At 43.9% G+C, this 71,911-nt stretch overlaps 1 pseudogene; it reads right to left on the bottom strand.

Annotated features, from left to right (window-relative positions):
- Window positions 1–13,658: 13,658 nt before the first annotated feature.
- Window positions 13,659–53,950, bottom strand: LOC139380095 (UDP-glucuronic acid decarboxylase 1-like; annotated as a pseudogene).
- Between the last annotated feature and the right edge of the window lie 17,961 nt (window positions 53,951–71,911).

The raw sequence follows: 71,911 nt of genomic DNA, 5'->3' as shown, positions 1-71,911 counted from the left end.
GGCCACTCAAGGACATTCAGAGACTTGTCCCGAAGCCAGTCCTGTATTTTCTTGGCTATGTGCTTAGGGTCGTTGTCTTGTTGGAAGGTCAACCTTTTCCCCAGTCTGAGGTCCTGAGCGCTCTGGAGTAGGTTTTCATGCTCTGTTTATCTTTCCATCGATCCTGACTAGTCTCCCAGTCCCTGCCTTTGACAAACATTCCCACAGCATGATGCTGCCACCACCATGCTTCACCGTAGGGATGGTGCCTACTTCAAGGTCTCAGAGCGAGTGACGTCACCGATTGAAATGCTATTAGCGAGCACCACCACTAACTAGCTAGCCATTTCACATCGGTTACACATGCACGAACACACAGTTGATGCTATAAATCTTGTTAAAACTAATTGATGTTTGATAAAAAATGTTCTTTGTCATTTAGTCAAAACAGGAAAGTTTGCAAAGTAATTCTCTTTGAACAATTTGATTCTCGTACATTCAGATTTGTACACCAGAAACCTGACTTTTTGATGTAAAACGTCTGATCATGGCATGGCTTTGATGAAGTCTAATTTCACAGTGTTGATTGAGTTGGTTAGAGAGTAATTCTGGTGGGCAGCAGGGGGGAGACAGGTGCTGCTGTCTCCCTCTAGGCTTCTGAGAGGAACGGAGAACTGAAACACAGTTCGTTGGACATCCGCCACCTATCTTGGGCCTTGCAGACTTACAGAGACGGAAGGAGAGAGAAGGAGATGGAGTTGGACCGGGCTAAGGTCGAATCATTCAAACTTAACGTCATCCTTAACCCTCCCCCCATCTGCCTTGAAGTAATCACTGCTCCAACACACTAGATCAGTAGTTCAAGTGACAAAAGTAAAGAAGTGAAGGGCTCAGGGAATGTTATTGGAACAGGGCCCTATTCTGTGGACAATGTAACACAATAAAGAAATACCTTTAATCACCCTGCTCCAGACAAAACACATTTGTTGTGGTTGTGTTGATGTATGATGATGAAAGCACACAGCAGATACAGTAGCTTTGTATACCGATTTGGAGTAGTTATTTTTGCCCCTGCACAGATGTCATTTGTGTATATAATCCAACCTCGATGCATCACACCTGTGATCGCTGACCTTCCAGTGACCCCTCCTTCCCAAGTCATTTTCTGAAGTTATTCCCAACTGTTCCCAATGTTATTCCAGAAAGCACTGGCCCTGGGTTCACATACAACAGAGCTCCTCATCAGAAGATTGCCTCCCCAACTCTGTTGTCATACGGTACTACAGCAGAAATCCTCTCTGCTCCGCTGCCACAACATTGAATCTCATTTCATGGTGCAGTGTACTGGGAATGGAGCGTAATTCTCTATCCCCCCCCCCCGGAGCGAAGCTGCTGTGTCCCCCAAGCTTTACTGTTCTTCGGGAGGCAAGTGCTGAGTTTGGACGGACACTTGAGGCAAATCCATCGTCAGGTTGAGGGTTTGAGGTGTTTAACGAAAAGCCATCCTCTGCTCCTTTCATTTACTCTCCTTTATCACCCATGCAGCCCTTTCTCCTCCTCCTGTTCTGTAGTCCTTTTATCTGTTCTCTAGACGTGCCATAGATATGCTGTACTACTGCATCACACACCTCAGGGGAGGTGATCTGTCGTGTGTGCGGGGGTTTGTGCACGCCTATGTGTGCTTGCTCGCTCACTCACACCTCTGCGTGTGTGTGTGTGTGTGTGTGTGTGTGTGTGTGTGTGTGTGTGTGTGTGTGTGTGTGTGTGTGTGTGTGTGTGTGTGTGTGTGTGTGTAATTCAAACCAAATGTTTTCCAATCTCACTACAATATGAAATGAAAAGGAAAAAAAACATCATATATTTTATCGCACAAATCCAGGGCCATCTGTTCTCCCTCAGGTGGATTTGTTCCATCTGCATAGAAATATGTGCCTGGAGATTCACATGCTCTGTTAGTGCAACCCCCTAGGAGAGAAGCTCATGCTTTTAGTTCGGGAATAACAAAGGTAACTACAGGGGGATTTCAGCATACTGAGCAGATCTTTAGTAAACCTGTTTACTCGCTAGCACACCTCCACACACATGACTGCGCCGTACAAAGCCTTTCTGGAGCCTTCTATCTGCAGGGTAGGGGGGCTGCATTGAAAGGGGGTTGGTAAAACCAGCTGAAAGGAACAGTGCAGCGGGGGGGAATGGTCTAAATCTTCTGGTTGCACATCCTTCTTTTGCTGACTAATTGTCTTGAGAATGTGTGTGGGAACAGGGAGGGAGTGCAGCTCTAGTCAGGCAGGTTATTGTTGTGTTACTGTGTATGATGGGTTTATGTCTGGCTCAGACCATTGTTGTAAAGAGAGGGCGAGCACTTATTAAAGCTGCTTCTGAAGAAGAAACAACAAAAACTGGGATATGAGTCTGACACTTCTCATTCCTCTGTCTAGCTCTCTGCCCTCTGTGTATTTCCTCTCGTTTATTCCTTCTTTTGCTTTCTCTCTCTCTCTCTATAGTCCCTTTATCGTCTCTCTCCCCTTCCGTCTCTCTGGCCTTCTCCCTCGTCTCTCTGTCTCTCTCTGCCTTCTCCCTCGTCTCTCTGTTTCTCTCTACCTTCTCCCTCGTCTCTCTGTCTCTCTCTACCTTCTCCCTCGTCTCTCTGTCTCTCTCTACCTTCTCCCTCGTCTCTCTGTCTCTCTCTACCTTCTCCCTCGTCTCTCTGTATCTCTCTACCTTCTCCCCCACTTTCTCAGTCCCTCATCCTGTAGCACTTTTGTGAGTGCTTTAGCCTGTGCCAGTTTCCCGTGTCCCTGTCCAGCCATAGCAAGACAATGAGCTGTTGTTTGCTGCTCCAAAACCAGTGGTGTAAAGTACTTAAGTAAAAATACTTTTAAGTACTACTTAATTAAGTCATGTTTGGGGGGTACCTGCACTTTACTTTACTATTTATAATTTTGACAACTTCTACTTTTACTTCACTACATTCCAAAATAAAATAATGTACTTTTTACTCCATACATTTTCCCTGACACAGAAAACTATTATTTGCATCTGAAATGTTTAGCAGCACAGGAAAATGGGCCAATTCATGTGCTTATCAACCCATCCTGCCTCTGATCAGGCGGACACACTAAACACAAATGCTTAATTTGTAAATTATGTCTAAGTGCTGGATTGTGCCCTTGGCCATCCATAAGTTAACATATATATATATATATATATATATATATATATATAATTGTGCTGTCTGGTTTGCTTAATATAAGCAATTTGACATGATTTCTATTTTTGATACTCAAGTATGACAATTGGGTACGTTTTACACCACAGTCACACACACACACACACACACACACACACACACACACACACACACACACACACACACACACACACACACACACACACACACACACACACACACACACACACACACACACACACACACACACACACACACACACACACACACACACACACACACACACACACAGAACAGAGCCTCAGGAGCATTTTCTGCATCTCTGAATCTCCCTTCTAGACAGGTCAGTGCCATATCATTAACATTAAACCCCCAGTGGTGTATCGGCAATGCTTGCTGTCTATTGACTGACTGAGGATCAGTTAGGCCTACCACAGTTGACTGGGACTCATGCTGGTTTAATTAGCATTCATTGGCTGTGATGTCTCACCTTTGAAAAGTTGGGAAGGAGGATTTTTATAATGAAAGGAGTTATTTAATAGAAAAGATAAAAGGGATATTCACGGCGGTCTTCACAATCCGATGCCTCATTTCTGCTGGCAAATGTTTTTGTGAAGGTGTGTATAATGACAAGAACAGAGACGGAAAGATACTTGTTTATGAGGAGAGAGAGAGAGAGAGAGAGAGAGAGAGAGAGAGAGAGAGGGCGGAAGGGCGAGAGCGAGGCGGAAAAGAGAGAGAGAGGCGGAAGAGCGAGAGAGAAGAGAGAGAAGAGAAGAGAGAGAAGAGAGAGAGAGAAGAGAGAGAGAAAGAGAGAGAGAGAGGGCAACAAGAGTCTTCTGAGCTAAAGCAGCTTTCTTAATGCAACTCAGTTTGAGAGAATTTTCTCTTTGTTGAGAGGTTTACCAACATAGCCGTGGCACCATGTGATGGAACCTTCTCCTCTGGTATTTGTTTGAATCATTTTAAGAGACAGGGAAAGAGCCTGAGCTAAAAGATATTGAAGTTTACATAACAGACAAGTCTTCGGAGTGTAGTAGACCCACATTATGAAAAGTAAAGGTCCATATGGTTGAATTACACAACTTGACAGATGTCTTGTAAAGGTCACATCAGTGTCACACTAAACTCTGTGACCTATAGTTTCTCACCTTAAACTTTGAGGCCTAAAGGTGACCTATAGTTTCTCACCTTAAACTTTGAGGCCTAAAGGTGACCTATAGTTTCTCACCTTAAACTTTGAGGCCTAAAGGTGACCTAAAGTTTCTCACCTTAAACTTTGAGGCCTAAAGGTGACCTATAGTTTCTCACCTTAAACTTTGAGGCCTAAAGGTGACCTATAGTTTCTCACCTTAAACTTTGAGGCCTAAAGGTGACCTAAAGTTTCTCACCTTAAACTTTGAGGCCTAAAGGTGACCTAAAGTTTCTCACCTTAAACTTTGAGGCCTAAAGGTGACCTAAAGTTTCTCACCTTAAACTTTGAGGCTTAAAGGTGACCTACAGTTTTTGAACGTCATCAGTGGTGTAAAGTACTTAAGTAAAATACTTTAAAGTACTACTTAAGTCGTTTTTGTGGGATCTGTATTTTACTATATATAATTGGATAACTTTTACTCCACTACATTCCTAAAGAAAATAATGTACTTTCTACTCCATACATTTTTCCTGACACTCAAAAGTACTCTTTACATTTTGAATGCTTAGCACGACAGGAAACTGGTCCAATTCACACACTTATCAAGAGAACATCCCTGGTCATCCCTACTGCCTCTGATCTGGCGGACGGACTCACTAAACACAAATGCTTAGTTTGTAAATTATACCTGAGTGTTGGAATGTGCCCTTGGCTATCTGTACCTTATTAAAACAAAACATTGTGCTGTCTGGTTTGCTTAATATTTGATATGATTTATACTGTTACTTTTGATACTTAAGTATATTTTAGCAGTAACATTTACTTTTTTTACTCAAGTAGTATTTTGCTGGATGACTTTCACTTTTACTTGAGTCATTTTCTATTAAGGTACTATTCTTTACTTTTACTCAAGTATGAAAATTGGGTACTTTCTCCACCACTGACCCCTCGTTCAATCACGTCACATCCTCTCTCTTTCTGGCTACATTTACATAAGCAGCCCAATTCTGATATTTTGCCAATTATAGGCCAAAGAGCTGAAAAAAAAAGAACAGAATTGAGCTGCCTGTATAAATGCAGCCTAAGACAGCTTCCCGAGGTAGGCTACCTATCAATACAACCCTAGGGGCTGGATTCAATCTGCAGCGCAGAAGATCTGCATTGTAGAATGTTATAAATCACTCTATAACACTGACCTTCCACGCTACTGATTGATTTCAGCTCTAACAGTCAGACTCACTTCCACAGTGCAGTTCCCTCACTCATTCCACCACCACAGTATCAATTTTAACTCAGCTATCACCTGTCAGTTCTGTCAAATCACTGGACTGTTCTTAGTGATGGGGATATGAAACGTCAATTTACCATGTGCCACACATCAAGGATCAGAGGTTTATCATTGGCTCAGGTTTGAAAGTTCACCTTTGGTATAAACTGTGTAGGGAGGACAACATTTATACAGTTAATATTTCTCTCTCTCTCTCTCTCTCTCTCTCTCTCTCTCTCTCTCTCTCTCTCTCTCTCTCTCTCTCTCTCTCTCTCTCTCTCTCTCTCTCTCTCTCTCTCTCTCTCTCTCTCTCTCTCTCTCTCTCTCTCTCTCTCTCTCTCTCTCTCTCTCTCTCTCTCTCTCTCTCTCTCTCTCTCTCTCTCTCTCTCTCTCTCTCTCTCTCTCTCTCTCTCTCTCTCTCTCTCTCTCTCTGTACTTACTGGATGGAAAAGTACCCCAGGCACACATGAACATTCGATTGAGAAAAAAAAAAAAAAACTACTTCAGACAGGCCCGTTTCTGTGGGTTGGATTTTCGGGTAAACGACCATCGACCGCGAAGGGGACATCATGGCTTCTCAGCGGCTTTATCAGAGGCTGGTGGAGCTCACTGCCCTGCTCACACTCCTGGCCCTCACAGGTGAGATAACTCTTTCTCTCTTCTTTTTGTCTCCCTCTCTCTCTAGCTCTCTTCTTATTCAAGTCTTTCTTTCAACTCTCCTTCTGTCTCGCTCTGCCCCTGGCGCTAGATACAGTATGGGACAGGGTAAAAAGAATCCTTTAGCATGATTGTACATTATAATAACATTGATAGATAGAGGAAGGGAGGAAGGGATAATGCCCAGCCTAATTTCTAATCGTTATCAGACTAGATAAGAGCAGAAGGATGATTCTGTCACAGCAGGACCCAGAGACTATTTTCAAAGGAGAGATAATTATCCTCCAACACTATGGACATCACTGGGCCTGAAACACTTTGAATACACACACATGCACGCGCATACACACACGCAAACATTCTCAAGCTTACTCTTCTCTCTTGCTATGTTTCTTCCAGATCAATGGTTTCGATGGAGATTTTAAGAAACACCAGGACCAAGGAGAAAAGCTTTGGCAAAAACAAGTCAGAGAAAAAGACAGAGTGGGGGAAATGAGAGAGCATAATTCAATATTCAATATGGGGCCCTAAGCGATATTCAGTTGGGGGCCCCCCCAACTTTCTGCAAAACATTTTAGTGGCCCCCCTCTTGATGGCAGAGAGAATTTTTGTTGTTTTGAAGTTAATTTCTTGCAATTCCATACATTTTGCCATGGGTGTAGACAGGCCCGGCACCAGGATAAAGTAACTAAGGGGGCAGTTTACATTTTTTGGGGGTTCTTGCATTGGAATTATATTGAATTATGCTTATATCACGCTATACCACAATAAAACATAGTTAAAATGCAGAGACTCCGAGACCATTGAGTGCCTTTGAAGTGATAGGTTGGCGCGAAATATGTAGCCTATTTCCGCTGCACTGTATCAGCACAATGGACAGCGCCCTAAACACTAAAGCATGGCCATTTTGGTAATGAATATAGGATTCAAGATAGGGTAATTCACCTATTACAAACATCCTATGTGAATGATTCCATACAAACAGCCATCTTACCAAAATAATGCAAACTAAATGCTGAAAGTGGTAGCCTAGTTATTCATGCATGCAAACAAAAATGCTGAGTAGTAGTTTGGCTTAGAATACTGACACAACTGCGAATGCAAACAAATGAATAGGAACAGAACAAAACAGCGGTACCCAGTAGGCCTAGTAAATACAATATCAGATCGGCGTGACACAATCTATATTTAGGCGAGATACATTAACAGTAAACAAAAGGCGAATGTAGATCCAAATAACCAAAACATAGCCTGCAGGCTACTACAGTGAGATGCAGCCTGCAGGCTACCACAGTGAGATGCAGCCTGCAGGCTACCACAGTGAGATGCAGCCTGCAGGCTACTACAGTGAGATGCAGCCATGCACAGCTGTCCTTCCAAACAAGTAGGCCTATAGGCCCGCTTCAAATACGGAAAACCATGCTGCTCAGCAACACCTTGTGATATGGCACAATACACTTCTGTGGATCAAACTTGACCCACGTAATCAATTAAGCAATACCAGCCTACCATAATCACGTTTCCAATACGTACAGTTCCATTAACAACCACGAAAACCAATAGCCTACCAAAAAAAACCATCTAGAATGTATCTATTTCTATGATGAAACATACCGATATGTAACTATACCCAGGGGCATCATTTTGGTTCTTGCATTGGAATTATATTGAATTATTATTATATCACACTATACCACACTAAACATAAAAGTTTGAATGCTGAGACCATTGAGTGCTTTTGACCAAGAAGTGACAGGCTGGCGCAAAATCTCTGCTGCAATCACGACTCCAACACCGTCATTAAGTTTGCCGACGACACAATGGTCGTTCTTCTCTGCAGATCCTCTCAAGCTCTGTCAGATTGGATGGGGAGCGTCGCTGCTCAGCTATTTTCAGGTCTCTCCAGAGATTTTCGATTGTGTTCTTCCTCGATCCTGACTAGTCTCCCAGACCCTGCCGCTGAATAACATCGCCACAGCATGATGCTGCCACCACCATGCTTCACCTTAGGGATGGTGCCAGGTTTCCTCCAGACGTTGGCATTCAGGCCAAAGAGTTCAATCTTGGTTTCATCAGACCAGAGCATCTTGTTTCTCATGGTCTGAGTCCTTTAGGTGCCTTTTTGCAAACTCCAAGTGGGCTGTCATGTGTCATTCTGGCCACACTACCATAAAGGCCTGATTGGTGGAGTGTGGCAGAGATGGTTGTCCTTCTGGAAGGTTCTCTCATCTCCACAGAGGAACACTGAGGCTTCGTCAGAGTGATCATCTCTGACACCTCTCTGACCAAGGCCCTTCTCCCCTGATTGCTCAGTTTGGCCGGGCGGCCAGCTCTAGGAAGAGTCTTGGTGTTCCAAATTCCTTCTATTTAAGAATGATGGAGGCCACTGTGTTCTTGGGGACCTTCAATTCTGCAGAAATGTTTTGGTACACTTCCCAAGATCTGTGCCTCGACAGAATCCTGACTCGGAGCTCTACTGAAAGTTTCTTCAACCGGATATGGCTTTGGTTTTTGCTCTGACATGCACTGTCAACTGTGGGACCTTATATAGACAGGTGTGTGCCTTTCAAATCATGTCCAATCAATTGCATTTACCATAAGTGGACTCCAATCAAGTTGTATAAACATCTCAAGGACTATCAATGATAACAGGATGCCTGAGCTCAATTTCGAGTCTCAGGGCAAAGAGTCTGAATACTTATGTAAATAAGGTATGTTTCTTTTTTTTTTGTTGCAAAACAATTCTAAAAACCTGTATTCATTTTGTTATTATGGGGTATTGTGTGTAGATTGTTGAGGATCCATTTTTTAAAATAATTTTAGAATAAGGCTGTAACGTAACAAAATGTGGAAAAAGGGAAGGGGTCTGAATACTTTCCAAATGGGGGGGGGGGGGGTCTGAGGCTGGCCCTGAGAGAGGTAGGAATTGAGAAAAAGATGTTTAAAGTAATAGGATTAAAGTAATAAATGATGGAGAAAGTTGTTTCCTCCTCAGTTTTGCAGACAGTTGACAGCACTGAGAAGACTGGAGCAACATCACATGCACACTAGCGCACATGGAGCAGCGACGACATCATCACGTCATCCAAAAACATAGCAGACATGTTTAATATAAAGTGGTTATATCTTCGGCTGTGAGTGATGAAAAATAAGTCCGCCTTAGTGACAATCATTTGAATAATTCAATGGATGTTTTGTGCACAAAGGTGATGACTAAAGTATCTTATTAGAAATGTTCAAATCTGACTTCTCTATGTGACCGTGTATAGAAATGGTCTTTCAGGCGCTAGTTAAACTGCAGTATAGAAACCGTGCCAGGCCCCTTGCTTGAAAGCTCCTGTAAGTCAGTTGGTAGGATTGCTTTAATTTCTTCCTGTGTATGTGTAATTTCCTGTTCCCTGGACTTGCCTCTCTGGCTGTGGCTCCGACAGCCTTGGCAATTTAAACAATGTTGGTCTATACATAGTGTACCAGCCATCTTCTTCGAGTCATCTCCTCAACATCTGCTGAATCCCAAATCCACCCCATAGTGTCTTACCCACTAAGCCCTCTAGTAGATCTGAAAGGATCTGATGGGTATGAGAAACAAGTTAATTGCTTAACCCTCTAAAAGGCTGAGTATTTTCACCACTGGCGCCTTTCCAATGTTTATGATCTTTTGAGTTGAGGTTGCGTTCTAACTACAGTTGAAGTCAGAAGTTTACATACACCTCAGCCAAATACATTTAAACTCAGTGTTTCACAATTCCTGACATTTAATCCTAGTAAAAATTCCCTGTCTTAGGTCAGTTAGGATCACCACTTTATTTTAAGAATGTGAAATGTCAGACTAATAGTAGAGAGAATGATTTATTTCAGCTTTAATTTCTTTCATTACATTCCCAGTGGGTCAGAATTTTACATACACTCAATTAGTATTTGGTAACATTTCCTTTAAATTGTTTAACTTGGGTCAAATGTTTCGGGTAGTCTTCTACAAGCTTCCCACAATAAGTTGGGTGAGTTTTGGCCCATTCCTCCTGACACAGCTGGTGTAACTGAGTCAGGTTTGAAGGCCTCCTTGCTCGCACACGCTTTTTCAGTTCTGACCACAAATTTTCTTTGGGATTGAGGTCAGGGCTTTGTGATGGCCACTCCAATACCTTGACTTTGTTGTCTTTAAGCCATTTTGCCACAACTTTGGAAGTATGCTTGGGGTCATTGTCCATTTGGAAGACTCATTTGCGACCAAGCTATACCTTCCTGAATGATGTCTTGAGATGTTGCTTCAATATATCCACATAATTTTATTTCCTCATGATGCCATCTATTTTGTGAAGTGCACCAGTCCCTCCTGCAGCAAAGCACCCTCACAACATGATGCTGCCACCCCTGCTCTTCACGGTTGGGATGGTGTTCTTCGGCTTACAAGCCTCCCCCTTTAAACCTCTAAACATAACAATGGTCATTATGGCCAAACAGTTTATTTTTGCGATCTTTGTCCCCATGTGCAGTTGCAAACTGTAGTCTGGCTTTTTTATAGTAGTTTTGGAGCAGTGGCTTCTTCGTTGCTAAGTGGCCTTTCAGGTTATGTCAATATAGGACTCGTTTTACTGTGGATATAGATACTTTTGTACCTGTTTCCTCCAGCATCTTCACAAGGTCATTTGCTGTTGTTCTGGGATTGATTTGCACTTTTCGCACCAAAGTACATTCATCTCTAGGAGACAGAACGTGTCTCCTTCCTGAGCAGTATGACAGCTGTGTGGTTCCATGGTGTTTATACTTCCGTACTATTGTTTGTACAGATGAACGTGGTACCTTCAGGCGTTTGGAAATTGTTCCCAAGGATGAACCAGACTTGTGGAGGTCTTCAATTTTTTTTCTGAGGTCTTGGCTGATTTCTTTTGATTGTCCCATGATGTCAAGCAAAGAGGCACTGAGTTTAAAGGTAGGCCTTAAAATACATCCACAGATACATCTCCAATTGTTAAAGGCAGTCAACTTAGTGTATGTAAACTTCTGACCCACTGGAATTGTGATACAGTGAATAATCTGTCTGTAAACAATTGTTGGGAAAATTACTTGTGTCACGTGACTTGGCAAAACTATAGTTTACTATAGAAATTTGTGGAGTGGTTGAAAAACTAGTTTTAATGACTCCAACCTAAGTGTATGTAAACTCCCGACCCCAACTGTAGGTCGTTGTGTTCTTTCCCTCCCCAGACACTGGAGATGGACCTGTCCTACTGAATGGACCACACACAGTCCAACGATCAGGGTCGTCAGCACCATTATGACGAGAAATCTCCCATCGGATCTAGAGACAGAGGGGCACACCGTCATGGAGCCAATGTCAACTATGACTACTACTAACTCCACAGGCTCGCAGTCTCACTCCCCAAACTGAACTTCTCTCTTTATCTCCCCTACCTCTAACAGCAACCTCTACCTTACACCTACTACCATAACCCCAATGAACCTCCCTCTCCTCCTCTACTAACCCCAATCAACCTCCCTCTCCTCCTCTACTAACCCCAATGAACCTCCTTCTCCTCCTCTACTAACCCCAATGAACCCCCCTCTCCTCCTTTACTACCCCCAATGAACCTCCCTCTCCTCCTCTAACCCCAATGAACCTCCTCCTCTACTAACCCTAATGAACCTCCCTCTCCTCCTCTACTAATCCCAATCAACCTCCCTCTCCTCCGCTACTAACCCCGATTAACCTCCTTCTCCTTTTCTACTAACCCCAATGAACCTCCTTCTCCTCCTCTACTAACCCCAATGAACCCCCCTCTCCTCCTTTACTACCCCCAATGAACCTCCCTCTCCTCCTCTAACCCCAATGAACCTCCCTCTCCTCCTCTAACCCCAATGAACAACCTCCTCTACTAACCCCAATGAACCCCCCTCTCCTCCTTTACTACCCCCAATGAACCTCCCTCTCCTCCTCTAACCCCAATGAACCCCCCTCTCCTCCTCTACTAACCCCAATCAACCTCCCTCTCCTCCTCTACTAACCCCAATCAACCTCCCTCTCCTCCTCTACTAACCCCAATGAACAACCTCCTCTACTAAGCCCAATTAATCTCCCTCTCCTCCTCTACTAATTCCAATCAACCTCCCTCTCCTCCTCTACTAACCCAATGAACCTCCTTCTACTTTTCTACTAACCCCAATGAACCTCCCTCTCCTCCTCTACTAACCCCAATGAACCTCCCTCTCCTCCTCTACTAACCCCAATCAACCTCCCTCTTCTCCTCTACTAACCCCGATGAACCTCCTTCTCTTTTTCTACTAACCCCAATGAACCTCCTTCTCCTCCTCTACTAACCCCAATGAACCTCCCTCTCCTCCTCCTCTAACCCCAATGAACCTCCCTCTCCTCCTCTAACCCCAATGAACCTCCCTCTCCTCCTCTACTAACCCCAATCAACCTCCTCTCCTCCCCTACTAACCCCAATGTATATCCCTCTCCTCTACAAACTCCTTCTCCCACATCTCCCCAGCCTAACACTAATCTAATGACCCCTGCTCCTGCTGAACATCTGTCTCTCTTCTTCATATCACTTTGCACCAGCTGTTGTTGTGTGATGTTTGTATTGTGCATGTATTGTTTGTTTGTGTATGATCTATAGAGGATCAGTGTAAATAAAGACAGGCTTATCGCTCAGCTCAGCCTCACATTATTGACTGACCTTCTCACTCCCAGAATAGCAACAGTGATGCCAAGGTTTTAGAAGTAACACATGGAAGACATATTATTGGAAATATTTGTATTAAAATAGCATCTTCACCTGAAATTAATTATATAACATTTCCGGATTTCCAATTTGACAGTAGCGCTTTCACAAAGGATACTCCGATAGAACAACAACACGCTCACAGTGACGCAGAAACACACTCCTGGTGTGTGTTTGTGTCCAGGCTGACAGCTCACTGAACGGCACCAGGGCAAATGCAGAACGGGGGGGCAAAGCACAACACTGAGGCTCACTCTCCTTCACCCCTCCTCTCCTCCAATGTACCAATGGTTGGAATATAAAGCAGTATTTTACTTAAGAGACAGGAAACAAGAAAGATAAAATAGATAACGTCAAACAAACAAAACATAACAGAAACTGCACAGAGTAGATAACGCAACAAAACACTTCTCTCAAGCCTGCTCTTAAATAACAAAAAATGTCTATTCACAAAAAACCCAGAGTGCAAGACTGGATTCTGATCGTTGTCATGTTTGTGATTCCTATTCTTTCATTCAGGCAAGTCTATCTGCCTGGTGGTGGGACAGTTTGAGTTCTCATGTCACAAACGTCACAGCAAAAAACAACAGAAGATACAGGACATTTATATGTTGTCTTTGTCTTCACTCCTCTGAGGAGGAGAGTCCTGAGTCCTCCAGTGACCCAGCAGCCTTTGGGGATGACGTGAACCTTGACCCCCTGAGCTCAGTTGTGTTGTCTGGGTTGTCCTTTCTTTTGGCGGGCTGCCTTGGGTTTGAAGATGTACTGGTTGTTAGCCTGGTGCTCCAGCTCCCGGCTGAAGTACTGGATGGTCTTGTTCAGGCCTTCCTCCAACGGTACCTGGCAACACAGTAACATACACATGAACACACACATACAGTGCCTTGCGAAAGTATTCGGCCCCCTTGAACTTTGCGACCTTTTCCCACATTTCAGGCTTCAAACATAAAGATATAAAACTGTATTTTTTTGTGAAGAATCAACAACAAGTGGGACACAATCATGAAGTGGAACGACAGTTATTGGATATTTCAAACTTTTTTAACAAATCAAAAACTGAAAAATTGGGCGTGCAAAATTATTCAGCCCCTTTACTTTCAGTGCAGCAAACACTCTCCAGAAGTTCAGTGAGGATCTCTGAATGATCCAATGTTGACCTAAATGACTAATGATGATAAATACAATCCACCTGTGTGTAATCAAGTCTCCGTATAAATGCACCTGCACTGTGATAGTCTCAGAGGTTCGTTAAAAGCGCAGAGAGCATCATGAAGAACAAGGAACACACCAGGCAGGTCCGAGATACTGTTGTGAAGAAGTTTAAAGCCGGATTTGGATACAAAAAGATTTCCCAAGCTTTAAACATCCCAAGGAGCACTGTGCAAGCGATAATATTGAAATGGAAGGAGTATCAGACCACTGCAAATCTACCAAGACCTGGCCGTCCCTCTAAACTTTCAGCTCATACAAGGAGAAGACTGATCAGAGATGCAGCCAAGAGGCCCATGATCACTCTGGATGAACTGCAGAGATCTACAGCTGAGGTGGGAGACTCTGTCCATAGGACAACAATCAGTCGTATATTGCACAAATTTGGCCTTTATGGAAGAGTGGCAAGAAGAAAGCCATTTCTTAAAGATATCCATAAAAAGTGTTGTTTAAAGTTTGCCACAAGCCACCTGGGAGACACACCAAACATGTGGAAGAAGGTGCTCTGGTCAGATGAAACCAAAATTGAACTTTTTGGCAACAATGCAAAACTTTTTGTTTGGCGTAAAAGCAACACAGCTGAACACACCATCCCCACTGTCAAACATGGTGGTGGCAGCATCATGGTTTGGGCCTGCTTTTCTTCAGCAGGGACAGGGAAGATGGTTAAAATTGATGGGAAGATGGGAAGATGGATGGAGCCAAATACAGGACCATTCCTGATGGAGTCTGCAAAAGACCTGAGACTGGGACGGAGATTTGTCTTCCAACAAGACAATGATCCAAAACATAAAGCAAAATCTACAATGGAATGGTTCAAAAATAAACATATCCAGGTGTTAGAATGGCCAAGTCAAAGTCCAGACCTGAATCCAATCGAGAATCTGTGGAAAGAACTGAAAACTGCTGTTCACAAATGCTCTCCATCCAACCTCACTGAGCTCGAGCTGTTTTGCAAGGAGGAATGGGAAAAAATTTCAGTCTCTCGATGTGCAAAACTGATAGAGACATACCCCAAGCGAATTACAGCTGTAATCGCAGCAAAAGGTGGCGCTACAAAGTATTAACTTAAGGGGGCTGAATAATTTTGCACGCCCAATTTTTCAGTTTTTGATTTGTTAAAAAAGTTTGAAATATCCAATAAATGTCGTTCCACTTCATGATTGTGTCCCACTTGTTGTTGATTCTTCACAAAAAAATACAGTTTTATATCTTTATGTTTGAATTCTGAAATGTGGCAAAAGGTCGCAAAGTTCAAGGGGGCCGAATACTTTCGCAAGGCACTGTACATAGACACATACACTACATGACCAAAAGTATGTGGACACCTGCTTGTCAAACATCTCATTCTAAAATCATGGCCATTAATATGGAGTTGGTTCCCCCTCTGCTTCTATAACAGCTTCCACTCTTCTGGGAAGGCTTTCTACTAGATGTCGGAAACATTGTGGTGGGGACATGCTTCCATTCAGCCACAAGAACATTAGTGAGGTCGGACACTGATGTTGGCCGATTAGAACTGGCGTTCCAATTCATCCCAAAAGTGTTCGATGGGGCCAGTCAATTGTCTACTTCAGTTTATTTTAGTAAATACTTTAAAAAAATTTTCCTTAAAACTGCATTGTTGGTTAAGGGCTTGTAATAAGCATTTCACTGTAAGGTCTACACCTGATATATTCGGCGCATGTGAAAAACAAAATTGGATTGATTGATAGTGAGTTTTGCAAAAAAGGACAGATGAGTTTTACGCACTACGAGCTTCAGCATTTGGCGCTCCCATTCTGTGAGCTTGTGTGGCCTACCACTTCACGTTTCCTCTTCACAGTAACAGCACAGGTGACTGGGGCAGATCTACAGTAGCATGGCAAAATTTTTACGAACTGACTTGTTGGAAAGGTGGCATCCTATGACGGTGCCACATTGAAAGTCACTGAGCTCTTCAGTAAGGCCATTATACAGCCAATGTTTGTCTATGGAGATTGCATGCCTGTGTGCTCGATTGCATGCCTGTGTGCCCCCCACATCCAAGTGCACTTAAAACACAAACAATCATAGTAGTCTCAAAGAACATCACCTGGGGATCCCCTATATCCAACCCCCAGACAGTGTCAAACTACATCCCCCATAATGCACCACCCCTCCACCTCTCTGGGAAGTGTGATGTGACAGCAGTGCATTGAGTAAATGGTGAATCACTGGTGAGAGTGAGTGACAGGCATGTTTCAATATTGAGTGGTATTATACACTCACCAGACAGTTTATTAGGTATACCCATCAAGTACTGGGTCGGTACCCCCTTTGCCTCCAGAACAACCTGAATTATTTGGGGCATTCTACCTGGTGTTGCAAATGTTCCACAGGGATGTTGGTCCACGCTGACGCGATGGCATCACGCAGTTGCTGCAGATTGGACGGCGGTACATTCATGCTGGGAACAGCCCGTTCCATTTCATCCCAAAGATGCTCTATTGGGTTGAGGTCTGGGGACTCCATAGGCCACTCAAGTAGACTGAACTCACCTTCACGTTCCAGGCAATGTTTTTCCACTCCTCAATTGTCCAGTGTTGGTGATCACGTGACCAATGGAGCCGCTTCTTCTTGTTTTTAGTGGACAGGAGTGGAACCCGGTGTGGTCGTTGGCATGTGTGTTTATGTACTGAACACAAGTTCCTAGAATAGCATCATCTTGGCTTTGGGGATGTCGGGCCGTCGCCTCTGAGGGTCATCCTGCCCCTCTGGAAGGAACTGGATCTGACTGCGGCTCACTGTGTGTGAGTGTGATTGTGTGTGGAGAAAAGTGGGAGGTAGAGAAGGGTACAGTTAGGTACAAGTCCAACCTAGAACAGCAGCAATCTATTATATTTTCAGAGAGAGGAAGAAAGATTGAAAGAGAAAAAGTAAGAAAGATAAGGAGCAAGGGGAAGGATAAAGAAAAGTGTTGTTGCAGAGGGCTTGTCTGTTGATCTGACACTCACCCACCAGACTCCTGATGAGCTCAGCAAACTCCAATATGGTGTGTTCTTCTGGGTTCCCCTACAGGCAGATTACATGAATCAGCACAGAAAATCAACACAAACACAAGAAGATGCAAACACACACACACACACACACAGAAAGATGAAAGTGCACACACCCTTTCAAAAGCAATTTAGCGGAGTGCTGCACACCGACCTCCCAGTGTCAAAGCACAACAATTTGGTTGGTCAGAGCACAACCCTGGTGTGTCTGTTTCAATAATGTACGTCAGCAAGTCTCTTTCTACAAGACCTCTCCTACTACTGTCACATCTCTAAACATTATGTCAGAGTGAAGTGGCTGAATAGCTACCATTCTGTAACATCCATTGCCTGACAGGTACTATAGAGAACCGTCTGAATAGCTACACAGCTCACAGTATGACTAAAACAACAGTAGTCAGATATGTTAGTGTATTTTTTCTTTTTACTAATCATCATCCATTTGCTTTGACATGAGAGACAGAGAGATTCATATCATCAGGCTGTGCGAGTGAACACAGACGGGCAGCAGAGAACACACTCAGTACAAATGTTACACCAACTGCCATGGAGCTAAGATGACTACCTATACACTGGTCTACGTAGCCCCTGTCTCTTCCCCTGGGACCTGGTCTACGTAGCCCCTGTCTCTTCCCCTGGGACCTGGTCTACGTAGCCCCTGTCTCTTCCCCTGGGACCTGGTCTACGTAGCCCCTGTCTCTTCCCCTGGGACCTGGTCAGGATAGCCCCTGTCTCTTCCCCTGGGACCTGGTCAGGATAGCCCCTGTCTCTTCCCCTGGGACCTGGTCAGGATAGCCCCTGTCTCTTCTCCTGGGACCTGGTCTACATAGCCCCTGTCTATTCCCCTGGGACCTGGTCAGGATAGCCCCTGTCTCTTCCCCTGGGACCTGGTCTACATAGCCCCTGTCTCTTCCCCTGGGACCTGGTCAGGATAGCACCTGTCTCTTCCCCTGGGACCTGGTCAGGATAGCCCCTGTCTCTTCCCCTGGTACCTGGTCTACATAGCCCCTGTCTCTTTCCCTGGGACCTGGTCAGGATAGCCCCTGTCTCTTTCCCTGGGACCTGGTCTACGTAGCCCCTGTCTCTTCCCCTGGGACCTGGTCACGATAGCCCCTGTCTCTTTCCCTGGGACCTGGTCTACGTAGCCCCTGTCTCTTCCCCTGGGACCTGGTCAGGATAGCCCCTGTCTCTTCCCCTGGGACCTGGTCTACGTAGCCCCTGTCTCTTTCCCTGGGACCTGGTCTACATAGCCCCTGTCTCTTCCCCTGGGACCTGGTCAGGATAGCCCCTGTCTCTTTCCATGGGATCTGGTCTACGTAGCCCCTGTCTCTTCCCCTGGGACCTGGTCAGGATAGCCCCTGTCTCTTTCCCTGGGACCTGGTCTACGTAGCCCCTGTCTCTTCCCCTGGGACCTGGTCTACGTAGCCCCTGTCTCTTTCCCTGGGACCTGGTCTACATAGCCCCTGTCTCTTCCCCTGGGACCTGGTCTACATAGCCCCTGTCTCTTCCCCTGGGACCTGGTCTACATAGCCCCTGTCTCTTCCCCTGGGACCTGGTCTACATAGCCCCTGTCTATTCCCCTGGGACCTGGTCTACGTAGCCCCTGTCTATTCCCCTGGTACCTGGTCTACATAGCCCCTGTCTCTTTCCCTGGGACCTGGTCTACGTAGCCCCTGTCTCTTTCCCTGGGACCTGGTCTACATAGCCCCTGTCTCTTCCCCTGGGACCTGGTCTACATAGCACCTGTCTCTTCCCCTGGGACCTGGTCTACATAGCCCCTGTCTCTTACCCTGGGACCTGTCTCTTCCCCTGGGACCTGGTCTACGTAGCCCCTGTCTCTTCCCCTGGGACCTGGTCTACGTAGCCCCTGTCTCTTCCCCTGGGACCTGGTCTGGATAGTCCCTGTCTCTTCCCCTGGGATCTGGTCTGGATAGTCCCTATCTCTTTCCCTGGGACCTGGTCTGGATAGTCCCTATCTCTTTCCCTGGGACCTGGTCTGGATAGTCCCTATCTCTTTCCCTGGGACCTGGTCTGGATAGTCCCTGTCTCTTCCCCTGGGACCTGGTTAGTCCCTGTCTCTTTGCATGGATCACACATATTGATTACTACAACCATTTTGACTCAGAAGAAATGCTCTCCATTACCTTGTGTGTGTGTGTGAGTGAATGAGTGTGTGGACAAGGCATGTGTGCTGATGATCCTGAACAGACTGGTGATTAGGAAATTGTCACATTTGAATGGATGAGACAGAAGTGGAAACCAATGCGGGGTTAACACGTCTCAGAGTAATTAAGACTCATGAGCGCATTAGGCACGGCTTGTTAAGGACCCTGGTTTGCATGTGAATTGAGAATGCTGACCTCTTATTTCCCCTCCTCCCCTCCCCTGCATCAATAATTTCCTTTATTCATTAGGCTACTCCCTCCCCTGCTCCAGACACAGCGGTTTATCATAGCGTCAGACATCGTTGTGGTGTGAGGAGGCCTGGTAGAGCTGTGATGCTGTTTCACCATACTGAGGAGTTTGTCTCTATCTCTCTCTGTCTAGATGTAGACAGCTAATCTCTGATTATAGTGTGTGTTTGTTATTGTGTGTCCACAGGAGTCATGTATTCTCTTTAAACTAAGTTGCTGCCATCTTCTCCCCTCAGCTCTCACAGGTCAGAGAGCCTATCTAGGTCTGGGTCTGGTGTTTGGGTCTGGTATCTCCTAGGCTCGCATTCTATTAACACAAACTCACTCCAACACACTGGTGCAAGCACGTACATGCTCTCTCTCTCTCTCTCTCTCTCTCTCTCTCGCACAGCCAGGGCTTATATACCATCTAGGGATTCAGAGAGGGATGGGATGGAGAAGGTGGAGGGAGAAAGCATATTGATGGGTTAAAATTGGGTTGCCATTGATGGCGCGCACACAGACACACACACACACACACACACACACACACACACACACACACACACACAACACACACACACACACACACTAAAACTCTCGCAACCAACACATTGGGGAAAAGGCAGCGCTCACTACAACGGCTTTCAACCAACTTTAATGTGGACATCTTTGCCAACCTCTGAGGGTTGTACGGAACACCATTAAAGCCAGAGTTATTAGCCTGGTTTGTGAAGTTCTACTGAGAGATATAAAACAGGATGGAACAGAGAAGCTAACATCACACAGATAATATACAGACAGACACGTCCATCAGAGAGATCCAACACAACACAAAGACACACAGAGGAAAGGAAGACCAAAGGACCATGCGGATGAGAAGAGTGAATGCTTGCATGTGTGGTTCTATAAATGTCAATATGTGTGAAAGAGAGAGAGAGAGAAAGGGAGAGCACACGTGTGTTTTCTACTACAGTGTCGTAAAGTGGGAGCGTGTGTGTGTGTGTGTAAGCCCCCAAGGCTAGGTTAATATATCACAAGCGGCCAAACACAGCATGTCTCGTCTGTCAGTTAGAAAAGCGAGTTGGTGGGCAGTCCCTATAGCACCAAAGAGGCTTTGGGTGGAATTAGAAGTCAGGGAACACAGTCTTTGTCGACAGGAGATTAAAACCCAGCCAGCAACAATCTAGCAAAACAACATTTACCTTTGTCTGCTTATTTATCCCAGGGCCAGAGAAGTACTGTCTGGAAACCAGGCTCACAATATGCACACCTTGTAGCCGGAAGGAGGATCAAAACCAGACCTAATGCAGCGGACATTTTAACACTCCCATTATATCAATTGTGAATGAATTTGAGGCTGTCTAAAACCATGCATCCCCTTCAGGTACACCAAACTGAACCAAACTCCACTAAAGAATCTACTTTTGTCGATTTCTCCTTCCCTACGTTTGTCTCCGAGTCTACAAGTGATATTGGGAATTAGTCACGGGGAAACATTTATACAGTTACACATCTGGATATTATTTTTTACGACATATCATATCGTTTTGACAAAATCGCAATATTATTTTTTGCGCTAGTTGGCTGTACCTGAACAAAAACTCCAGTACCTTTCCTTCATACAGTAGCTTGTCCTCCATCTTCTTAAATAGAGAGACAATTTGTTTACAGCGCTTTTATTTCCATGACTGATCAGAACTCGTTCTCATCCAACTGCAGCAGACGTGTGCTGAACAACATGTTTGGAACATCGAGTCGCAGTGAAATTACAGCATCCAAACGCAATACATATAGAATCGTGAGAATCGCAATACATATCGTATCGGCACCTAAGTATCATGATAATATCGTATCGTGAGGTGCCTGGCAATTCCCAGCCCTATTGCTAATGCTGAGTGCCTCCGGTGTTGTTCTCACAAACAGGTTTTAAAGAAGAGTCTAACATGATAAAACAATTGGATTGAATCTAGAGTCACCTACATTACAACGTTTTTAATTTACTGCTTGTGCACATTGATCTACAATCAATTTCTAAATTACTTCAAAGACTAGCTGCAGAGACAGGGTCTAGTGTGCCTGTGTGTGTTTGTGCGCAAGAGAGTGTGTGCCTGTGCCTGGAAGCATGAGCGTGAGCGTGTGAGTGTGTCCGGTCTGTGCATGCGTCTGCTTGCACGTGTGTGTCTTGGCCACTGTGATCAGCAGCGTGAGGTCCCTGTAGCTTGCTGCATAGAGAGAAATGTAGTGTCGTGACCTTTTGTGTTAATGCCACTGAAGTTCACCAGGCTGAGTCACTAACAACCACTATGCTCCTACTGGGAAGAGAATACAACTGGCTCCCTTCTCACCAGCCATCCATCAATATAGACCTTTTTCTCCACAGTTGTTCTTTCTTTCTTCTTTCTTTTACCAGAAAAGAGACGAGGGAAAGGCGTTGTCGTTTCCTCTCTCCCTCTCAACATCATCCACCTCCACAAGATGACATCAGTTTACCCCAAAGAGGACAGGGTAACAAAGTCTGGATCACTCGTTCTGTCATGTCCTCCAAACTAAATTACCTCAGAGAGAAATATTCTAAATCCCTCATACTAATGTCACAAGCCCAAGCCTAACTGCTGAATCATTGTGCTGTTAGTTTGAATGAAGACGTACCAAGACATGTCCACTTATTGTATTTCCAACTAAATGTATTTGTCTCTCCTTTTATTTTGTTTGGATTATTATCTTCCTTTTGGAGCAGCCTTGTTCAAACTCCTACTATCTTGTATATTCTTTCCCCATTACCACACTAAAGCTTGAGAGCTCGCTGACAAAATCTTTTTTTTCCTGTGCGATTGTGTCTGGAAGTTTGTACTGAGCAAAATACCAAATTGGCAAAATAAAACAGATTCCAACAAAGAAAGAAATTATGCTAAAATAATTAGCAAATCGCTCCTGTGTTATTATTCAAAGTGTTTCCTACAGGGCAGTTGTAACTAACCGAGAGACTGAGGCCCTATAAATAAAGACAAAATAATAACAGAACTACGCTGGAGGCATGAATTCAGATTAAACCAAAAAACGCTTCAACAGATGAATACCTTCGGGTTCATTGATGAAATACACAGACAATGCTGTAAGCACCTGTATTGATGAGAAAACATTTCCCCACAGATCACAGTTAAACTAAGCAGGGCTAGAGGGCAAGACAACATTCATGGATTACACTGTTAACTCACTCTTTAGTTTACTGCACCTCCTGCAAGAAAAACTGGCCTTAAAGCAACAAGACAGTACTCAAATTTAGCAGCAGACTAGAGAGAGGAGAGACAGAGACAGTCCACAAAAATAAATAAAAGAAAGTGTACCATGAGAAAAAGAGTGCCCATTCCACCCGCCACTTGGCACAATCATATAAAAAGGTCCACATCTCCCCCTCAATTTCTCAGGGTGTCAATTGTTCCACTGAGAAGAGATATGAGTGACATCACCTCAACCGAATCAGCTCGGTCAGGTGCTAAAGTATCGGAGTTGTCGTTGTCTCCCTCCGGCCCTCTGAGGCCTCGGCCGTGTGGGTGAAATGCACCCTGGAAAGTGATGAGAGGTCTGCTGTCTTGACTTACTGCTAGACAGAGAGGAGGTGGTGATGATGTCCTCAACGTGGGATAGGCTCAGTAGCCGTTCAATCCCGAAAGGTGTTTGATGGAGTTGAGGTCAGGGTTCTGTGCAGGCCAGTCAAGTTCTTCCACACCGATCTCAACAAAAAACATTTCTGTATGGACCTCGTTTTGTGCACAGGGGCATTGCCATGCTGAAACAGGAAAGGTCCTTCCCCAAACTGTTGCAACAAAGTTGGAACCTCTGCAATGTCATTGTATGCTGTTGCGTTAAGATTTCTCTTCACTAGAACTAAGGAGCCTAGCCCGAACCATGAAAATCAACAAACATTACAGTTGGCACTATGCAAATCAAATCAAATTTTATTGGTCACATACACATGGTTAGCAGATGTTAATGCGAGTGTAGCGAAATGCTTGTGCTTTTAGTTCCGACCATGCAGTAATATCTAACAAGTCATCTAACAATTTCACAACAACAAAGGAATGAATAAGAATATGTACATAGAAATATATGGATGAGTGATGGCCGAACGGCATAGGCAAGATGCAGTAGATGGTATAGAGTACAGTATATACATAGGAGATGGGTAATGTAGGGTATGTAAACATTATTTAAAGTGGCATTGTACAAAGTGACTAGTGATACATTTATTACATCCAATTTTCAGCAAACTTAACATGTGTAAATATTTGTATGAACATAACAAGACTCAACAACTGAGACATAAACTGAACAAGTTCCACAGACATGTGACTAACAGAAATTGGATGTGTCCCTGAACAAAGGGGGGGGGGGGGGGGGTCAAAAACAAACGTAACAGTCAGTATCTGGTGTGGCCACCAGCTGCATTAAGTACTGCAGTGCATCTCCTCCTCATGGACTGCACCAGATGTGCCAGTTCTTGCTGAGAGATGTTACCCCACTCTTCCACCAAGGCACCTGCAAGTTCCCAGACATTTCTGGGGGGAATGGCCCTAGCCCTCACCCTCCGATCCATCAGTGAAGAGCACTTTTTGCCAGTCCTTTCTGGTCCAGCGACGGTGGGTTTGTGCCCAAAGACAACGTTGTTGCCGGTGATGTCTGGTGAGGACCTGCCTTACAACAGGCCTACAAGCCCGCAGTCCAGCCTCTCTCAGCCTATTGCAGACAGTCTGAGCATTCCTGGTGTTGCCATCCTGTACCTGTCCCGCAGGTGTGATGTTCGGATGTACCGATCCTGTGCAGGTATTTTTCCACGTGGGCTGCTACTGTGAGGACGATCAGCTGTCCGTCCTGTCTCCCTGTGGCGCTGTCTTAGGCGTCTCACAGTACAGACATTGCAATTTATTGCCGTGGCCACATCTACAGTCCTCATTCCTACTTGCAGCATGCCTAAGGCAAGTTCACGGAGATGAGCAGGGACCCTGGGCATCTTTCTTTTGGTATTTTTCAGAGTCAGTAGAAAGACCTCTTTAGTGTCCTGAGTTTTCATAACTGTGACCTTAATTGCTTACCGTCTGTAAGCTGTTAGTGTCTTAACGACCGTTCCACAGGTGCATGTTCAGTCATTGTTTATGGGAAACAGTGTTTAAACCCTTTACAATGAAGATATTTGAATTTTTAAGAATTATCTTTGAAAGAAAAGGGTCTTGAAAAAGGTTTCTTTTTTTGCTGAGTTTATAGTGTATGTCTGTGTGGGGTAAGTCTGTGAGGCATGTTTATGAGATAGGTCTGTGAGTTAAGTCTGTGAATTCACAGACTATGGAAGTAATTTAGCAAAGTCTGGCTAAGTCTTAGGAAGTGGATGAGAGAAGAGGAAACTTAGAAGAGAGGTCACGTGAAGGTCCTAGCTCCCCCACTGTTTATGCAAGCCTAATTAAAGCCATTCAGGTTCCAGGTAATGTTTGCTCGGAGGAGATAGGAGAGCTTCAAATACCCATCTGCCTCTGATCGCTCCCTTTCTACAGTGCAGCATGTGTGTGTGTGTTGTGTTGTGAGATGATCAGGTGGCACCGTCGATGAAAGCAAGTCTGATTAAATTATCCCCCCAAAATCATTCTCACACACAAGCACAGCAATCGGCAAAACCTCTTTGAAGACTGAGGATGTGGATGAGGTGGTGTATTTGTGATGAAAAGAGAGAGATGGGTGTTAGTATTGTATTCCATGACCTTTGTAAGTAAAGCAAATCAAACTTATTTTTTCCCCTCCAAACACTCGTGGCCAGAGCTCGCCTGACCAGCCAGCCTCACGTCCATTGTCTCCAGATTCTTGTGAGTGTTATCCAGACCCCTACGGCATATCCAGACCCCTACGCCCCTCCACCCAAGGCCGAGTCTGCGTTAGAAATACCTTGACCTTCATTCCTAGAAAGCAGTATTAAGCCCATCAAAGCTTGGGGATGATTCCCTCCATGGTTATCCAACACTTCCTTAGAGGAGAGAGCATGCTTAAAGGTCTGGGCCTATAGAGCACATAATAAAATAACACTAACACATACTGCCACAATTTTCCCTTACAGACAAACACCCTTTCTACTGAGCAACATTTTGTTTCTTCAAGAGAGAGTGCCCTTTAAGCTACTCAGTGGGCAGTCTGTCTTCCGCCTTTATCCACTAAATACAGAACTTGAATAAACAATTCTTATGCCATCTGTCAAATACATTCACAGAAACAGCATGCAGAGATTCACAGACACAAACGGAGAGCAAAGATGGAGAGCAAATTAGAGACAAACAATGTGTGTGTGTGAAGTGTTCAAATACCATTTCAAATATTTAAATTACTTCATTCATTACTACATTTCGAAGTATTCAGATATTTTTCATTTGAAAAGACAAGTAGTTGAATATTGGAATGTACTGTATGTGGAAATATAGTTGGAAAGTATTGGCATGTATCTGAAAATACTCACATGCATTTAACTCAGGTACTGTATTTGAAATAAGTATTTGAAAATACTTGCAAATAGTAGGCTACTTATAGGAAATGATTGAAAATACTTTCAAGTAGCCTACTTCCAATGGAAATACACAAAAAAAGAATACACATGAACCCAGGCAGGCACTTAGCTCACATATTGGAAAGCCCTCGTCTGGGATCCGCTACCATACACCTATAAAAAATAAGGTGAAATGAAACATAATAAGAATGTTATTGTCATGTCCACCATGTGCAGAGAAAAGTAGTATATGCTGAATCATAGAGGGAGGGAGAGAGATTCAAGTCAGTCTGTCCATCTGTCAGACTGCACAGAAAAAAATGAGTGAGAGTGAGCGAGTTGTTGAGAAGTGATAGTAACACTAAAAAGGGTAGAGTGTGTGAGAGCAGAAATATCGGTGAGGGACCAGTAGCGTCAGAGGAAAAGTGAGAGTGAGCGAGATAGTAACCGTGCTAGTAGTAGTGGACGTACGGTGAGGGCCTCTCCCTGTAGAGCCTGCAGTATGAAGTTTCTGACCATGCGGCCATCGTTCATCGTTCATGCATCTGGGAGCCAAAGGTGTTAAAGATGCGTGCCACCCTCACCTCCACTCCTTCCTGTGGGCACAGGGAGAGGAAATAGAGGGGTGAGAATAGAAGTACACAAATCCTACCATGGCACAGGACAAAAGAGGGGGGGGGTTATGGTTAGTGTCATAGGGCTACCCTAATGTACTGATGAAACAACTGGATAGGTTGAGGATATTAAGTCATTCATAAGTCATTGTCATGTAATTACCATTTTACAGTACATTTCTAATACCAGGTGAAGAGCAGACCATAAAGTAAACCAATGTAAGCAAATACACTGAAAGTCAGAGTTGAGAGTAAAACTACAGGCTCTATGGCTTATCTTCATCAGACTAGTCAAATACGGAATGGATATGGTGGATATGGAGGATTAAAACTACCAGGCACAAAATCCATACCCTTTCTGAACCTGTTTACAGAACATTAAAGACAGGCACACAGATCATTGAGTCAGGATAAAACATCTTAAACTCTGATGGCATTTTCCAAATGACGCATAATATTGTATAATACTCTCATAACATACATTTTGGTTTCAAAACTATAAGTTCTACAAACACATGCTTAGTACTGAGAGAAAAGGTAAGAACTGTGGGATTCTAATAAAGGATAATGTGACTACTACAGAGCCTGAGATACAACAGGCCAAAATGTGTTATTTCATAGTTTTCATGTCTTCAAATAGTACAACTAAAGAAAAACCCTGGAATGAGTCGGTGTGTCCAAACTTTTGACTGGTACTGTATACAAGACCCAGACAGGTGAAGAAACTCCAAACTTATTTTACCATTCCCTTTTCCTATCATGACATTGCCAGCAGTAAGATATGAGTTAGATTTTCAAAGAAAAGTCCTGCAGCTTTCAAATGATATGTCACTTTATATTTTCTAGAAAACATTTTTGGATGGTGGGGTTCCACCCAAACACGCTGGACCCGGTACTGCGTCCAAAACAACCACTCAGAGTTGAACAGATTAGGAAAACATTTGTTTTGCTGATCTAACATGCTAGCGCCATTTGGCATTTGTTTTACCGATCTAACATGCTAGCACCATTTGGCATTTGTTTTACTGATCTAACATGCTAGCGCCATTTGGCATTTGTTTTACTGATCTAACATGCTAGCGCCATTTGGCATTTGTTTTACTGATCTAACATGCTAGCGCCATTTGGCATTTGTTTTACTGATCTAACATGCTAGCGCCATTTGGCATTTGTTTTACTGATCTAACATGCTAGCGCCATTTGGCATTTGTTTTACTGATCTAACATGCTAGCGCCATTTGGCATTTGTTTTACTGATCTAACATGCTAGCGCCATTTGGCATTTGTTTTACTGATCTAACATGATGGGTATTCCAGAAAGATGGTTGAACAAATTCAGGATTTCCTGAACATATCCATCTTGTCTTAACCAGATGAGGGAGTCTTGGCTCCAGAGCGGCTGCTTCACGATTAAATTAATAGGCTAAGCAAAGCGCAGATGACCTGTCAAATGGCGCGTGCACGTAACATTGAAAAAGTCCTCATGTCGATGACAGAAAAAACTATAGCTGTGGAGTTAAAAGATATTGGGCTCTATCTAGAACAAGAAACAACTGAAAAAACACAATGAATATGTTCACGTATTTACCCAACAACAAGTAATACATCCACCGTTGGAAAAAAAACAGAGGGAACCTGGCAGAAAATTGCAGACAGAGCTTGGCCAAGTGTAGTGACACAATTCCAATGTCTAATAGGCCTAGCTCACACACATGGCTGATTAGAAACAACACTTTCACTTTTATTGCACCACTGGTGATGTTAATACATTGGAGATTAGAAAAGCATTGTTGGAATTCCATTGACCGCAGCCTACTGTACCTGCAATTCTGTAAAAGTCCTCCTTGATTATGTGGACAGCTTGATGGCCAGGAAATGCAACAGACATAAAACCACCTCTTCAACGCGAGGCAGACTATTCTTAGCGCTCTACACACTGTACAGGAAACTACCAGTGGCAAAAGAAAATTGCTAAACAATACACAGAGTTTGTATAGCAGTCAAAGTGAAACTGCACTGGGAATAGGTTTGCTATACGGTGCCTTCAGAAAGTATTCAGACCCCTTGACTTTCACATTAAGTTATGTTACAGCCTTATTCTAAAATGTAATTTAAAAAAAAATCCTCAATCTACACACAATACCCCATAATGACAAAGCAAAAACTGGCTTTTAGAAATGTTTGCTAATTTACATATACAAAAACAGAAATATCACATTTACATAAGCATTCAGACCCTTTACTCCGTACTGTGTTGAAGCACCTTTGGCAGTGATTACAGCTTCGAGACTGAATACTTGTGTAAATACAGTATTTCTGTTTTTGCTTAGTCATTATGGGGTATTGTGTGTAGATTTGAGAAAAAAAATTATTTAATCAATTGTAGAATAAGGCTGCAACGTAACAAAATGTGGGAAAAGTCAAGGGTCTGAAAACTTTCCGAAGGCACAGTATATGCTTTGAGTAAATTGACCAGAAACATGAGTGATTGTGCGGAAAAACGTAAAACATGATTTTTTATTCTGAATGATCTAAAGGATGTATTCGAAGTCCAATAATCTTTTCCCTTTGTAAAGCATGGCAAACAATGTATGTTCTGATGTCAAGTGGATTTTCCAAGAAAGGACAGGCAATAGTGACAAAAAATAATCCGATTGGCCGAGATGTCCCGTATTTATTCGCTGCTATGATCAGGCTCTCTTTCCAGAGCCAGAGTTCTGGAAAAATCTCGGTAAATCACTAATCAAGCTTTCTGGAATACCCCTCTGGTGAGCAAACAGACAAAACGACTACAATCACACGCAAACAAAAACACATACACATTGAGCACACATACAGGTACTGTATGATTTCTCGTCCAGGTTTGGAGAGTTAGGCCTACTACAGGGCTTTGCACCATCCCAACACTAACACACCAGTCCTGGGCTAAAACAAGATTCAGTAGCTCTTCAGGACCGGCATTGGACACCCCAATGGCCCACAATCTCAAACTATCCCTGCATGTAAAATGCTGACGTAATCTAATGGATGGATAGATCCTTCTGCAATCTTCCAATGGTGCATGAGTTGTTCCTAAGTGATAACCAATCGATCACACAACCCAGGTTGCACACAAAGTGAGGACATGTTGATCTGATGGTTTCTCTAACTAATCCACACAAAAGCTTCTACATACTCTGTTTGGACTCTGGAGACCCTTCTATTGACCCTTGTACAACGGATGGGTCTAACCCTGAATGCTGATTGGCTTGAATGCTGTTTTAACCAATGTCTATTCCACAAGTTACCACCGGCTAAATCTATGACGTTAAAATGCCTATCTATTCTGTTTCATCTGACTGCACAATCCACTGTCTCATCAGCCCAGCCAGGCACTATATAAACTTGATATCCACTATAAAAGGCATCTAGACATTATCTCACATTTCTTTTAGACTAAAATTGAGTTTTCAACTGCAGAGATTTGTATAAACCTTGCAGTCTGTCTCTCCGGCATTTGCAACTTTGTTTCAATATTCAAATCTGATCTACTGCCGTCCCATAGTAACGAACGTGTCGGGAGTCAGGACGAAAAAGAAAGGCAGTCAGCATTTCTCAGCCAGTCGAAATCATGAATCAGCTTACATCATATTTATGGATATATACAAATATCAATAGAATAGTGCAGCTAGTTTGCAGTCTTTTCAGCTTCAGTTTGAAGCGATTGTGTTAGGTGTGTTGTTGGCTAGCTCTTCTGAACAACAATGTCCTGACGAGAGAGCACATTTTCTTTGCTAGGCGAAATCGCACATCATTAGCTCATTGTTATGGATGTGTCCAAATAAATGTAACCAGAAAACAACTTTAAAAAATGCAGCTACTATGCTGTTATTCTGGCTGCACGTGTCGTGGAAATATTCGGCCAATAATACTTCTCAGATACCGGAACTTGTGAATTCAAATAGACTTTATTACAAAGTAACAAGCCAAGCTGACCCATGGGCCAACTAATCTTTCCCGTTTCAGCACTCTCCTTTTATACAGTTTTACCCTTACATAACACATAGTCACTCCACTTCATGTAAATGATTAATACAATCTAGCCTTATGCCACCATTATCTTTCAGTCTCACTTCTGAGTTATTTACGCCCAGATGATTGTGGACTACAGGAAAAGGAGGACCAAGCACGCCCCATTCTCATCGAAGGGGCTGTAGCGGAGCAGGTTGAGAGCTTCAAGTTCCTTGGTGTCCACATCACCAACAAACTAGAATGGTTCAAACACTCCAAGACAGTTGTGAAGAGTGCACGACAAAGCCTATTCCCCCTCAGGAAACTAAAAAGATTTGGCATGGGTCTTCAAATCCTCAAAAGGTTCTACAGCTGCAACATCGAGAGCATCCTGACTGGTTGCATCACTGCCCCAAAGAACTGGAAAATCCCCAAACACGTGACTGTAAGTTAGCCATAGTTGGCTAGCTAACAAGCAAGGGTTTGCTTGTTAGAACGTTTGCTTGTTAGTATGACCATGGAACATTTAGAACGTTTGACCATGGAATATTTAGAACGTTTCTCTGGCAACCGAACAGATAGAACGAACGACCAGCCGCCTTGGGTAGAAACCCTAGATTTGTGTCGGGACTATATCTTGTGGAAGGATGAAATAAACTCAGCAAAAAAAGAAACGTCCCTTTTTCAGGACCCTGGCTTTCAAAGAGAATTTGTAAAAATCCAAATAACGTCACAGATCTTCATTTTAAAGGGTTTAAATACTGTTTCCCATGCTTGTTCAATGAACCATAACAAATGAATGAACATGCACCTGTGGAACAGTCGTTAAAACACTAACAGCTTACAGACTGTAGGCAATTAAGGTCACAGTTATGAAAACTTAGGACACTAAAAAGGCCTTTCTATTGACTCTGAAAAACACCAAAAGAAAGATGCCCAGGGTCCCTGCTCATCTGCGGGAAAGTGCCTTAGGCATGTCACCAAAGCACCATATACTACCCACCACTGCGACCTGTATGCGCTTGTTGGCTGGCGCTCGCTTCATATTCATTGCAAAACCCACTCGCTCCAGGTCATCTATAAGTCTTTGCTAGGTAAAGCCCTGCCTTATCTCAGCTCACTGGTCACCATAGCAGCACCCAGCCGTAGCACGTGCTCCAGCAGGAATATTTCACTGGTCACCCCCAAAGCCAATTCCTCCTTTGGTCGTCTTTCCTTACAGTTTTCTGCTGCGAATTACTCGAGTGAATTGCAAAAATCACTGAAGCTGGAGACTCATATCTCCCTCACTAACTTTAAGCACCAGCTGTCAGAGCAGCTCACAGATCACTACACCTGTACATAGCCCATCTGTAAATAGCCCATCCAACTACCTCATCCCCATACTGCCATTTATTTTTTTGCTCCTTTGCACTCCAGTATCTCTACTTGCAAATTCATCTTCTGCACATCTATCACTCAAGTGTTTATTGCTAAATTGTCATTATTTCGCCACAATGGCCAATTTATTGCCTTACCTCCCTTATCTTACCTCATTTGCACACACTGTATATAGACTATTTTCCTACTGTGTTATTGACTGTATGTTTGTTTATTCCATGTGTAACTGTGTTGTTGTTTGTGTCCCACTTCTTTGCTTTATCTTGGCCAGGTCACAGTTGTAAATGAGAACTTGTTCTCAACTGGCCTACCTGGTGAAATAAAGGAGAAATAAAACAAATAAAAACAAATGCTGCAAGGAGGCATGAGGACTGCAGATGTGGCCAGGGCAATAAATTGCAATGTCCTAATACAGCGCTACAGGGAGACAGGACGGACAGCTGATCGTCCTCACAGTGGCAGACCACGTGTAACAACACCTGCGCAGGATCGGTATCTCCGAACATCACACCTGCGGGACAGGTACAAGATGGCAACAACAACACCAGGAGCGCACAATCCCTCCATCAGTGCTCAGCCTGTCCGCAATAGGCTGAAAGATGCTGGACTGAGGGCTTGTAGGCCTGTTGTAAAGGCAGGTCCTCATCAGACATCACTGGCAACAACATCACCTATGGGCACAAACCCACCGTTGCTGGACTAGACAGGATTGGCAAAAAGTGCTCTTCACTGACGAGTCGCAGTTTTGTCTTACCAGGGGTGATGGTCGGATTCACGTTTATCGTCGAAGGAATGAGTGTTACAAACGAGGCCTGTACTCTGGAGTGAGATCGATTTGGAGGTGGAGGGTCCGTCATGGTCTGGGGCGGTGTGTCACAGCATCATCGGACTAAGCTTGTTGTCATTGCAGTCAATCTCAACGCTGTTTGTTACAGGGAAGACCTCCTCCTCCCACATGTGGTACCCTTTCTGCAGACTCCACCTTGACATGACCCTCCAGCATGACAATGCCACCAGCCACACTGCTCGTTCTGTGCGTGATTTCCTGCAAGACAGGAATATCAGTGTTCTGCCATGGCCAGGAAAGAGCCTGGATCTCAATCTGATTGAGCACGTCTGGGATCTGTTGGATCGGAGGGTGAGGGCTGGGGTCATTCCCCCAAGAAATGTCCGGAAACATGCAGGTGCCTTGGTGGGAGAGTGGGGTAACATCTCTCAGCAAGATCTGGCAAATCTGGTGCAGTCCATGAGGAGGAGATGCACTGCAGTACTTAATGCAGCTGGTGGCCACACCAGATACTGACGGTTACTTTTGATTTTTACCCCCCTTTGTTCAGGGACACATTATTAAATTTCTGTTAGTCACATGTCTGTGGAACTTGTTCAGTTTATGTCTCAGTTGATGAATCTTATGTTCATACAAATATTTACACATGTTAAGTTTGCTGAAAATAAACGCAGTTGACAGTGAGAGGATTTTTTTTGTTGTTGCTGAGTTTGGTATGAATAAATTAATCCAAATAATGTTTTTAATGAAAATATGTCAATCATTATTTGAATATTTTGGTAACCTGTTGTATAAAAGTGATAATGCCCTCGAAGCCGGCTTCTCTGACATCGACCAATCGTCAAATGCAAATTAATTACTTAAAAATCATACAATATGATTTTCTTGATTTTTGTTTTAGATTCCGTCTCGCACATTTGAAGTATACCTATGACAAAAATTACAGACCTTTACATGCTTTGTAAGTAGGAAAACCTGCACATTCGGCAGTGTATCCAATACTTCTCCCCACTGTATGTGTCCTATAGAGAAAACAAACCAGATCCACACACATCGTTATCACCACCACAGACTGAACTTACACGATACACTAACTAAATATATATATTTTCTGATTACACAATTAAAAACAGTATAAAAACCACTCAAACACAAGGCCACACAACACACGCAAGATGCATACACGACCAAAATGCACATAGGCTATCAATTATGCCTGGTTACATCACCTTTATAACAAGGACAGTCGCCCCCCTTTTCATCTCCAAAGCGACAACTTCAATGAGTCCTATTTTTAGTGTTAAAACATGAATAAAAACATGAAGACCTTATAAAACAGGCTATCTTGAAGATGTAGAACAGACTGTTAATATATATGGTAAACAAGAACATAATAAGGACAGAGTGATGGAGTGGACTTCCTGGAAAGGAAAACAGCTGAAATAGGAGGGGCAAGTGCTAAACAAGTTGGGTAAAAAATAAAATAAAGCATGTGTGCGCATGGCAGGGTGTGTGTTCATTCACACGGCTGTTAATAGGGTATAATGAGACCTTGAAGTCAGAAAGAGTCATGTAGAGAGGTGCCTTAGAGAAAGTGCGTGCCCTGGTTGCGGAGGGCTCTTTATCTCTCAACACAATAGATGAGGGAGATAATTGTGTTCTGCTCTGTGTTAGAGGAACGCCCTGGGTGATTCCTAATCTTCCTCATAATTACAAGTATCCTTTATGACGCACGCACGCGCACACGCACACACACACAGGGGTATAATGGAAGCAAAGAAAGCGCTATTAAGATAGTCCATTCTTAATAACAAAAGAGGACCCAAGGCATCAGGGAGACTCACAGGATTAAAGGATGAACAGTGATGATTTACTTAGTGAATAATCCCAGCGCTAGTCAAGCGGGTTACAAAACAAAGGAAAAGCCCTCAAGGCGCTGAGGAGACAGTCATGACACCTTGGTCGAAACGTGACCCTTTCACCTGAGCTAAATTCTTACAATATCTACAAATAGCTGGGTAATTTTAAAGGGGAAATCTGCAGTTGCTAAGCATTGACAAGCATTGTCATTTTGAATTATGTAAAGTGAGTGTGGAAGAGGTGAAAAAAAATATTGTTTTCTATCAACAATGACAAGCCAAGTCTGACAACATGGATGGAAAATTACTGAGGATAATAGCGGACGATATTGCCACTCCTATTTCCCAAATCTTCAATCTAAGCCTACTAGAGACCATGAGTCCTCAGGCCTGGAGGGAAGCAAAAGTAATTTCACTATGCCAAAATAGTAAAGCCCCTTTACTGGCTCAAATAGTCGAACAATCAGCCTGTTACCAACACTTAGTAAACTTTTGGGAAAAATTGTGTTTGACCAGATACAATGGTATTTTACTGTAAATAAATTGACAACAGACTTTCAGCACACTTATAGGGAAGGATATTCAACAAGCACGGCACTTACACAAATGACTGATGGTTGGCTGAGAGAAATTGATGATAAAAAGGTTTGTGGGGGCTGTTTTGGTAGATTTGAGTGCTGCTTTTGACATTATCAATCATAGTCTGCTGATGGAAAAAAGTATATGTTATGGCTTTACACCCCCTGCTATATTATGGATAAAGAGTTACCTGTCTAACAGAACACAGAGGGTGTTCTTTAATGGAAGCCTCTCCAATATAATCCAGGTAGAATCAGCAATTCCCCAGGGCAGCGTTCTAGGCCCCTTACTTTTTTCAGTCTTTACTAATGATATGCCACTGGCTTTGAGTAAAGCCAGTGTGTCTATGTATGCGGATGACTCAACACTATACACGTCAGCTACTACAGAAAGTAAAATGACTGCAACACTTAACAAAGAGCTGCTGTTAGTTTCAGAATGGGTGGCAAGGAATAAGACAAATATTTCAAAAACTAAAATAATTGTATTTGGGACAAATCATTCACCAAACCCTAAACTTCAACTTGGAATAAATCATGTGAAATCGAGCAAGTTGAGGTGACTAAACTGATTGGAGTAACCTTGGATTGTAAACTGTCATGGTCAAAACATGTTGATACAACAGTAGCTAAGATGGGGAGAAGTCTGTCCATAATAAAGCGCTGTTCTGCATTTTTAACAACACTATCAACAAGGCAGGTCCTAAAGGCTCTAGTTTTGTCGCACCTGGACTTCTGTTCAGTCGTGTGGTCGGATAGCCCTTAAATGTACACAGAGCTAACATTAATAATATGCATGTAAATCTCTCATGGCTCATAATGGGGGAGAGATTGACTTCATCGCTACTTGTTTTTGTAAGAAGTGTTGACATGCTGAATGCACTGAGGTGTCTGTTTAACTGCTAGCACACAGCTCGGACACCCATACATACCCCACAATACATGCCACCAAAGTTCTCATCCCAGTCCCCAAGTCAAGAACAGACTATGGGAGGTGCACAGTACTACATAGAGCCATGGCTACATGGAACTATTCCACATCAGGTAACTGATGCAAGCAGTAGAATCAGATTTAGCAATTATGGAACAGCACACACATACACATAAGACACACACACACATGTACACATGGATGTTGTATTGTAAACATGTGATAGTGGAGTAGTTGCCTGAGGGAACACATTAAATACATTGGGTAACGTGTTATGAAATGTAATGTCATGTAACATTTTAAATTGTGTATATAACTGCCTTAAGTTGTTGAACCCCAGGAAGAGTAGCTGCTGCCTTTGCAGCAGCAAATGGGGATCCTTAATACAAATACACACATTTTTGGACTTATAAATGATATGTACCCATTGATTTTTGAAGAACATAACTTATGAGCTTAGTTCAACAGTTATACCTCATCAGTGTCACGGCTGTTGAAAGAACTGGACCAAGGTGCAGCGTGGTGAGCGTACATATTCCCTTTTTATTTGGGTGACGCCGACAAAACAATACAAAATAAACCATGAAGCTTAAGGCTATGTGCCATCAAACAAAGTTAACTTCCCACAAACACAGGTGGGAAAAAGGGTACCTAAGTATGGTTCCCAATCAGAGACAACAATAGACAGTTGTCCCTTATTGAGAATCATACCTGGCCAAAACCTAGAAATAGAAAATCATAGAAACACAAAACATAGAATGCCCACCCCAACTCACGCCCTGACCAAACCAAAATAGAGACACAGTATATCACAAAAGTGAGTACACCCCTCACATTTTTGTAAATATTTGAGTATATCTTTTCATGTGACAACACTGAAGAAATGACACTTTGCTACAATGTAAAGTAGTGAGTGTACAGCTTGTATAACAGTGTAAATTTGCTGTCCCTCAAAATACCTCAACACACAGCCATTAATGTCTAAACCACTGGCAACAAAAGTGAGTACACCCGTAAGTGAAAATGTCCAAATTGGGCCCAAGGTGTCAATATTTTGTGTGGCCACCAACATTTTCCAGCACTGCCTTAACCCTCTTGGGCATGGAGTTCACCAGAGCTTCACAGGTTGCCACTGGAGTCCTCTTCCACTCCTCCATGACAACATCACAGAGCTGGTGGATGTTAGAGACCTTGCACTCCTCCACCTTCCGTTTGAGGATGCCCCACAGATGCTCAATAGGGTTTAGGTCTGGAGACATGCTTGGCCATCACCTTTACCCTCAGCTTCTATAGCAAGGCAGTGGTCGTCTTGGAGGTGTGTTTGGGGTCGTTATCATGTTGGAATACTGCCCCGCGACCCAGTCTCCGAAGGGAGGGGATCATGCTCTGCTTCAGTATGTCCCAGTACATGTTAGCATTTATGGTTCCCTCAATGAACTGTAACTCCCCAGTGCCGGCAGCACTCATGCAGCCCCAGAACATGACACTCCCACCACCATGCTTGACTGTAGGCAAGACACACTTGTCTTTGTACTCCTCACCTGGATGCCGCCACACACGCTTGACACCATCTGAACCAAATAAGTTTATCTTGGTCTCATCAGACCACAGGACATAACTTCTTTGGTCGACCATGGCGGGGCCTGTTCTGAGTGGAACCTGTCCAGTTAAACTGCTGTATGGTCTTGGCCATCGTGCTGCAGCTCAGTTTCAGGGTCTTGGCAATCTTCTTATTGCCCAGACCATCTTTATATAGAGCAACAATTATTTTTTTCAGATCCTCAGAGAGTTCTTTGCCATGAGGTGGCATGTTGAACTTCCAGTGACCAGTCAGTATGAGGGAGTGTGAGAGCGATGACACAAAATTGAACACACCTGCTCCCCATTCACACCTGAGACCTTGTAACACTAACGAGTCACATGACACCGGGGAGGGAAAATGGCTAATTGGGCCCGATTTTGACATTTTCACTTAGGGGTGTACTCACTTTTGTTGCCAGCGGTTTAGACATTAATGGCTGTGTGTTGAGGTATTTTGAGGGGACAGCAAATTTACACTGTTATACAAACTGTACACTCACTACTTTACATTGAAGCAAAGTGTCATTTCTTCAGTGTTGTCACATGAAATGATATACTTAAATATTTACAAAAATGTGAGGGGTGTACTCACTTTTGTTATATACTGTAAAAAAGGATCTCCAAGGTCAGGGCGTGACAATCAGAACCCAAAATATAAGCTTGTTTTACTCCAAAGTAAGCAAACCAATAAAATGTAAGAAAACACTGTATATCCTCAAAACATGGTTAAAACTATCATTTTGAAATCATGGATGGTCAGTCCTTGCATCCATAACGGTCTATGAATTTGAGTGTGGATACATTTCTCCAGCACCATCCCTCAGCTTTTTACCGAAACAGTGGTGGGGAGAACGCTTTGTGATACATCATACTTTATATGGAGTGTTTTCCCTCCTTCATTTGTAAAACGGTTGGGTAGAGCTGGGCTTTACGTGCTGATAAAATCAACACAATTAAATTTCAAATCTAAACTCAATAAAAAAAGAAGCTTCCCTTTTTCAAGACCCTGTCTTTCAAAGATACGGACCCTGCTCATCTGCGTGAACGTGCCTTAGGCATGCTGCAAGGAGTCATGAGGACTGCAGATGTGGCCAGGGCAATAAATTGAAATGTCCGTACTGTGAGACGCCTAAGACAGCGCTACAGGGAGACAGGATGGACAGCTGATCGTCCTCACAGTGGCAGACCACGTGGAACAACACCTGCACAGGATCAGTACATCCAAACATCACACCTGCGGGACAGGTACAGGATGGCAACAACAACTGCCCGAGTTACACCAGGAATGCACAAAGCCTCCATCAGTGCTCAGACTGTCTGCAATAGGCTGAGAGAGGCTGGACTGAGGGCTTGTAGGCCTGTTGTACGGCAGGTCCTCACCAGACATCACCGGCAACAATGTCGCCTATGGGCACAAACCCACCGTCGCTGGACCAGAGAGGACTGGCAAAAAGTGCTCTTCACTGACTAGTCGCGGTTTTGTCTCTACAGGGGTGATGGTCGGATTCACGTTTATCGTCGAAGGAATGAGCGGAGGAGATGCACTGCAGTACTTAATGCAGCTGGTGGCCACACCAGCTACTGACTGTTACTTTTGATTTTGACCCCCCTTTGTTCAGGGACACATTATTCAATTTCTGTTAGTCACATGTCTGTGGAACTTGTTCAGTTTATGTCTCACTTGTTGAATCTTGTTATGTTCATCCAAATATTTACACATGTTCAGTTTGCTGAAAATAAACGCAGTTGACAGTGAGAGGACGTTTCTTTTTTTGCTGAGTTTAGTTGCTACTGCTGTCTTTATAGTATAGTTCCTGTATTTGATTGATAAGCACTATTTTTAGTTCCTCTGTGCCTGTCGTCTGTGTGATTGCTGCTTGCGGTCTCTACCCTGTGTATTTACAATGTACAAAGCCAGGCGAAAGGCGCAGAACAATTCCCTTTGACACAACTAGAGAGAGGAGACTAGGAACACAGAGTACCAAGAAAAAACACAGAGTACCAAGAAAAAACACAGAGTACCAAAACAGATGGAAAAATTGTCTGATAGAGGTGCCTGTCATGCTGTGGCCTAAAAGCCTTCCTTTCCCAGTGACTCTAAGTACCATATTTGTCTTTCAGGGTCAACTCTGCCCTGGGTTTCACCATCACAGCACAAGGCATAGAGAGAGATACGTTTTTTCTCTAGGGGGAGGAGAGAATATTTCATTCTCTCAGAGAAATAGAAAGAGAGGAGTGGATGGGGTCATGACATGGATGAAAATATTTCGATTCACTTCTGTTAAAGTTTGTTTTGTTCCACAGCTTTTAGAACCTGTAGTCTGAAGTGGTGCAGTGTGTACACACACGGGCAAAACCCTGTCACGGTGGTAACAGCGATAAGGTCTGAGGTAACTACAGAGTTTTAATACCAGCCCACACAGAGCGAAAACACACACCCCGACCCCAATGTACCGGTGCTCACATCTGAGGAACGAAAATGAAGGGGCAACATTGAGAGAATATTCATAGAGAACTACAACGATAAAAGAACAATAAGAGCACAATCTGTCATTTATCACAATGCACAGCGTCTGGCAGTGATGGGGAATGAGTGAAGGCTTCTTGGCTTTTTTATTGGCGGTCTATTTACCTCGCTGTTTGTTTGCCTGATTGCCTCTATATGCAGAGTAATGATTGTGAGCCCAGACAGTAAATGTATGTGAAAACACCACACAGACAGACTACAGGCTGTATATACTGACAGGAAATAAAGAGGTGGGCAGGAAAGAGACAGGGGGAGGAATAGAGAGGAATGGAAGTGGGAGGAGTTTAGGAGAGGGGATGAGGGACCGAGTGGAAAAGATGATTCCAGATCTGACAAAGAGGAAAGGAGGTCAGAGTGGGCAGAGAAAGAAAGTAAAAAATATAAAATGTTATGTTTTTCAAGATAGTAGATTAGAGGAGAGAACAGAAGGGAAGAGGAGAGTAGGAAGGGAAGGGGAGAGAAGAGAAGGGAAGAGGAGAGGAAAGAAGGGAAGAGGAGAGAAGAGAAGGGAAGAGGAGAGTAGAGAAGGGAAGAGGAGAGGAAAGAAGAGGAGAGAAGGGAAGAGGAGAGTAGAGAAGGGAAGAGGAGAGAAGAGAAGAGAAGGGAAGAGGAGAGTAGAGAAGGGAAGAGGAGAGGAGAGAAGGGAAGAGGAGAGTAGAGAAGGGAAGAGGAGAGTAGAGAAGGGAAGAGGAGAGTAGAGTAGAGTAGAGGAGAGAAGTAAAGAGGAGAGAAGAGGAGAGAAGGGAAGAGGAGAGAGGCTCAGCTGGGTGTGATGTGGACTGATGGTAAGACAATCTGACAGGCCAGAGGGGGGTCTGGATAGCAGCATGTCTGTCACCATGTGATTTCATTCAGTTTATTGAAGGCTGGATATCAGTGGCGATGTGTGTGTGCGTCTGTGTGAGTGTATGAGAGGCCTGTAGACATGAATAGCATATGGATAGTGATACAGATTGCTTATAAACCACCCACAGCATATATAATATGATGGCAGGATATGAGGGAAGAGAGAAAAAAAGAGGGGGGAGGTGGTGAGAAAGGGGGTTTAGTTTCAGGGTTTATGTGCATATTTATTCAAGCATGTAAAACAAGGAGGTGAAAAACAACACCAGGCAATTGAAAGCATTACTAGTTGACGGGTATAGAGAAAAACACATTATTAAGGACATTCTGTAAATAAATCAAATACATCCAACAAATTAACTCTGATTAATTAGCACGCAAACCCCTTACGGATACTCTCCCATTATATCACACATCACATACAATAAATGTTTAAAATAAATCATGTTTGATTCAAAGCAACTGCTTTCTATCCATCCCTACTGCACAGCTTCTGTTTTTTCTGTGAGAGCAAAATTGTAAGATTTCTATAAATACTGTCATTATTATTGCATCAAATGGTTATTTTATACAACAGAAGAGGGGGGGGGGGTTCTTAAACACTCATCTGTGTATTTTACTGAGAATGGGCCTCTGGAAGATGTAATGCTGACAGAAGATTTACGATGTCTTTGGTTGATTAACCTGACAAGACCGCATTCCATAGCATGAATTGGTGTTTCTGTACAGAGGTACCAGGGTGGAGATGGCTCCAGTATGGAGTAGGGGGTCAGACCCTGGTTTCTACACAATGAGAACAGTCTTTACAGCAGATACTGTTTGCTGTGCATTATTAGTATCTTTCATATGAATCTTACCCTTGTGACCCATACATCTGTTGTTTGTCATGAACATCCAGGAGGATGGACTTTACTATTAAATGCTGTGGCTCAAAACCGCTCATTGGGCTCTCAACTAATCACCTACAGGAGGGTCGTTGACAAGCTCCATTACCGCAGTAATTAAATAATAAAGTTTACTTGTTTTTAAGAAATGTAAGTCTCTCCTTTTGATTAGAATAACTCCACTACATTTCTCTCCCTCTCCGTGTCTGCCCCACACAGACCAGACAAGTAGAAGCGCAATGGTACAACTTCCTAAACCATCGCACAGTTTGGGCTAGATCTGATTTATCTCTAGAGAATGTGATTGGAGCTTACAGGAAAAAAAGAAAGAAATAGCTCACCGTGGCACAGGTCGGCCTGGCTCACCACACATTTTCATTGGTTGAAGTGCATTAGCATTCCACCATGCTCGACACAACGTATCCTGCGTGATGATACGTTAGCACGTACATGTAACAGATCAGCTAGCTAGCCACTCTACCTAGCTAGTTAGCTGGCTAACATTATAGGTTTAGTGTCTAACAAAAAAAATCTTTGTTTTTCTGTTCATAATTTCTGTTGCCTGAAAATACTTTTTATGCATGCTAGTGCATGGTTATTTTTCGGTTTTTAATCAACTAATTGACCGACATCGGTTCAATTATTTGAAAGCGGTACTTGAAACGGTAGGGGTCCAACCAATAAAAAAAACACAGAGTAAACTCAGAGTTTAACCACCACCTAATCTAACCAGTAGAGACCACCCGGCGACCTCCCAGAGACATGCGTCTTGCCAATCATCCTCTACTATGTGGTATGGAGGTAGAGAAACATGCCTCCCCCTCCTCTTCCCAACCTATACTCAACTTGTTTTAAATGTCAACGCATTTCAATGAAAGGGGGTCGGTTGACAGATGCAATTTGCGATATTAAAATTCCACCTACCTCCATGATGGACAGCTGCCTAATGAGAGATGGGCTCTTTCTTTGAATTTTCCAGAGTTAGCGATGAGATGGATGGCGGGACGAGATAAAAAATACCACCAGCCGGAGATGAAAGGCAAGAACAAACAATGGAATGAGATTGCCAAAAGCTGGTGTCAGCCAGGAGGGAGAGAAAGTGGAATATTCATCTATTAATCTAAAAGAAGGTGTGCAAATAGCAGAGTAAGAATGAGGGTCCATCTGTCCATCCATCACACCCTAAATAGCACATGTGGATCAAATTGAGGAAATAGTAGATGTATGTGTCAAGTCACCCAGACAACGGAGCACAGTCAGTATACATCTAACACACAACTACATCTCTTTTACACACCCTTTCACTTACACACACACAAACCTTGTGTGATTGAGTTCATGAGGGTTGGTGGTGTGAGAGACTTTTCATCTCCACAGTGTTGTTCTCCTGGCCCCAGTGATCTGCCTCGGTGACCTGTTTGGTTTAGTCCACTCACTCTGCCCTCAGATCGACTTATCCTCTCTGGATTACACTTTCCCGCTCTTTCTCCCTTCTTCCCTACTTCCTCCAGCTGATTCGGCCTGTTTACGGTGTTAGAGTTAGCTTCCATTCATGGAGGTAGAGCTGACTGAGCTAACACTAAAAGAACTGATGAGAGACAGAGATGTGACAAACAGAGAGGGAGGAGGAAGAGGACGGGGAATATGAAGAGGGAGAGAGGAAGGAGGAATAGGAAGACAAAGAAATAGAAGAGAGAAGTAGCCCTCAGAGAGGATGGTAGAGGACGATGGGTCCATTACAGCCCTTTCATCCTAGAATATAGTTATATTTTTTCCCTTTTTTGATTTGTCCAGCTCTTCAGATAGCTCTGCAGGGACATCCCCAATGCAAACTCATCTGAATGTCACTCAAAAATGTGGATGGTGAAGTCATGCAAGGAGAGAATTTTGTCTGCGGAAAAACAAAACTTTAAAAGCAGAAGGAAATAACATAAAATGATTGCCTCCTGTAGGTCTGTCAGCTCAATGTATAGTACAATACACTTCCATCACAATTCATCAAATGCATTTACAAAATAACCATACATTTCATAGCCTGAGTGGTTTACTGCACAGTTTATCCAACAAGAAAGCATGGGAAAGCCGTCCAGCACTCACACACACAAAAACCTGGATAGGGGCAGGCGGGATGTGTGCGTCGATAGAGGTCTTACACATTTGATATATTCTCCTCTGTGCAGTAGCTGGTAAAGGAACCAGCTGGTAAAGGAACTACAGTAATACCAGCCACAGGCTAACACATGAATGAGAATGGAGTATAGACTGGGGATACCATTCTACAAACAAAACATGTTTAAATAAGGAGAGAGAGCTTTTAATTAAGCAGATAGAGGGAGACAGATAGAAAGATAGAGAGTCACAGCAATATCTTTTGTATGATCTCTTATATATTATTTTAGGCCCAGCTTTTAGAACTTTGTCTTTCCTGGATATAGCCACTACATTGTGATCACTGCATCCAATGGGTACAGATACAGCTTTAGAACAAAGTTCTACGGTATTAGTAAAAATGTCATCTATACATGTGGATGATCTTGTTCCTGTAGTGTTTGTAAACACCCTGGTAGGTTGATTAATAACCTGAACCAGATTACAGGCACTGGTTACATTGAAAAGCTTCCTCTTGAGCGGACAGCTTGATGAAAACCACTTAATATTCAGGTCCCCAAGAAAGTAGACCTCTCTGTTTTCACCACATACACTAAACATACACTAAGCATTTCACACATATTATTTAGATACTAACTGTTAGCACTTGGTGGCCTATAGCAACACCCCAAAAGAAAAGGCTTTAGATGTACCAAGTGAACCATTGCCCCCCCACCTCCACCCCCTTCCCTCTGGAAGGCTGCTGATCCTCTGTTGTTATTTTCGCTTAGTCACTTAAAATAACTCTACCTACATGTACATATTACCTCAATTACCTCGACACCGGTGCCCCCTCTATATAGCCCCACTATTGTTATTTACTGCTGCTCTATAATTATTTGTTATTCTTATCTCTTACTTTTTTGGTGGGTATTTTCTTAAAACTGCATTGTTGGTTAAGGGCTTGTAAGTAAGCATTTCACTGTGAAAAATACAATTTGATTTGATGCATACGAAAACACGATAACATTCGCACTACACACATACATACACATGGATTTTGTATTGTAGATACAGTACCAGTCAAACGTTTGGACACACCTACTCATTCCAGGGAGACTGCGTGAATCAGGCCTTCATGGTCGAATTGCTGCAAAGAAACCACTACTAAAGGACACCAACAAGAAGAAGAGACTTGCTTGGGCCAAGAAACACAAGCAATGGATATTAGACTGGTGGAAATCTGTCCTTGGGTCTGAGTCCAAATTTGAGATTGTGTAATTCCCACCGTGAAGCATGGAGGAGAAGGTGTGATGGTGCTTTGCTTGTGACACTGTCAGTGATTTATTTAGAATTCAAGGCACACTTAACCAGCATTCTGGGACTATCATTTGTTTTTCCAACAGGACAATGACCCAACACACCTCTGGGCTGTGTAAGGGCTATTTGACCGAGAACAAGGGTGATGAGGGCTGCATCAGATGACCTGGCCTCCACAATCAACCGACCTCAACCCAACTGACATGGTTTGGGATGAGTTGGACCACAGAGTGAAGGAAAAGCAGCCAACAAGTGCTCAGCATATGTGGGAACTCCTTCAAGACTGTTGGAAAAGCATTCCATGCTTCTATGCTGGTTGAGAGAATTCCAAGAGTGTGCAAAGCTGTCAAGGCAATCGGGTGGCTACTTTGAAGAATCTCAAATATAAAACATATTTTGATTTGTTTAACACTCTTTTGGTTACTACATGATTCCATATGTGTTCTTTCATAGTGTTGACGTCTTCACCATTATTCTACAATGTAGAAAATAGTAAAAATAAAGAAAAACCCTGGAATGAGTAGGTGTGTCCAAATTTTTGACTGCCCGTACCTGTTTCAGGTAGGCATAGCACATGGTATCAGCGACGCGTTTGCCCTCGTCATAGCAGGCCCGGGGGCTGATGGGGTTCACATGACCCCAGTACTCCTCATTCTGGGGGTGCACCTCGGGGTCTGAGTCGGGGGGAAATACAGACAGACAGACAGACAGACAGACAGACAGACAGACAGACAGACAGACAGACAGACAGACAGACAGACAGGGGTAAGTCACCAAGAATATAGCCACCTGTTCTGTATAATGCTAATTCCACTGAAACAGAATCCACTCATATGCATTACACAGGCAATGAGTAGTCGTTGTTCAGGATGTAAAATGAAATCATTCTTGCAACCGTCTGAAATGTACTCCACATAAACAGTAAACTAAATAATGTACATCGACTAAAGGCCATGCTTAGAGAAAATAGTAATTTTGTGAGAAACGGCACACACATACACAGTTAAGTGAGAAGGGTTTACCAAGAAAAACGTAGTGTGTGTGTAGCTCAATACTGTGCGGTGTACACAGCTAACCTTTTTCACTACAAGTCAACAAACTAAAGCACACACTCAGACCAACTAAAACACACACTCAGACCAACTAAAACACACACTCAGACCAACTAAAACACACACTCAGACCAACTAAAACACACACTTAGACCAACTAAAACACACACTCAGACCAACTAAAACACACACTCAGACCACTCGGGGGAGAAAATGAATGGGAGTTTGTGGGTGCGTTACAGTAAATTAGGTCAGTCTTACTGATGTGCTTTTGTGTCAAACTGTAGCCCAAATCTAAGCGATGAGGGACAGAGAGAGACACTATGCTCAGGTCCCTCTGGAGAGTCTCTCTCTCACACACACACACACGCATACACAGAGAGAGAGAGAGAGAGAGAGAGAGAGAGAGAGAGAGAGAGAGAGAGAAAGAGACACATACACACTTAAAAGCATCTTAAAAGCAATACAGTAATTGGTTCCTCAGTGCACTGTTATCTTTATCCAGAGACATGACGAGTGGAGCTGTGCATAGTTACAAAGAAATACCATGCAAGCAAAAACCACACAGCTTCAACATTCCTGGGTACAGTCACTAAAGGTTACTGTTACTACTGTGGCTAAAGTTACTGTACGGTAGGACAACAAAACAAACAAAGTTAATTTGCATAAGAAAGTGACATGTTGACGAACTTTAACTGGGTCTTAAGGGGATTCACAGTCACCATAACTCAATGACTAAAATTAGCATGGCTGTTAACGTTACAGTACGTTTTTATCAAAGCTCCTTGACGTGATTTACACTTATATCAGTACACTCGTAACAACCTAAGCATGATGAAACTTCTACTCGATCAAATAAGCTTCACCTATCAAAATAGCAGTTCACTTTCACCTTCTTGCTTCACCTCTTCCTCTCTGGCATAGCATACTGTAGCCTAGAGATCAATAAGGGGCCAGGCGGAAGGCTCTGGCAATAAGTGGTCAACTCTCTAGGCTACACTGTCTATTGCATCTTAGCCGCTCTGTCACTGCTCATCCATGTATTTTATACTTATATATTCGTATCTCATTCCTTTACTAGATTGTGTGTATTAGATTATATTACCTGTTAGATACTGCTGCACTGTAGGATCTAGAAGCATAAGCATTTCGCATACACTCGCAATAACATCTGCTAACCATGTGTATGTGACCAATAACATTTGATTTGATTTGATTTTTTAAATGTATATATGTATAATGTAGATAGATGTATGCCCCAGGAAGACCATCACCCACCCCTCGCCACTGCTGCTAAAAAAATCATTGGGGAAACACCGTCAGGTAGACAGAGAGGGAGAGGAGGGGGAAATAGTGAGAGAGTGCATCGGAAGGTTGACAAAATCAATAATTTCCTTTGTGTATGTGTGTGTGTATGCTCATGCATGCGTACAGTTGAAGTCGGAAGTTTACATACACCTTAGCCAAATACATTTAAACTCAGTTTTTCACAATTCCTAACATTTAAAGTAAAAATTCCCTGTTTTAGGTCAGTTAGGATCACCACATTCATTTTAAGAATGTGAAATGTCAGAATAATAGCAGAGAGAATTATGTATTTCAGCTTTTATTTCTTTCATCACATTCCCAGTGGGTCAGACACTTACTCTATTAGTATTTGGTAGCATTGCATTCATTTTGGCCCATTCCTCCTGACAGAGCTGGTGTAACAAAGTCAGGTTTGTAGGCCTCCTTGCTCGCACATGCTTTTTTAGTTCTGCCCACACATTTTATATAGGATTGAGGTCAGGGCTTTGTGATGCCCACTCCAATACCTTGACGTTGTTGTCCTTAAGCCATTTTGCCACAACTTTGGAAGTTTGCTTGGGGTCATTGTCCATTTGGAAGACCCATTTGCGACCAAGCTTTAACTTCCTGACTGATGTCTTGAGATGTTGCTTCAGTATATCCACATAATTTTATTTCCTCATGATGCCATCTATTTTGGGAAGTGCACCAGTCCCTCCTGCACCCCCACAACATGATGCTGCCACCTCCATGCTTCACGGTTGGGATGGTGTTCTTCGGCTTGCAAGCCTCCCCCTTTTCTGGCCAAACATAACAATGGTCATTATGGCCAAACAGTTCTGTTTTTGTTTCATCAGACCAGGGGCCATTTCTCCAAAAAGAATGATCTTTGTCCCCATGTGCAGTTGCAAACCGTAGTCTGGCTTTTTTATGGCGGTTTTGGAGCAGTAGCTTCTTCCTTGCTGATCAGCCATTCAGGTTTTGTCGATATAGGACTCGTTTTACTGTGGATATAGATACTTTTGTACCCGTTTCCACCAGCATCTTCACAAGGTCCTTTGATGCTGTTCTGGGATTGATTTGCACTTTTCACACCAAAGTACGTTCATCTCTATGAGACAGAACGCGTCTCCTTCCTGAGCGGTATGATGGCTGCGTGGTCCCATGGTGTTTATACTTGCGTACTACAGTTTGTACAGATGAACGTGGTACCTTCAGCCGTTTGGAAATTGCTCCCAAGGATGAACCAGACTTGTGGAGGTCTACAATGTTTTTTTCTGAGGTCTTGGCTGATTTATTTTGATTGTCCCATGATGTCAAGCAAAGAGGCACTGAGTTTAAAGGTAGACCTTGAAATTCATCCACAGGTAGACCTCCAATCGACTCAAATTATGTAAATTAGCCTATCAGAAGCGTCTAAAGCCATGACATAATTTTCTGGTATTTTCCAAGTTGTTAGGCACAGTCAACTTAGTGTATGTAAACTTCTGACCCACTGGAATTGTGAAACAGTGAATTATAAGTGAAATAATCTGTCTGTAAACAATTGTTGGAAAAATTTATTGTGTCTTGCACACCGACTTTCCAAACCTATAGTTTGTTAACAAGACATTTGTGTAGTGGTTGAAAAAGGAGTTTTAATGACTCTAACCTAAGTGTATGTAAACTTCCGACTTCAACTGTACATGCGTATGTATTCAGGGTTTTTGTGGAGATAGCCAGGTAGCCTGGAGACCCGTTTACCCTGCTGACCTTGCTCTGGCTCTGGCCAGGATTGGACAGGGCTGATATAGCAGGCAGCAGGCGCAGCACAGCCCAGACACAGCACAGCCAAGACACATTATCTTACCTCCCCAGAGACATCTCTCTGACCTGTGGCTTGAACTAAACTTGCCACAACAACAATAGACGCTGCCTCACCACTTAACTGTACACAGAACACCAGTATGTGTCAGGGAGAGAAAGATTATGTGCCGCCGTTGGGTTGTAATAGTGTGAAATATGGTGTTACACTGCTCTGGCCATGTCTAGTAAAGCCCTGTGAAATATGGTGTTACACTGCTCTGGCCATGTCTAGTAAAGCCCTGTGAAATATGGTGTTACACTGCTCTGGCCATGTCTAGTAAAGCCCTGTGAAATATGGTGTTACACTGCTCTGGCCATGTCTAGTAAAGCCCTGTGAAATATGGTGTTACACTGCTCTGGCCATGTCTAGTAAAGCCCTGTGAAATATGGTGTTACACTGCTCTGGCCATGTCTAGTAAAGCCCTGTGAAATATGGTGTTACACTGCTCTGGCCATGTCTAGTAAAGCCCTGTGAAATATGGTGTTACACTGCTCTGGCCATGTCTAGTAAAGCCCTGTGAAATATGGTGTTACACTGCTCTGGCCATGTCTAGTAAAGCCCTGTGAAATATGGTGTTACACTGCTCTGGCCATGTCTAGTAAAGCCCTGTGAAATTTGTGAAATGGACCTGGCACTCACTTTACATGCTGGGTAAACCGTGTATGTGTGTGTGTCTTACCTCCATACACCTCAGACGTAGAAGCCAGCAGTAGACGGGCTCCCACGTGCTTCGCCAACCCTGGGGACATATAAGACAAAGGCAATAAGACCCAGAGCCAAAAAACCTGGAGAGAGGCAGAATAGATCAATCAAACCCAGAGCCCGTCCTGGGGAGAGTCACAGACTAGATCAATCAAAGCTAGCGTGGAGCCTGGGGAGAGAGTCAGGCCGGAGTAATCAAACCAGTCATCACATCTGTGGAGAGGCAGACAAGATCAATTCAACTCAGAGTGGATACTGTGGTGGGACAAAGCAGAGAGATCAGAGCAGAATTAGTATGGGAGGAGAAGTTGGGAGGGGTAATCAGACCAGAGCAGTGGGACTGGAACCAGATACACTTTCTCATACACTTACACACAGTGTCCCAGATCTGTATATGCCAACTCCTCAAACAATACAAGTTGGCGAAAGCACAGCCGAGCACAGACCGAGCTGGCACCGGGCTTTCACTTGGAAAGAAAGACTTCAAAGTCTGTGGAGAGAGGAACCTAGGCATATGTACAGTGCATTCAGAAAGTATTCAGACCACTTGACTTTGTCCACATTATTTTACCTTAAGCTTCAAGTTCCTCGGTGTACACATCACTGACAAACTGAAATGATCCACCCACACAGACCGTGTGGTTAAGAAAGCGCAACAGGGCCTCATCAAGCTCAGGAGGTTGAAGAAATTTGGCTTGGCACCTAAAACCCTCAAACTTTTACAGATTCTGTAAAAGTCGAGCTGTATCACTGACTGGTACGGCAACTGCACCGCCCACAACGGCAGGGCTCTCCAGAGGGTGGTGCGGTCTGCCCAACGCATCACCGGGGGCAAACTACCTGCATTCAAAGACACCTTCAGCACCCAATGTCACAGGAAGGCCAAAAAGATCATCAAGGACAGCAACCACCCAAGCCACTGCCTGTTCACCCTGCTATTATTCAGAAGGCGAGGTCAGTACAGGTGCATCAAAGCTGGGACCGAGAGACTGAAAAATAGCTGCCCTATATACATAGACTTGAAATCACTGGCCACTTTAATAATTGGAACACTAGTCACATTAAAAATGTTTACATATTTTGCATTACTTATCTCATGTATATACTATATTATATTCTACTGTATCTTAGTCTATGCCGTTCTGACATTGCTCATCCAAATATTTATATATTCTTCCTATACTTTAGATTGTGTGTATTGTTAGAGATAACTGCACTGTTGGCGCTAGAAACACAAGCTTTTAGCTACACCCGCAATAACATCTGCTAAACACGTGTATGTAAAAATAAAATTTGATTTGATCTGATGACCTCTGTGGAAGGGGTCACCAACCCTTGTCCTGTAAGCTAACTGGTGGCCTTGAGCTGATCTCATGTCTCTACTCTGCTGTGTGTTCGGAGAATGTGAGCTCAATTCAACCACTAGCACACAGGCAAACAGAGGAGGAAGATTGTCTGCACTTTGCGGACGAGGGTGCCTAATAGAGAGGGAGGAAGAGATGTGGAGGAAGCAAGATGGAGAGGGAAAATACAGGGAACAGGCCTGTTATATGTACATTTTCTACCCCCTTTTTTCTTAATCCGTGACAAACAACTGTCAGAGAAACCTGCCTCGTTGCCCAGCCCATTAATTATAGCAATTCTCAGCCAATCACATTTGCCTGTCAGACGCTGGCTGGCTGGCTGTCACACAGACAGATAAGACAGACAGACAGACACAGACAGACAGACAGACAGACAGACAGACAGACAGACAAACAAACAGACAGACAGACAGAACGCGTCTCCTTCCTGAGCGGTATGACAGCTGTGTGGTCCCACAGTGGTTATACTTGCGTACTATTGTTTGAACAGATGAACATAGTACCTTAAGGCGTTTGGAAAATGCTCCCAAGGATGAACCAGACTTGTGGAGGTCTACAATTATTTTTCCGAGGTCTTGGCTGATTTCTTTTGATTTTCCCATGATGTCAAGCAAAGAGGCACTGAGTTTGAAAGTAGGCCTTGAAATCCACAAGTACACCTCCAATTGACTCAAATGGCTTGGCACCTAAAAGGTTTTAGGTGCCAAGCCAAATTGTTGGAAACAATTGTTGGAAAAATTACTTGTGTCATGCACAAAGTAGATGTCCTAACCAACTTGCCAAAACCATAGTTTGTTAACAAGAAGTTTGTGGAGTGGTTGAAAAAGACTTCAACTGTATGTATGCACTACCACGCACACCTATAGAGAGAGAGAATCAGTTAATGACAACAATAAAATAAAAGTGTATTTGTCAAGATCGCCCGAATACAACAGGTATACAGTGATAAGCTTACTTACAAGCCCTAACCAACAGTGCAATTTTTAAGTAAAAAATAGGTATTAGGTAAACAATAGATAAGTAAGGAAATACAAAATAAAAATAAAACAGTAAAATGACAGTGAAAATAACAGGAGCGAGGCTAAATACAGGTGGTACCGGTACAGAGTCAATGTGCGGGCCACCGGTTAGTCGGACTAATTGAGGTAATATGTACATATAGGTATAGTTGAAGTGACGATGCTTAGATGATAAACAGAGAGTAGCAGCAGTATAAAATAGGGGGTTGGCGGGTGGCGGGACACAATGCAAATAGTCCGGGTAGCCATTTGATGAACTGTTCAGGATTCTTATGACTTGGGGGTCAAAAGCTGTTGAGAAGCCCTTTTATCCTAGACTTGGCGCTCCGGTACTGCTTGCCATGCAGTAGCAGAGAGAACAGTCTCTGACTGGGGTGGCTGGAGTCATTGACAATCTTTAGGGCCTTCCTCTGACACCGCCTGGAGTAGAGGTCCTGGATGGCAGGCAGCTTAGGCCCAGTGATGTACTGGGCCGAACGCACTACCCTCTGTAGTGCCTTGTGGTCGGAGGCCCGAGCAGTTGCCGTACCAGGCATTGATGCAATCCGTCAGGATGCTCTTGATGTTGCAGCTGTAGAACCTTTTGAGGATCTGAGGACCCATGCCAAATCGTTTTAGTTTCCTGAGGGGGAATAGGCTTTGTCGTGCCCTCTTCACGACGGTCTTGGTGTGTTTGGACCATTCTAGTTTGTTGGTGATGTGGACACCAAGGAACTTGAAGCTCTCAACCTGCTCCACTACAGCCCTGTCGATGAGAATGGGGGCGTGCTCGGTCCTCCTTTACCTGTAGTCCACAATCATCTTCTTTGTCTTGATTACGTTGAGGGATAGGTTGTTATTCTGGCACCACCCGGCCAGGTCTCTGACCTCATCCCTATAGGCTATCTCAGTGTTATCGGTGATCAGGCTAACAACTGTTGTGTCGTCTACAAACTTAATGATGCTGTTGGAGTCGTGCCTGGCCATACAGTGGTGGGTGAACAGGGAGTCCAGGAGGCGACTGAGCACGAACCCCTGAGAAGCTCCAGTGTTGAGGATCAGCGTGGCAGATGTATTGCTACCTACCCTCACCACCTGGGGGCAGCCCGTCAGGAAGTCCAGGATCCAGTTGCAGAGGGAGGTGGTTAGTCCCCGGGTCCTTAGCTTATTGATGAGCTTTGAGGGCTCTATGGTGTTGAACGCTGAGCTGCAGTCAATGAATAGCATTCTCACATTGGTGTTCCTTTTGTCCAGGTGGGAAAGGGAAGTGTGGAGTGCAATAGAGATTGCATCATCTGTGGATCTGTTTGAGTGGTATGCAAATTAGGGTGGGTCTAGGGTTTCTGGGATAATGGTGTTAATGTGAGCCATTGCCAGCCTTTCAAAGCAGTTCATGGCTACGGACGTGAGTGCTACGGGTGTGTAGTCATTTAGGCAGTGCTCTTAGTGCTCTTGGGCACAGGGACTATGGTGGTCTGCTTGAAGCATGTTGGTATTACAGACTCAATCAAGGACATGTTGAAAATGTCAGTGAAGACACCTGCCAGTTGGTCAGCACATGCCCGGAGCACACGTCCTGGTAATCTGTCTGGCCCTGCGGCCTTGTGAATGTTAACCTGTTTAAAGGTCTTACTCACGTCGGCTATGGAGAGCGTGATCACACAGTCTTCCGGAACAGCTGATGCTCTCATGCATGCCTCAGTTTTCCTTGCCTCGAAGCGAGCATAGAAGTGATTTAGCTCACCTGGTAGACTCATGTCACTGGGCAGCTCGCGGCTGTGCTTCCCTTTGTAGTGTATAATAGTTTGCAGAACCTGCCACATCCGACGAGCATCGGAGCCGGTGTAGTACAATTTAATCTTAGTCCTGTATTGGCGCTTTGCCTGTTTGATGGTTCATCTGAGGGCATAGCGGGATTTCTTATAATCTTCAGGGTTAGAGACCAGCGCCTTGAAAGTGGCAACTCTAACCTTTAGCTCAGTTTGAATGTTGCCTGTAATCCATGGCTTCTGGTTGGGGTATGTACATGCAGCCACTATGGGGACAATGTCCTCGATGCACTTATTGATAAAGCCAATGACTGGTGTGGTGTACTCCTCAATGCCATCGGAAGAATCCCGGAACATATTCCACTCTGTGCTAGCAAAAAAGTCCTTTAGTTTAGCATCTGCTTCATCTGACCACTTTTGTATAGACAGAGTCACTGGTGCTTCCTGCTTTAATTTTTGCTTGTAAGCAGGAATCAGGAGGATAGAATTATGGTCAGATTTGCCAAATGGAGGGCGAAGAAGAGCTTTAAACGTGTCTCTGTGTGTGGAGTAAAGGTGATCTAGAATTATTTTTCACTCTGGTTGCGCATTTAACATGGTGATAGAAATTAGGTAAAACTGATTTAAGTTTCCCTGCATTAAAGTCCCCGGCCACCAGGAGCGCCACCTCTGGGTGAGCGGTTAGGTTATTTCCTTATACAGCTAACTCAGTGTGGTCTTAGTGCCACCGTCCGTCTGTGGTGGTAAATAATAGCAGCAGCGTAAAAGAGGGGGTTGGCAGGTGGTGGGACACAATGCAAATAGTCCGGGTAGCCAATTGATTACCTGTTCAGGAGTCTTATGGCTTGGGGGTCAAAAGCTGTTGAGAAGGCTGGGTTTATGTACAGCACTTTGAGATATCAGGTGATGTAAGAAGGGCTTTATAAATAAATTTGATTTGATGAGATACTCTACTTCATGTGAGCAAAATCGCGAGACTTCCTTAGATTTCCTGCACTAGCTGTTGTTTACAAATATGCACAGACTGACCCCCCTCGTCTTACCGGAGTGTGCTGTTTTATCTAGCCGGTGCAGCGTATATCCTGCAAGCTGAATATTTTCCATGTCGTCATTCAGCCACGATTCGGTGAAACATAAGATGTTACAGTTTTTGATGTCCCGTTGGTAGGATAATCTTGACCGTACCTCGTCTAATTTATTGTCCAACGATTGTACGTTGGCAGGCAAGTAATATTGATGGTAAGGGCAGATTTCCCACTCGCTGTCGGCCGATCCCTACGAGGCACCCTCTGCACTGGAAGGATGTTATGACCAGCTGCTACTGCACTGGAAGGATGTTATGACCAGATGCTACCGCACTGGAAGGATGTTATGACCAGATGCTACCGCACTGGAAGGATGTTATGAACAGGCGCTACTGCACTGGAAGGATGTTATGACCAGCTGCTTCTGCACTGAAAGGATGTTATGACCAGCTGCTTCTGCACTGGAAGGATGTTATGACCAGGTGCTTCTGCACTGGAAGGATGTTATGACCAGCGCACTGGAAGGATGTTATGACCAGCGCACTGGAAGGATGTTATGACCAGCTGCTACTGCACTGGAAGGATGTTATGACCAGCTGCTACTGTCATGGTTGTTGAAGGAACTGGACCAAGGTACAGCGTGGTGAGAGTAGATTTTCTCTTTATTAACTCAAAATGACGCCGACAAAACAATAAACAATACACAAACAAACCGTGAAGCTTCAGGCTGTGTGCCATCAAACAAAGTTAACTTCCCACAAACACAGGTGGGAAAAAGGGTACCTAAGTATGATTCACAATCAGAGACAACGATAGACAGCTGTCCCTGATTGAGAACCATACCCGGCCAAAACATAGAAATAGAAAATCATAGAAACACAAAACATAGAAAAAGGAACATAGAATGCCCACCCAAATCACACCCTGACCAAACCAAAATAGAGACATAAAAAGCTCTAAGGTCAGGGCGTAACAGCTACTGCACTGGAAGGATGTTATGACCAGATGCTACTGCACTGGAAGGATGTTATAACCAGCTGGTACTGCACTGGAAGAATGTTATGACCAGCGCACTGGAAGGATGTTATGACCAGCTGCTACAGCACTGGAAGGATGTTATGACCAGCTGCTACCGCACTGGAAGGATGTTATGACCAGGCGCTACTGCACTGGAAGGATGTTATGACCAGCTGGTACTGCACTGGAAGGATGTTATGACCAGGCGCTACTGCACTGGAAGGATGTTATGACCAGCTGGTACTGCACTGGAAGAATGTTAAGACCAGCGCACTGGAAGGATGTTATGACCAGCTGGTACTGCACTGGAAAAATGTTATGACCAGCGCACTGGAAGGATGTTATGACCAGCTGCTACTGCACTGGAAGGATGTTACGACCAGGCGCTACTGCACTGGAAGGATGTTATGACCAGCTGCTACTGCACTGGAAGGATGTTATGACCAGGCGCTACTGCACTGGATGGATGTTATGACCAGGCGCTACTGTACTGGATGGATGTTACGACCAGGCGCTACTGTACTGGATGGATGTTACGACCAGGCACTACTGTACTGGATGGATGTTACGACCAGGCGCTACTGTACTGGATGGATGTTATGACCAGGCGCTACTGTACTGGATGGATGTTACGACTTAAGCTTTTACACAGCTATATAAACAAGAGTTTTAGTGCTGAGTAGGCATGGTTTTGGTCTCATAAGTAGAAGATAATGACGTAGGCAGTGACATCAGTCATCCGTAGGACTGGACTTCAGGTTTAATAAAATAAAAACCTTTTCTTTGATGCAGAACTTACTCGGAAACATGCTTTATGTTCCTGTTGTCAACTTCTGTCTGCAACTGCATTAATAAAGGTTGTTGAATGATTTAATTAAAGATATTGTCATAATGATAATTTCACCAATGAGCCAATGAACAAGGAAACTAATCCCAACATGAGTCAACAGAGAAGAGGGACACAGAGAGGGGAGGGAGAGAGAGAAAGCGAGGGGAAGACCATGAGGGTGAATTCTAATTCTGTGAAAGAGAGAGGGATGACAGGGATGACCAAATACACAAATACACACACACACACAAACGCGCAAACACAAACACACAGCTTCAGACTCCACCAGCTACTGTGTTACTAATTACTCTTTACTATTGATTCCAGAATCAGAATAGAGAACAAGCTCCGGAATAAACACACTTACTTAAAGTAGAATTGTCAGGAGTACTAGCGAAGGGGCAGAGACTGGAAGAGGTGGGCGGTTTTAATGAGAGGAAAGCTGCGGTGCTGGAGAGAAAGAGACCTATATACAGATACTGTATGTGTTCATACAGCAGGTACAGTAAGATCATTAAGCTACGTTATGGGGTAGATACAAGACAAAAGGTTGGTATTTGAGTTGAAGGGTGTCAAATTCTACAGATGTATCATATGAAATACTTACAAATGTATTCCATGTAAAGTAGCCTATATCCCGCATAGCAGTTTCTCTAGAGGCGTGGGCTGTCATGTGTCATGGTGACATCTGAGAGTTGAGTATAATGAAGACAAAAGCAAGGAGATGTGAGGTATGCACAGAGGAGGCTGAACAGAAAAGTAGCACGAGAGAGAGAAGGCCATGCAGCATTGAAAGAGAATGTTTACGCATATCTTAAGTTGAATAAGATAATAATAAAATAAGTTTAATACCCAAGCAAAGGAGCATGACTAATTAATAACTTATTACTAAAACTAGGGTTGCATAATTCTGGGAACATTCAATAAATTCCCTGGTTTTCCAGAAATCCTGGTTGGAGGATTCTGGATTTCCTGCTTATTCCCTCCTGATTCCGGGAATACTCCAACCAGGATTTTGTGGAAAACAGGGAATTTATTGAAAGTTCACAGTATTTTACATCCTTAAGTAAAACTATAGAAAGGTAATGTCCACACAATGTTTTCAGCTCCCAAGGTCTATACACTCACAGGTATATGCAGAGATGAAATCACACACGCACATCCATATCCCTGTGAGGTCTGTCACCTGATAAAGGCAGAAGATGTTTTTCCATTATAATCCACCAAAACAAATATGAGACATTGTTTGAGATTTGCGGTCTCTGCCTTTCAGGAGAGTTGACGTCACCTGTGTCTATCACTGTTCCCTACACCAAAACCTCTCTCTGCCCTCGCTCAAAACCCCCAATAAACCTTTGATCCGGTTAACACTTTTTTGGTTGCTACATGACTCCATATGTGTTACTTCATAGTTTTGATGTCTTCACTATTATTATCAATGTAGAAACTAGTGCAAATAAAGAAAAACCCTGGAATGAGTAGGTATGTCAAAACTTGACTGGTACTGTATATATATATATTTTTTTAAATACTACCTCTCATCTCCTTTGTCCTCACTCTATTTTCTTTCATTCCATCCCTTCCCTTCTCCACCTTGCCTTTCATCTCCAACCCCTCTGGCCCCTCTCAACATCCCCACAACAGTGGCCGAAACTGGTTGCAATGACGTTAAGATTTATTGGTTAGGTTGCGTAAGGACGATTTATCAACGTATTTTTAGCAACAAGAAAAATACGTATTTATCTGGTTAAAAAGCTAATTTGACCAGATAACATTCTAAATATGACATATTTCCCAGAACACCTTTATCTGGTCATGAATAAAGACATCTATAACAAATGTTGCCTGCTCGGACAGAGCTTTCAGGTCACAATGGTCTGCTGTGAAAAGCTGGTTACAAGATCACTGGTGTCACTGACAGAATAAGTTGAAGTGAAAATGGAAGGCAGATGGTGAAAGGGTAGAGAATGGTTTACTGTGTTATGATCTATTCCCCATGCTTTAGGCGTACACATACAACACACAAACACACTCGCAGGCACAGTGTGTGTGTGTGTGTGTGTGTGTGTGTGTGTGTGTGTGTGTGTGTTGACACTATCTTTCAGGGACATCGAGCACCATTTTGACATGGGACATTTCCAAGATGAAGAGGTGTGTAGTCAGTTAGTGGAATATCTTGTTCTTGTTAGATCCTCATCAACATGATGGAAAACTCCAACTTTGTCTGTGAGCTGTATGTGCTCTGAATGAATGTTCTGTTTGCATCATGTGGTGCATGTGGTTGTAAGAGTTGTGTGTGCATGTGCGCACAAGTGTGTGTGTGTGTCTCCACTTACCCTCGATGTAGAGCCACATCGTGGTTGACGAACTCAAGTTCTCGTGGCCAATCCAGTGCTCCACATTCCTCTTGCGGCCCGTGAAGAAGTTGTCCACCACCGTCACCTCGTGGCCATCCATCATCAGCTTATCAGTCAGGTGGGAGCCCACGAAGCCCGCCCCTCCCGTTATCTGAGTGAAAGAGGGTTACACCATGAGAGAGGAATGGGGTGGGTATTGATGGGGGAAGAAAGAGAGCCCACGAAGCCTGCCCTGCCCATGATCTAGGGCCCTCAAATTCTAATTTGGATCTCGAAGCCAGTTCCACTGCTTCGTTTTTTATTGCTTCTCACTAAGGGTTGAATATTAACTTAAAATACAATAAATAACTTTGGAGATCTAACTTGAGGGAGCATTACTTGAGAGTATAAGATCATTAGTATTGCTTGAGGTAAATAGAAAGCTGCTGACATAGAGATTGCGTCAGCACCATTCCAGTAGGATAGACCTGCCTTGAATCGTACGCACAATCCCCAGTGTGCCTTCAAGCTAGTTGCAGCTAGTTGTCCATCAAAGAGGATGTGTAATGTGTTTGGATAAGGGTCTAGCATCCAACCAACCAGACAGACACTACAGACCTGTCATAAAGTTGAAGTGTCAGCTGGTTGGCTGACTGAGGGCAGGAAGAAAGAAGGAGGAGGGGGAGAGGGCGCTGTGGAACAGATTCATGCTTTAAGTCCAGGAGTGGGATCTCTGAAATAAGAGAGGAATGTTTGTGTTTGTGTGTGTGTTCAGCATTCGTGCATGTGTGCATGCGTTTGGAAACACTCACCAAAATCCTTTTCCAATCCTTCTCCGAAAGGAACTTCACAGGGGGGTATTTCTGAGAGAAACTGGAAATCAAAAGAACGATTCCAGGAACGAAAGCTTTAATAGGAAGATGGTACATTAATGCAAATCAAAGCCATGGAATCCATCTAGAAGTAACGTGTGAGCATCATGTTGATTGTGCTGATGAGAGCTGTAAGGCTATTGGGCATATTATACGGAGAGCAGAGTCACATTACAGAACAGTAGCGGACCTCATTAAGGATATCATTGGGGCTTATTCTCATGCTTGGTCCATCTGGCCTGTGGGTTTACACTGTGTGATTATGGCAGGGAGCAGTATGTGTCACGCATGGGAAGGGCAGCAACGTTGTTGCCCTCCATATCCCTTAAGAAGTAAGACTGTGTTGTGTTGTGGCAGTTGGAAAAACCACATAACCAGCGTGACAAGGCATCCTTGGAAACTATCAACCGCCTTTTCCCCTCAGAAGAGAGGGAGACACATTCCCCATTTCACCATAATTAGACAGCCTATACAAGGCCATTGGTGGCGGGGCCGATCTGTTCTGTAACAGAACTGGAATCCTTTCCTCCTCTGGGGAATGCTAATGGCTGATTGAGTTGGAAGTGGGATTACAAGATCAAACAGTTTCCCTCTTTCACAAACACACACCACATTGTAAATATTGATTGAGTGATTAAACAAGCAAAGAATATGATCCAAATTGTATTCCTTTAATTTACTAATCCAAGATGGAGCAGCATTAAGACGTGTTTGTTTTCGTCCCATGTATATAGTCTTTTTCTGGGGTTTTTGTATACATCGTAATCTTTTTTTCCATTTTCAAATGAAATATACCTTCCTGCAACCCGCCTCACCCAATGTGGTACGGATCAGCATTTTTTTTAAGACCTTATAACTGGAACCTCCATCAGCAGCTAGCCAGCTAATTAGCTACTAGCTATTTAGTCATTGTTAGCCTCTGCTAGCAAATCAAATCAAATCAAATGTATTTATATAACCCTTCGTACATCAGCTGATATCTCAAAGTGCTGTACAAAAACTCAGCCTAAAACCCCAAACAGCAAGCAATGCAGGTGTAGAAGCACGGTGGCTAGGAAAAACTCCCTAGAAAGGCCAAAACCTAGGAAGAAACCTAGAGAGGAACCAGGCTATGTGGGGTGGCCAGTCCTCTTCTGGCTGTGCCGGTTGGAGATTATAACAGAACATGGCCAAGATGTTCAAATGTTCATAAATGACCAGCATGGTCAAATAATAATAATCACAGGCAGAACAGTTGAAACTGGAGCAGCAGCACGGCCAAGTGGACTGGGGACAGCAAGGACTCATCATGTCAGGTAGTCCTGAGGCATGGTCCTAGGGCTCAGGTCCTCCGAGAGAGAGAAAGAAAGAGAGAAAGAGAGAATTAGAGAGAGCATACTTAAATTCACACAGGACACCGGATAGACCAGGAGAAGTACTCCAGATATAACAAACTGACCCTAGCCCCCCGACACATAAACTACTGCAGCATAAATACTGGAGGCTGAGACAGGAGGGGTCAGGAGACACTGTGGCCCCATCCGATGACACCCCAGGACAGGGCCAAACAGGAAGGATATAACCCCACCCACTTTTCCAAAGCACAGCCCCCACACCACTAGAGGGATATCTTCAACCACCAACTTACCATCCTGAGACAAGGCCGAGTATAGCCCACAAAGATCTCCGCCACAGCACAACCCAAGGGGTGGCGCCAACCCAGACAGGAAGATCACATCAGTGACTCAACCCACTCAAGTGACACACCCCTCCTAGGGACGGTATGAAAGAGTCCTAGTAAGCCAGTGACTCAGCCCCTGTAATGGATCATATGCTTTGCTTGTTTAACAACGAAGCGGTCTTTACCTTTAGCTCGGACTTCTGCCGCTTTCGCCTGGATAGCCCGGATAATACCTGCCAGTCTGCACAGCGCGATACAACATCACCGGATTCCTGCCGCAAGCTCTGGACCATTACACCGGATCTTCGCAGCTAGCTAGTTTCTACAGAGTGGCTATTGTGGCTAACACCCTTGACCAGAAGCATGCACCAGTAAGCCTCGAGCTAGGCCCATCTCCCGGCTAGGAAACGAAGTACACCAACTACGACACTTCTCTTGCCAAATGTCCTGGACCCTTTGTCGGCACGGAGCCCCGCCGATCCATCAAGACTGGTCTGCTGGTCTGGTGACGTATGTGCTCTAAACCGGCCTCTGCGTCATGGATGTTTGGTGATGATCCATCTGCTAGCCCCGGCCTGTTAGCTCCCTGAACGCCGTTTCTCCCGCTCGCTCAACGTAGTAATCGACGAACGATTGGTTCCGTTTCATCTATTGCTGCTCATTGGACCCTATGATTACTCGACTACACAGCCGATGCCTGCTGGACTGTCCATTAACGTGGTACTTAATTTTGTTTATCTGTCTGCCCCAGCCCCAGCCTCAGGACCTGTGTGTAGCAAGCTGACCCTCTCTGCCCATTCATCGCCATTTAACCTTTGTTGTTGTCTCAGCTGTTTACCCGTTGTTGTCTCACCCGTTGCTGTCTTAGCTCTCCCAATCAACACCTGTGATTGCTTATGCCTTTCTCTAATGTCAATATGCCTTGTATACTGTTGTTTAGAGCAGCTCTCGTTGTTTAGTTTTACTGCAGAGCTTCCGGCGCCGAAAGAGATGACTGCCTCACTTCGCGTTCCTAGGAAACTATGCAGTATTTTGCTTTTTTACGTGTTATTTCTTACATTGGTACCACAGGTAATCTTAGGTTTTATTACATACAGTCGGGAGGAACTACTGGATATAAGAGCAACGTCAACTCACCATCATTACGACCAGGAATACGACTTCCCCGAAGCGGATCCTCTGTTTTTCCCAACCCAGGACAATGGATCAGATCCCAGCCGGCGAACCAAAACAACAACGCCGTAAAAGGGGCAGACGAAGCGGTCTTCTGGTCGAGCTCCAGAGACGGGCACATCTCACACCGCTCCCGAGCATACTACTCGCCAATGTCCAGTCTCTTGACAACAAGGTTAAAGAAATCCGAGCAAAGGTAGCATTCCAGAGAGACGTAAGAGACTAACGTTCTTTGCTTCACGGAAACATGGCTCACTCGAGACATGCTATTGGAGTCGGTACAGCCAGCTGGTTTCTTCACGCATCGCACCAACAGAAACAAGCATATTTCTGGTAAGAAGAGTTGCGGGGGGTATGCCTTATGATTAACGAGACGTGTTGTGATCATAACAACATACAGGAACTCAAGTCCTTCTGTTCACCTGACTTGATTCCTCACAATCAAATGTCGACCGCATTATCTACCAAGGGAATTCTCTTCGATTATAATCACAGCCGCATATATTTCCCCCCAAGCAGACACATCGATGGCCCTGAACAAACTTTATTTGACTCTATGTAAACTGGACACCACATATCCTGAGTCTGCATTTTATGTAGCTGAGGATTTTAACAAGGCTAATCGGAAAACAAGACTCCCTAAATTCTATCAGCATATCGATTGTGCTACCAGGGCTGGTAAAACCCTGGATCATTGTTATTCTAACTTCCGCGATACCTATAAGGCCCTCCCCCGCCTTGTTTTCGGAAAAGCTGACCACGACTCCATTTTGTTGCTCCCAGCCTATAGACAGAGACTAAAACAGGAAGCTCCCGCGCTCAGGTCTGTTCAACACTGGTCCGACCAATCTGATTCCACGTTTCAAGATTGCTTCGATCACGTGGAGTGGGAAATCTTCCGCATTGCGTCAAACAACAACATTGACGAATACGCTGATTCGGTGAGCAAGTTTATTAGCAAGTGCATCGGTGATGTCGTACCCACAGCAACTATTAAAACCTACCCGAACCAGAAACCGTGGATTGATGGCAGCATTCATGCGAACCACTGCTTTTAATCAGGGCAAGGTGACTGGAAACATGACCAAATACAAACAGTGTAGCTATTCCCTCCACAAGGCAATCAAACAAGCTAAGCGTCAGTATAGAGACAAAGTAGAGTCGCAATTCAACAGCTCAGACACAAGGTATGTTGGCAGGGTCTACAGTCAATCACGGATTACAAAAAGAAAACTGTCCCCATTGCAGACCAGGATGTCTTGCTCCCAGACAAACTAAACAAATTATTTTTCTCGCTTTGAGGACAATACAGTGCCACTGACACGTCCCTGCAGCCGACATGATTTTTTACACCTCCTCTGTTCCTCTGGTGATGTAGAGGTTAACCTAGGCCCTGTGTGTCCCCAGGCGCTCTCATTTGTTGAGAGGCGCTCCCCCGGCCGTCATACAATCCAAGCTAGATTCCCTCAATCTCACGCAAATTATCAAGGAACCTACCAGGTACAACGCTAAATCTGTAAACATTGGCACACTCCTGACCAACTTGCCCTCTAAATGCACCTCTGCTGTTTTCAACCAGGATCTCAGCAATCACTGCCTCATTGCCTGCCTCCATAATGGGTCCGCTGTCAAATGACCACCCCTCATCACTGTCAAACGCTCCCTAAAACACTTCTGCGAGCAGGCCTTTCTAATCGACCTGGCCCGGGTATCCTGGAAGGATATTGACCTCATCCCGCCAGTCGAGGATGCCTGGTTGTTCCTTAAAAGTGCTTTCCTCACCATCTTAAATAAGCATGCCCCTTTCAAAAAAAATGAACTAAGAACAGATACAGCCTTTGGTTCACTACAGACTTGACTTCCCTTGACCAGCAAAAAAACACTGTGGCGTACTGTGGTGTACTGCACTAGCTGCAATAGTCTCTGCAACATGCAACTTTTCAGGGAAGTCAGGAACCAATACACAAAGTCAGTTAGGAAAGCAAAGGCTACCTTTTTCAAACAGAAATTATCATCCTGCAGCACTAATTCCAAAACGATTTTGGACACAGTAAAGTCCATGGAGAATAAGAGTACCTCCTCCCAGCTGCCCAGTGCACTAGGAAACACTGTCACCACAGAGGCTAGGAAACACTGTCACCACCGATAAATCCACAATAATTGAGAATTTCAATAAGCATTTCTCTACGGCTGGCCATGCTTCCACCTGGCTACCCCAACCCCAGCCAACAGCTCTGCACCCCCCACAACAATTGGCCCAAGTGCCCCCCTCCCCCGCTTCTACTTCGCCAAAATACAGAGAGCTGATGTTCTGAAAGAGCTGCAAAATCTGGATCCCTACAAATCAGATGGGCTAGACAATCTGGACCCTCTCTTTGTAAAATTATCAACCGCAATTGTTGCAACCTCTATTACTAGACCGTTCAACCTCTGAGATTCTCAAAGATTGGAAAGCAGCCACGGTCATCCCCCTCTTCAAAGGGGGAGACACTCTAGACCCAAACTGTTACAGACAGTATATCCATTCTGCCCTGCCTTTCTAAAGTCTTCGAAAGCCAAGTGAACAAACAGATCACCGACCATTTCGAATCCCACCGTACCTTGTCCGCTATGCAATCTGGTTTCCGAGCTGGTCACGGGTGTACCTCAGCCACGCTCAAGGTCCTAAACGACATCATAACAATGATCAATAAAAGACGGTACTGTGCAGCCATCTTCATCGACCTGTCCAAGGCTTTCAGCTCTGTCAATCACCGTATTCTTATCGGCAGACTCAACAGCCTTGGTTTCTCTAATGACTGCCTCGCCTGGTTCACTAACTACTTCTCAGATAGAGTTCAGTGCGTCAAATCAGACCTCTGTCAGTATCTATGGGGGTGCCCACAGGGTTCAATTCTTGGGCCGACTCTTTTCTCTGTATATATCAATGATGTCGCTCTTGCTGCTGGTGATTGTTTGATCCACCTCTACGCAGACAACACCATTATGTATACATCTGGCCCTTCTTTGGACACTGTGGTAACAAACCTCCAAACAAGCTTAAATGCCAAACAACACTCCTTCCGTGGCTGCTCCAACTGCTCTTAAATGCTAGTAAAACGAAATGCACGCTCGTCAATCGATCGCTGCCCGCACCTGCCCGTCCGACTAGCATCACTACCCTGGACGGTTCCGACTTAGAATATGTGGATAACTATAAATACCTAGGTGTCTGGCTAGACTGTAAACCATCCTTCCAGACTCACATTAAGAATCTCCAAATCCAAAGTTAAATCTAGAATCAGCTTCATATTTCGCCACAAAGCCTCCTCCACTCATGCTGCCAAACATACCCTCATAAAACTGACTATCCTACCAATCCTTGACTTTGGCGATGTCATTTACAAAATAGCCTCCAACACTCTACTCAGCAAATTGGATGCAGTCTATCACAGTCCCATCCATTTTGTCACCAAAGCCCCATATACTACCCACATCTATGTATGCCCTCGTTAGCTGGTCCTCTCTACATATTTGGCGCCAAACCCACTGGCTCCAGGTCATCTATAAGTCTTTGCTAGGTAAACCTCCACCTTATCTCAGCTCACTGGTCACCATAGCAACACCCACCCGTAGCATGTGCTCTAGCTGGTATATTTTACTTGTCATCCCCAAAGCCAACACCTCCTTTCGCCACATTCCAGTTCTCTGTTGCCAATGACTGGAACGAAAAATATTTTAAATCACTGAAGTTGGAGACTTATATCTCCCTCACGAACTTTAAGCGTCAGCTGTCAGAGCAGCTTACGGATTGCTGCAGCTGTACACAGCCAATCTGTAAATAGCCCAACCAACCAACTACCTACCTCATCCCCATATTTATTTTAGTTTTTTTGCTCTTTTGCACACCAGTATTTCTACTTGCACATCCTCATCTGCACATATATCACTCCAGTGTAAATTTCTAAATTGTAATTACTTCACCACTATTGGCCTATTTATTGCCTTACCTCCTTACTTCATTTGCACACACTGTATACAGATTTTTCTATTGTGTTATTGACTGTACGATTGTTTATCCCATGTGTAACTCTGTGTTGATTTTGTTGCATTGCTTTGCTTTATCTTGGCCAGGTCGCAGTTGTAAATGAGAACTTGTTCTCAACTGGCCTACCTGGTTAAATAAAGTTAAAAAATTAAATGAACTTTTTGACTGTGCAGCCGTAGTCCTCTACAAACAAATGCAACCACACACACTGTGTTTGAGTGTATGAGTGTGCATTGGTATGTGTGTGTGTGCCTTTGTGTGAGTGCAAGAGAGCCTGGTCTCTAACCCTGATCACATTAATTTGCCACTGAGTTCCACACCTCACCACTGATTGTTTTTCCAGGAAAAAGAGCCAGAACCCAATCTGAGCCACGCCTGCCATTCAGCAAGCCACTACAAGGCAAGATAAATCCCATTGCGTTTTCATTACTACACTTTCTTCTCCTTCTCAGTCCTTCTCTCTCTCTCTACTCATCCTTCCCTCTCTCTAATCATCTCGAGGGGAGGTGCCTTAAGTGAGACGGTGTGGCGAGAGTCTCTAAGAGGCCTACACAGGCTGCTGAGTGTCCTTAAAATGCCTGAGGCAATGAGAAAGGCTTTAGTTCCATGCTTAGGAATGCCTGGGGACCTTGTGGTTGGTTGGTGTGTGACAGCCTTCCTGACTGGCTGCCTACCTGTCAAGGCAGGAGAGTGAGAAAGAGAGGGTGAAGGATATAGAGAGCAAGTAAGTGAATATTACTTCACAGCCATGTTAGCTCATTCAGGTTGTAATGAGCTTTTTAACTCAAGGACTGCACAATGTGTCTGAAGGCCTATCATGAACAAGTAAGCCCTTGTAGACAGAGCAGCGTGTGCTAAGCCTAGGTTTGTCCTTCACACCTAATCACCTAATGAAATGAGCTCTCAGCCTCAGTGACTCTACTATGCACAGGGGGAAATCCAACACCTCCACACACACACACACATTTACACACACACCCACACAGCAGGTATCCTCAAGGTTAGAGCATCGGGCCAGTAACCAAAATGTCACTGGTTCGAATCCCAAAGCCAACATGGTAAAAAAAAATATGTGGCTGTGCCCTTGAGCAAAGCACTTAAACTCAAATTGCTCGAGAGGTGCTGGAGAATTAATATCCTGGCCGACCCCACTCCCTACGGGTGTCTCGGGGGTAATTAAGATAAGCAAGAAACACATTTCCATTAAACACTTGTAAGTTATGTATTTATTTTAATTTGACTCAATTGTTCACAAAGCCCACACGGCTGAATGTAAAAAATCCCGCAGACTTCTCTTTGATTGATGTAATCCTTACTAACAACCCCCATAAATATCAGTCTAGTGGATTATTTGCATATGACCTCCGGGATCATTGTCCCATAGCATGTATTAGAGAAGGGTTCTCCAAATCTGTTCCTGGAGAGCTACCTTACTGTAGGTTCTCGCTCCAACCCCAGTTGTATTTTACATGATTCAGCTCATCAACCAGCTAATTATTACAATCAGGTAGATTAGGGTTGGAGTCCAAATCTACAGGAGGGTAGCTCTCCAGGAACAAGGTTGGAACGCCATGCATTAAAGATACCAAACAGCAACATTCAAACTTGCGTCTGCTAAAGAAGAGACATGGGTTTCTACATGAACAATCACAATGAAAGCCATCAAGAGCCTCCTGTATTCCTGACCCAGAATTCAGTTTGACAGCTGCGCGAGTGGGAGAGGGAGATGCCCGAGCACTTCGCAGTTTTCTTGAAGATCACTCCGCGACCCACACACTGCAGCGCTGTCGCTCAGCAGCAGATGATGCGCTGTCAGCCACTGACTGACTTCTTTGGACACTGTGGTAACAAACCTCCAAACAAGCTTAAATGCCATACAACACTCCTTCCGTGGCTGCTCCAACTGCTCTTAAAATGCTAGTAAAACTAAATGCATGCTCGTCAACCGATTGCTGCCTGCACCCTCCCGCCTGACTAGCATCACTACTCTGGATGGTTCTGACCTAGAATATGTGGACAACTACAAATACCTAGGTGTCTGGTTAGACTGTAAACTCTCCTTCCAGACTCACATCAAGCATCTCCAATCCAAAGTCAAATTTAGAATCAGCTTCCTATTTCGCTCATGCCGCCAAACATACCCTCGTAAAACTGACTATCCTACCGTTCCTTGACTTCGGTGATGTCATTTACAAAATAGCCCCCAACACTCTACTCAGCAAAATGGATGTAGTCTATCACAGTGCCATTCGTTTCATCACCAAAGCCCCAAATACTACCCACCACTGCGACCTGTATGCTCTCGTAGGCTGGCCCTCACTACATATTCGTCGCCAAACCCACTGGTCCAGGTCAAATGTAAGCCTTTGCTAGGTAAAGCCCTGCCTTATCTCAGCTCACTGGTCCCCATAGCAACACCGACACATAGCATGCGCTCCAGCAGGTATATTGCACTGGTCATCCCCAAAGCCAACACTTCATTTCGCCGCCTTTCCTTCCAATTCTCTGCTGCCAATGACTGGAACAAATTGCAAAAATCACTGAAGCTGGAGTCTTATATCTCCCTCTCTAACTTTAAGCATAAGCTGTCAGAGCAGCTTACTGATTACTGCACCTGTACACAGTCAATCTGTAAATAGCACACCCAACTACCTCATCCCCATATTATTACTTACCCTCTTGCTCTTTTACACCCCGGTATCTCTACTTGCAGATCATCTGCACATCTATCACTCCAGTATGAATGCTAAGTTGTGATTATTTTCACCTCTATGGCCTATTTATTGCCTACCTTCTACATTTGTACACACTGTACATAGATTCTTTCAGTTTTTATGTTCTTTTGTGTTATTGACTATACGTTTGTTTATGTGTAACTCTGTGTTGTTTTTGTCACACTGCTATGTATGCTTTATCTTGGCCAGGTCGCAGTTGTAAATGAGAACTTGTTCTCAACCTGCCTACCTGGTTAAATAAAGGTGAAATTATATAAATAAATACAAATAATATAATGGTAAAGCTGTAGAGCAGTTCAGAATAGTTTGATTTGGGCTACTCTGTACGACTGATCACTTGTTGAGGAGTGTGTGATTTCAGGTTGAACTGTTTTGCCTGTCGGTTAACAAACGCAACCGACAACTAAATCACACATCAATACTTTAGTTCGACGTGTTCCCTTAAGAGAACTTAGGCTTGCATCTTACACACACATGTGCACTGAAGTAAGCACACACGCATACACACACAGTTTTCTCTGTTCCCAGACAATACCTTCATCCATCGGTGTGAGATGTCTAATCAGAGATCAGTGTGTGTGTGTGTGTGAGGGGGGGGGGGTTCATTCATTTTCAGTTCTGAATGAAAGTTGAAAAGACGTAATTTATAGATGTCTATGTTTGGAATCACTTAAGGCTGGTCCAGACTGGATCATATCTGAACCAAATAAAGATTATATGACTGGGTCAGATTTGGTCCGGATTTGACAAAAAACTAACGTCCGTGGAAATCAAGGCTGGTCCGGGCTGCACCAAAAAAGATTTCTAAACAACTTGATTTAGAACCATGGAGGGTTACCGCAAGTTCAACAAATCACCTATGCTTAGTTGTCACGCCCTTAGAGAGCTGTTTTATTTCTCTATTTGGTTAGGTCAGGGTGTGATGTGGGGTGGGCATTCTATGTTCTATTTTCTATATTTTGTATTTCTTTGTTTTGGTCGGGTATGGTTCTCAATCAGAGACAGCTGTTTATCGTTGTCTCTGATTGGGAACCATACTTAGGCAGCCCTTTTTCCCACCTGTGATTGTGGGTAGTGAACTCTGTTTGTGGCACTAATGCCCTGTTAGCTTCACGGTTGTTTTTTTGTTTGTTGGCGACATTTTGAAATAAAAAGAGTAATGTACTCTCACCACGCTGCACTTTGGTCTCCTTCCAACGACGGCCGAGACATTAGTCTAATACAGTGGCAGTTAAGATACCAAAAACTATTTAGCCCAATCAATGTAAGTCTAATATGATATGGCTGTCCAAGGCACTAAATTCTGTGTGTGTGTGCATGCGCACGCTTGTTGTCATCCTCCTCTCTGTCATACAGTATTGGGCACTGCCTTTGACAAAGTGGGCACTGCTTAAAACAGAGCGGCATAAGCGCTCACCTAAAAAGCCCATATGCCACTGGTTGAGAGAAATTGTCATTGTTTTCGGGCAGCATTATGTGAGGTTTTGTGTTGTTAGAGGTGCATCTCAGTTAGTTTAGCTCAGAAAATGCCGCCCTTGTTATCCTGCCACCATAGGCGGCCGCCTAATCCTGACTAATGAGCGCGCCGGCACCGCACACACAAATTAGTCTTCAGAGGGGAGTCGGCACTTTGAATTCTAAGTTCAGCCAGATACGAAACAGCCCTATTCTAATGGAGAAACTGACAAAGACGCCATTTTGATTCCGCAATAGACCGGTAATGATTTGTGTTTATAAGGCTGACT

The sequence above is a fragment of the Oncorhynchus clarkii genome, chromosome 22, assembly GCF_045791955.1.
Source record: "Oncorhynchus clarkii lewisi isolate Uvic-CL-2024 chromosome 22, UVic_Ocla_1.0, whole genome shotgun sequence".
Lineage (NCBI taxonomy): Eukaryota > Metazoa > Chordata > Actinopteri > Salmoniformes > Salmonidae > Oncorhynchus > Oncorhynchus clarkii.
The sequence above is the reverse complement of the archived record's forward strand: the minus strand, read 5'-3'. Positions and strand labels throughout refer to the sequence as shown.